The sequence below is a fragment of the Gossypium arboreum genome, chromosome 6 (genome assembly GCF_025698485.1).
Source record: "Gossypium arboreum isolate Shixiya-1 chromosome 6, ASM2569848v2, whole genome shotgun sequence".
NCBI lineage: Eukaryota > Viridiplantae > Streptophyta > Magnoliopsida > Malvales > Malvaceae > Gossypium > Gossypium arboreum.
The window spans coordinates 139,250,592-139,315,979 of NC_069075.1; the positions used below are offsets into that span (position 1 = coordinate 139,250,592).

At 29.1% G+C, this 65,388-nt stretch overlaps 3 protein-coding genes and 1 long non-coding RNA gene across 6 annotated transcripts; all 4 read right to left on the reverse strand.

The window, feature by feature from the left end:
- Positions 1-250: 250 nt before the first annotated feature.
- LOC108484653 (serine/threonine-protein kinase-like protein At1g28390) lies at positions 251-2,144 on the reverse strand. The gene has a single exon (XM_017788527.2). It carries the CDS (start codon positions 1,846-1,848, stop codon positions 337-339), a length of 1,512 nt encoding a protein of 503 aa, XP_017644016.1. The 5' UTR covers positions 1,849-2,144; the 3' UTR covers positions 251-336.
- Positions 2,145-5,473: 3,329 nt separating this feature from the next.
- On the reverse strand, positions 5,474-8,151 carry LOC108485732 (uncharacterized). The gene is made up of 4 exons (XR_001871355.2): positions 7,903-8,151; positions 7,745-7,827; positions 5,601-5,801; positions 5,474-5,520 (listed from the first exon to the last, which is right to left on the reverse strand). It is a non-coding gene; the product is annotated as an uncharacterized LOC108485732 (long non-coding RNA).
- Positions 8,152-17,603: 9,452 nt separating this feature from the next.
- LOC108486393 (protein ALTERED SEED GERMINATION 2-like) lies at positions 17,604-30,201 on the reverse strand. Of its 3 annotated transcripts, none has more exons than XM_017790436.2 (20): positions 29,736-30,196; positions 29,024-29,092; positions 28,583-28,660; positions 27,908-28,042; positions 27,696-27,803; positions 27,406-27,534; positions 26,518-26,633; positions 26,314-26,431; positions 25,745-25,850; positions 25,011-25,156; positions 24,728-24,898; positions 24,533-24,643; positions 23,502-23,613; positions 22,431-22,780; positions 21,931-22,021; positions 20,696-20,791; positions 20,524-20,594; positions 20,319-20,446; positions 18,455-18,559; positions 17,604-17,937 (listed from the first exon to the last, which is right to left on the reverse strand). In XM_017790436.2, exons 1-19 carry the CDS (start codon positions 29,814-29,816, stop codon positions 18,478-18,480), a joined length of 2,298 nt encoding a protein of 765 aa, XP_017645925.1. In that variant the 5' UTR covers positions 29,817-30,196; the 3' UTR covers positions 17,604-17,937; positions 18,455-18,477. The 3 variants fall into 3 exon arrangements, 2 of the variants coding, with proteins under 2 accessions (XP_017645925.1, XP_017645924.1); XM_017790435.2 differs by having other exon boundaries at positions 18,447-18,559; positions 29,736-30,191; XR_008284256.1 differs by lacking the exons at positions 17,604-17,937; positions 18,455-18,559; positions 20,319-20,446 and adding an exon at positions 21,610-21,807 and having other exon boundaries at positions 20,565-20,594; positions 29,736-30,201.
- A 7,067-nt stretch (positions 30,202-37,268) lies between these two features.
- Positions 37,269-40,512, reverse strand: LOC108486336 (transcription factor bHLH145). The gene is made up of 4 exons (XM_017790339.2): positions 40,153-40,512; positions 39,450-39,909; positions 39,120-39,276; positions 37,269-39,031 (listed from the first exon to the last, which is right to left on the reverse strand). Exon 4 carries the CDS (start codon positions 39,012-39,014, stop codon positions 37,983-37,985), a length of 1,032 nt encoding a protein of 343 aa, XP_017645828.1. The 5' UTR covers positions 39,015-39,031; positions 39,120-39,276; positions 39,450-39,909; positions 40,153-40,512; the 3' UTR covers positions 37,269-37,982.
- Between the last annotated feature and the right edge of the window lie 24,876 nt (positions 40,513-65,388).

A 65,388-nucleotide genomic window follows, 5' to 3' on the forward strand; every position in this document is an offset into this window, starting at 1 on the left:
TAAAAATAATTAATTTATTCATGTCAAATTTAGGTTAAAAAATTCTTACTCGAGGTTCGGCCCAAAGGTCTTATTTTTTTCTAAATCCATTATTTTAGTTTATATATTTATCCAAACCCTCCCGATTTTTAGATAGACCAGCCCGACCCATAATCAGGCCTAATTGGAATAGAAAAGTTTTTAATTAATTATATGTGATTTTCTTAAATTTTGAGGATTTAATGGAAGTAACAAAATGTAAAAATAATAATAATAAAAGTTTTAAACTTTAAATTCACAAATAATTTGAGATACAAATAAACACATTAAAAACATTTTTAAAAAAATCAAATCTTTTTAAAAAAAAACCAAGGGCTTTTCCAATATTTTTCTTTGGGATTTGTCATCATCGAAATTGATAACCAGCTTCGATATATCGAATTCACTTGAATTCCTTCTTTTCCCGATTTCGAATACGTATTGTTTGCCGTTTAGATTCATTAGTCTTGGACTTTGCAGCACTCCCATTGACCTCGACTTGCTCAGCTTCACCGTCGGCGTTTTTGCTGGTTTTTTTCTTACCAACGCCACGTGCTCGCCGTCCATATCAATCTCTGTGGGGCCTACCTTCATCATCGATGCAGCCACCGCCTCCGTTAACGAACCGATCGATTTCGATCTCACCACACCTTCTCCGATCACATTCGCTTCGCAGCCGCTATCAGCCACGCTCGTCACTTTTCGGCTGTTTCTCCTGCTTCCACATCTCGAGCTCCTTGCCGCCTCCTCGCTCCCTTCAAAAACCGGGTGGTTTATAGCCATCGGTTTATGCACGCATCTCACGCACCGCCTTAGATTGCTCCAAACGGGTCCAGCGTGAACTCTTTTGCTCACCACTGTCAGACATTCCACCACTTCTTCCATCCCGGGACGTTTCTCCGCCGCGGACCTAACGCACCTAGCCGCCAACACCGCCAAACTCCGGATCACTTCCTCACCCACTGGTGGCCCAACACGACCGTCGCAAATGGCGGCGAAATCTCCTCCTTTTATCAACGGAACCGCCCAGTCAACAACTGACGGCGGACTATACTTCAAATCAATAGCATGCCTCCCGCTAATAATCTCCAATAACAAAATGCCGTAACTGAACACGTCACTTTTCGTGCTGACGTCACTCGGGGCTAAATAACTCGGGTCGAGATATCCTAACGTCCCCGCCGGTGGGGTGCACTTAATCCGTACATCCTCCACGTGTCCTATCAATGCAAGCCCGAAATCACCCAATCGAGCGTTCCACCTTTGATCAATCAAAACATTGGACGATTTTATATCCCTGTGGATCACCGGCGGGTTACCCGAATGTAAAGTTTGAACCGCTTTTGCTACCTGTAAAGCGAATCGAACCCGGCTGGACCAACCCGGCGGTTTACAAGAAGAAGAATGTAAAAGATCGTACAATGAACCGTTGGGCATATATTCCACGACGATTAATTTATTCTTACAAAGTGAATCGGAGCAGTAACCGATGAGATTAACGAGCCGAGGATGATAAACTCGGGAAAGAATCTCGATCTCGTTGTCGGCGGGACTGTTACAGTTCTTTGACGTTTTCTTAACGGCGGTGATTAACTTGCCGTCTTCAAGTACGGCTTTGTAGACAGAACCGTGACTACCTTTACCGAGGAAGCTATCGGAAGAGAAGCCATTGGTGGCGGTAAGAAGATCGGTGTAAAGAAACTGCCGGATCCCGGTGTCGTTTCTGGTTCTTCTGGGCTTGTTTTTCTTGGGTTTTTTTCTATAATAATCCCAGTTGCAAGGATCACAAACTTTAATGGTGGACTCCGCATTGCAAGAGAGGTAACCCATGAAATGAGTAAAGCTAGAGATTAATCAAAAAAAAAATGGATGGTTTTGAGCTGATCATAGCAACCACCATTAAACACCACCATTAAACTTGAAAATAAAGGTTTTAAACTAACCCTTTTAAATATGAAAAAAGAAATGGGTATTGGGGAAGACGAAAGGGGTCGGCTTTGGCTGGCTATCCAAAGTGTTTTAAAGTGAGTACTGATTTTACAGCTTTGGAGATGTGAAAACAATCAAAGCTTCAAGTTTTTGAAAATTTTTATAATATATATTTTTTATTGAGTATTGATTTTCGCCATGCAAAAGTTGGAGACTTTGAAGGGGAATTTCTCGGGGAAGGTTTAAAGAAGTGGGGCAAAGTGGGCTCCATCAATAATTTTACCATACTTTTTTTTTCTTTACACTTTTTTCATTTTGAATTTTATTCTTATTTTTATAATTTTTATATTTTAATATCTTATAAGGAAATGTTGAGGTTTTGGATCTTGAACGTCCCTCATCATTTATAATTGCAATATTATTTTATACTGTATATGTTTTATATGAATTTTGTCTATTTTTTATATTAATTCTGCTTTTATTCGTTTTTCGTCTATTATGCATTATATTGATTTAATTTTACGTATATATATTTTATTTATTTATTAAAATCTAAAATTTTATTAACCATGAATCATATAATTTTTCTTTTATAAAAGTATTCTATTAATTGCAAAAAGGATATGGATTTAAGCGTACTCAAACACATTTTATCCTTCGATTTAGAAATTGAGAAGAGAATATAAATAATTTTAAATATTATATTAAAAATTTATCAAAAATTTAATTAACTTCTAATTTAAAAATTAAATTCATAACACATTTAAATGTTATAAAATTGAGATTTTTAATTTATAAATTAAAAGGATAAAAATTAAAACTTTAAAATTAAAAAATAGGAATATAAATTTTAAAAAGTAATGATAATGATAAAGGCAACATAAACATTTGCCAATTAGCTCTTTTGAGGCTTTTCTTTCTATTTTTGTTCTGTAATGGTTTAATGGGGCCTTTGACAGCTAACATTCTAAAAACGAAATATATTCTCATATTTAATTAGTTTTTAAATATTATATTTTAAATTAAAGTAATTAATATAAATTTTATTAATTTATTAATTCACATATTATAATTATTTTTAAAATAATTATTAAAACATTTTAACATACAATATAGTTTTACTTAATTTAATTAATGTAAAATAACATTATTTAAAATAATAAATTATTAACATAATTAACTCTAATATTAATTAAGTGGTAATTAATATGCTTAAATTTTTATTCAAGTCGTAATTCTATTTTACAAGAATAAATTTAGCACAACTTCTTTACATAAAATTTTTAAAATCTTTTAGTTAATACTTTTATTTAAAATTAGCACAATTTTTTAACTAATGATTGTAATTTAAATTCTTATTATTTTTAAATGTGTTGTTATCAATACTTTTATTAAATTATATTTTTTTAAAATTATAATTATTTTTAAATGTATAATTATCCCAACTTCTATTTTATTTTAATTTTAACTAATAATTTAAATTAAATATTATAATTATTTTTAAATGTTTATGTTCCTTATAATAATCGGTGTCGTATTGATGAACGTTTTGTATTATTTTGATACTAATACCTACTAGAATCAATGTGTTTTTCGATATTTTGATTTTTTTCCTCATATATTTATAGTTTTTTTATAAAACATATATAAATATATTTGTATGTAAATATATATTTTAAAATTATTAATTGAATTTGAGAATTCAATTTGGTGAATATATTTTACTTTTTAAATGCAATTATAAATTTTTGTGATAATTTGGGGTTGTCATTGGGACTATGCTCGTTAAAGTAGAATCTTTAGAAATTATTTAGAGTTCAAATCTCAACAAATGTAACTCTTGTAATCCTAAGGTGAAGGATCTATTAAAAGGAGGAGCAACAAGCCTTGCCAATGAATCGACTGACTACTTTAAAACTTGCATTTTGTCTAGAGGCCCAATTTTTATACTCACACCTAGACCCCCTTAACGGGTCATTCAACATCTACAAAAACTTGGCGAAGCTCAACTTTATGCAAGGCAAAACAATATGCCTCGCTTAAACATCAAGTCATATATAGTGGGCCTACACAATTCTCAAAAGAGATACGAGGAAGAGTCTTTGATGATATTCACCAATTCATCACATCTTGAACAAGGCTATCCCTTTACCGTCCTATCACCGACTATAGAATGGAGAACTCAATGGTCGAGACTCATAAGTAACCACCCTTCCTCTATAAATATCCGCTCAAAATCACAACAAGAGGAGGTGGCAAACCTCATTGTCTACATCCCGCCAAAACTCACTCCGAACTCTCTTCTTTAGTGACTCTCACTACAGGAAAACAGACTTTTAGCGGCGTTTTTTTTCCTTTAACGGAGCTTGGGGAAAAAAACATCTCTATATGTAACGCCGGTAAAATTCGCGACGTTTTTTTAAAAAAAGCGCCGCTAAAAGTCCTGGTCTTTAGCGGCGCTTTTTAGAAAAACACAGTAAAGACCAGGATTTTTAGCGGCGCTTTTAAAAACAACGCCGCTAAAGACCAGGACTTTTAGCGGCGCTTTTTAAAAACGCCGCTAATTTGCCCAGTTTTGCAATATGTATTTTTGCACCTATATCCAACCCTCCTGCAAGAAATCCAATCAAAAACAGCAAATATACCATGAAATCCAACCAAAACCCGAAAATTTAAATAATACAAAATTATACGAAAAATATATTATATAAATTGTAAATGTATATTCAAAATATTCTTACAATAATGTTAAAAGTTACAAGAAAATAAATGTCTAAGATGGCGGATTTTGAAATTGCTGGAACATAGTCATCATAGATGAAGTCAGAATCGAGTTCATTGTATTTTCTGCTCGCCTGCCTCCTCCCGCCGCCTCCGCTCTAAGTTGAGAAATTTGCTCATCTGTGCTAGCTTGTATCGAACTATCTCGATCTTTTAGCCTCGAACTTCAAACTTGACTTTGACTCTCGGAAGGCATGTATTGGTGCGAGGTGGATCCAAAATATTGGGTCGAGTTAACACGGATCCTTGAAATCTAACCCGACCATACCTTTCGGGACCCAAAACTTCATTAATAATTACATTATCAATATCCTCAAAATTAACAAAACTATCAATCAAGCGGTCACTTCATACTCGCCTTCTTACCTTTTAGTTTCTCCTAATAAATCGCTTAAAGAGTTAGAAACGAAATATACAATAAAAGGAATACAACATAACATTATTTAAATTAAACTAATAAAAGCATTTAATTAAAACATTATAATTAAATATTATAAATATTTATAATGAATCAAATTTTATTAAGTAAATATACCATAATTTCGCACCTCGGATGTCATCGGAGTTCCATCTTTTTTTCATGCGTAATGTCAAAAAGTCAAGGCGTCCAACTTTTGACCGACGAGGCTTCCTACAATATAGTAGTAAATATTATTTAATAGTAAAAAGTCATTAATACTTGATAGAATTAATAAATCCATAGTACCGCTGCCCGAGCTACACAAGCAAAACTTCTCGATCTCGGTGCGTAAATTTTTGTTTTACTGCGCTTGTTCCAACTCGCTCACGGTCCTACATAATGAAATTATTATTACGTATATAGTAAATACTATAAACCGAAAAATTTATAAGAGTTTGCAAGTACATAATACCTCTCCTTTCTTCGAATTCCAAAGTCGAACCGCATCTTCCCATTGGTACCTCAGCATTCCCGGTGGGACATTTTGCAATTTTTCTTCGAAGCTTATGGGTTTTTTAAAATATTCTTTTTTCAAAATGCTTTTGTGGTTTCTCCATTTTTTACCCAATGCTTTCTTGATATAGGCATCAAAGACATCTAAAGCAAACCTCTCCTAAAAAACACAAAGTTTATGAAGTAAATATAAATGAAACTTAAACCAAAGTATTATAAATTACATTAACGTTTTGTTACCTTAATATTAGAGAGAGCTTGATTTTTATTGCTATCAGGCATGTTATGCCATGATTCGTAGTTGATGGGCAACATGCTATCAGGCATGTTTGTCTCATAAATTTAAATTTGATTATTTTGTATCACTCAACATTATCAATATTTTACTCTTATAATTTCCTATTGGGAAATTTTTTTCGTACCAAAAATTATTGTATAAAATGTACAGAACCCGATTTTCTCGTATTTTTGTGATAAAAATACTCTTCATTAGAATTTATATTTTAAATTAAAAAATATTTCTCTCATCAAGATATGTAATCATTAGTCATATTTTAACATAAAAAGTGGATTACTTTAGTGTGATACCTCTGTTTTTGTTAGAATGTATGGTTATTTCTAAAGTGGAGTTAGTATGCTAAATAGTAAATCACAGACTTGATATGTGATAGATTGTTCCTGGAATTGAATAGGCCTTTGTTTGATTGTGGATTGAGTAAATGAGTTACCTTTTAAAGAGACATGAGTTACCTTTTAAAGAGACTTCCTTAGGTAGTTGATTGTTCCTAAGATTCAAAGGGTTTTATTAGAAGGTACCCTGTTCAAATGTATCAGATGATACATTCGCAACATCATTCACTTCCGATGAAGGAAACAAAGCAGTTGGCCACTGTAGTCTCTAAGAGTTAGTTTATGGAAAATTGTTTTTGAAGAGTTTGGTAATATTCATTATAGCTGTCAAAAAAATGTTTTTGAAAAAAAATTCAATTGACGTTGAAAAGAAATTTAGAAACCATTCTATCAAATACAATAATGGTTAAAATACAAACCATTCACAAGTTTAAGCACTCTTAGAAATAAATTATCATCACAAGACAATCTACAAACTTAATATAGAGCATTTGTGCTTTGGTTTTAACCTAAGTTCATAATTGACACTATACATAATCAAAGTAAAAAAAAAATTTGGAACAACGAAATTTTCCAGGAAAAATAATATTTGTTTTAGAAGAGAGAAGAAACCCAAGTTCTAAATGAGTAATGTTGCATCAGAACTTTAAAAATAAATTGAAAGAAAGTGAGACTTTTTTTTTCTCCTCAAAATTACCATACTATAATTTGGAAATCAAACTGGAAAGGACCATGAATCTTTGCTTTAAAAATCTAGACACAAAATGGATAAAACGAAAGGGGTCTAGTACAACGAAAATCGCAGCACAGACAACTTAAATTGTCTAGCTTACTTATTGACATAGATCTTCAAGGTTTGTTCCTGTTCTTGACACCAGACTTAGCAACTTTCAGACTCCTATGCACAACACCAGCTTACTTCTATTTTTTTTATTTGTCAAGTTTATAAACCTCTTCGTTTTTACTCATTTTTTCGATTTAAAGGTTCCACACTCGACTCCACTAATTCAACATACTACACTTTGGGCTTACTAAACAAAAAAAAAGGGGGGTCTGAAAGAACAACTTAAGAAATAGAGGAAAAGTTAAAGAGTCTGGAGGAGGAACTGGAACGAGAAAATTGCAAATTAGGAAAACTTAAGACTGATCATTTCTTGTTCAAGTTTCAGATCAGTTAAAAACATGAAGGAAAATATACTTGTGATGGGTCTTAGAGTTTGCAATGAGAAATGTATGAAGTCTGTATGGGTTAAATGCAGTGGAGCATGTGAGAGATATATTAGTATGTATGTATGTCCTAGATCAAGCAATAATCACGAAGCTAACACGCAATAATCATAAAGCTAACAAAACATTAATTAATCCAATAAGAAGCCTATTTTTATCAGTGAATCTGGAAATATGTGCTTCCAAAGCAAAATAATACAAAAATGACCCACAGCTGTTTTTAAAAGCAAAATAAGAAAAGCTTACCCTATGAACATGAAGATTCCATTACATGCTTGTTCATGGCAGGCGTTGCTCAAATGGCTTCCAAAGCTTATCAACTTATATATCTGCAATTTTCAAAAGTTATAAAGAGGATAAGAAACTTTAATGGAGTTTGCAAAAAAGGAGATTTATATGCATACCCTTGCTTAAAAACGCATGAATTGGAATTGTAGAGACAGTTTCCGTTTGCATGAAAGGGGTCTGGTCTTAGGTTTCTTGGGTGCTGATTCTTTTGGGGAAAATTTAGGGATCAGAAGAAATTAGAGAATTGGGAAATCTATTTTGGGTTGCAGGGAGGCGTCGGGCATGAGAAAGAAGCAAACATAGCAGGAAAACGACACTGTTCAAGGTAAACAATTATTTTTTTTTGCGGCGTTTTTTTAAAAAACGCCGCTAATCCCCTAAATATTGTCGTTTATTATTTTAATTTTTTGCGCTAATCCCCTAAATATCCATTAAAAACGATGCCGTTTATTATTTTAATTTTTTGCGGTGTTTTTTTTAAAAACGCCGCTAATCCCTTAAATCTTTAATTTAATTTTACTTAAATCTCTTAAATCTTTATAAATACTTAAAGTAAATTTATTTAAACTTAATGATATTGTTTTAATTTTTTTAATACATATATACATGTTATTTTCGTTTGATATTTATTAATTTTTAAATATAAACAAGTTGAATATTTTAATTATATTTTTTCTATTAGTTGTTTAATTATATGTAAGTTGTGGATTTAGTCCTTTTACTTTCATTTTGTTATTTTTAGTCATTTTAATTTTCAAAATTTAAAATTGTAGTATTAATTAAATGGTAGCTATTAAATTCATTAAGTTTTGCTATTTCTAAAATTTAATGTAACAAACATATTACTCACAAAAAGCCAGTTACGACTTTAACGGTTGTCATTTGTGTCAAAATTAATATTTTAAAATTCGAAAAGTATATATAGGGACCAATAATAATCTAATTGGATAACATTAACTCAACCTACAACTTTACGCATAATACCAAGACTAATAGCATAATTTAACCAAACATATATAATTGCTATCATTTGAGTCACCATGACTAAAATTTTAAATTTTGAAAAGTACAAACGATAAAATTGATCGATTTGAAAAATACAGGGACTAAAACTAATCAAATTAAAATATAAGGACTAAAGACACATTTTACATATAGTACATGGGATAATAGCATAATTTGCCTCTTTTTTTTTTAAATTAATACAACAATGATTCAAACTCATATTACTCTAGAGTACATATGAAAACGACGACGTTTACTTTAAAGTACTATGTTTTTTGCGGCGTTTTTTTTTTAAAACACCGCTAATCCCCTAAATCTTCATATAAAACTACGCCGTTTACGTTATACTTTTTTTTTGCTTTTTGTGGCATTTTTGAAAAACACGCCGGTACTCCCTTAAAAATGACGCCATTTTCGTTAAACTGCTTTTTCTTTGCGGCGCTTTTTGAAGTTTTTTCAAAAAGCGCCGCTACTCTCCTAAATATCCAATTAAAACGACGCCGTTTTCGTTAAACTGCTATATTTTTTGCGGCACTTTTTAAATAAACGCCACTAATCTCTTAGTTTTTATATTTCATTTTTATTTGTTATATTCTATGACAATTTTAAGTTTAAATTTCACTTAAATAAATTAAGTGTAGAGGAATTAATTTGAATTGAATTATTTTAATATATCAAAATATATTTAGATTAAATCTTAAACCATTTTATTTATATAAAGTTTATCTATTATCTCTTAAATAATTTAAACTGTAATTATAATTTTAATATAATATTCAAATTAATATTATCTCTTTTACAATTATATAAGAAATCGTTTAATATATAAATTAATTCATACTTCTTAATCATAACATTAAACCTTTAACCCCTATCCCATAAACACTAAACTTTAAGGCACTCCAAATTATAAAGCCTAAATCCTTAACCCTAAATATAAAATGATGTTATATCAATAATTGTGTTAATAAATTACAATAACTGGATCAAATTAAAGTTCATGTATACAATTGCACACTAAACCGTTGTTCATGTATGCTTTTGGGATTTAACCTATCTTGATATATTTATTTTTTAAAATAATAATTTATATTTATCTTATTTAGATTTATATTATGACAAAATCCAAGATACACAAGTTATGTAGTTCACCATATTTATCCCCAAACCCTAAAAATTAAATCATAAACCCCACACCCCAAACCATAAACCCCAAATCATAAACCCTAGATCTTAGACCAACATCACCTTAAATCCTAAATATATATATATATATATATATATATTACAAGGGACAAAGATAATTAAAAAGGAATTTTATTGCTTATCTAAACTCTAAACCTGTTAACCCCTATCCCATAAACACTAAACCCTTAACCCCAAACCCTTACACCTTAAACTCCAACCCTAACCCCTAAACCTATAATTCATCATAAACCTTCAAATATTAGTTAACTCTTAAACCTTAAACCCTAAACCATATATCTTAAACCATAGTTAACTCATAAACTTTAAACTATAATGATAATTAATTTAATATTTTAAATTCAATACTATCTCTTTTACGATTATATAAGAAAATATTTAATATATTGTATAACCATAAATTTTAATAATTATTGTTTTAGGGGTTATAAATTAGTTTATGATTTTTTTGGGGTTTAGGGGTTATATAACTTTTAGCAGCGTTTTACCAAGAGCGCCGCTAATGCTTTGGTCTTTAGCGGCGTTTTACCGAAAGCACCGATAATGCTATGGTCTTTAGCGGCGTTTTACCGAAAGCGCCGCTAATGCTCGGTCTTTAGCGGCGTTTTACCAAAAGCGCCACTAATGCTCTGTCTTTAGCGGCATTTTACCAAAAGCGCCGTTAATGTTCTATTTTTAGCGGCGTTTTAGTAAAAAACACCGCTATTGCTCTGTGTTTTTATAAAAACGCCGCTATAGCCTTATTTTTATGTAGTGTCTCCATACCAAATATCGAATATGATGAGAACTAAACCATTGTACTATTTAAATCTTGTATAACTTTAGTGTTATAACAACTTTCTATATTAAAAAAGGGTTTTTAAATATATACACCATTTAATAATAATTAAAAGATTCAATTTCTATTGTTTGTCATTAGTTGTTGACGCATATCACATATTATGTGATTTTTTTTTTAATAATTTCATTATAAATTCTGATCATATCTGTTCTTTTTGACACAATGCTTAAAACTATAAATAGCCCCTCCCCAACGGATAAATAGGAAGATAATGCGCTTCAACGCACTTGAAACTATGTCCTCCTGCATTGGCAACAATACACATACCAATCAAGCTAAAATTTAATCAGCTATGCTATGTGTAACATCCCGAAATAGGGCCCAAACGGAACAGTGGTTGCGAAACCACAAATTCGAGGTAGAATGTAACGGCCTAATTTTCAGTGGTGTCAAAAATGGTGATTTGAGATCACTAAATCGGACAAATAAGATTGAACAAGATAGTAACTTAATATTTATGAGTCAAGTAAGAATTTAGAAGAATTTGTGAAATGGTGAAATTAGTGAATTAAAATAATTTATTAGGTCAGACGGGTCAAAAACGAGGTATCGAGACCTCGAATTTAAAAATCGAGCTATAAATATTTTTATAAATATTTATGAAGTGTCATTGAGTTAGTATTAAAGTTTCGTTAGAAAATTTTGATGTTTGGATAGCTAATTAATTAAAAAGGACTAAATCGAAAATAGCTCAAAATTTGTTAAATTGTGAGTAAATAGCTTAAGTATTTAAAAGATGGATTTAAAGAGCAATTAGACCCAAAGGTTAATGGCTGGACGGTTTGGGTATGAAATAAGCAAGAAAACAATGTGAACAAGGGATGAATTGGAATTAGCATAAAAGTTAATAGTTAAAAAATGATGTAATTGAAAATCTAGACATTTCTTCATCTTTCTCAGCCGAAACGCCGTAGCAGGTCTCCTATGCTGGTTTTTCATATTTTTGCACCATGTAAGTTCAATTTTACTATTTCTTAGTAATTTTTATGTTTTTGTGACTTTTACAATTAGGTCCAATCATCTAATTCATTAGTTTTTGATTTGATGGGTGAAATTGGAAGTTACCCTGGCTGAGTAAGGGTAGTTTATGATGAATTATTATGAAATTGAAGTTCTAATTTCATATTAAGGTTGTTTTATTAAGTCATTTTGATAGAAAATGGTATTTAGGACCTAATTGTGAGCAAAATTGTGAATTAGATGTTGGTGTTGAAATTCAGAATATCAAAGGCTGTGAAATAGTTTATAATGATAAAATAAAAGTGTTAATTTAGAAAAAATTAGTTCAATTGATGGGTGAATTGAGCAGGGACTAAATTGTAAAACTGTAAATTTTGGGGTAAAAGTGCAATTTCGAATTTTGAACAGCATAAATTGTGAAGTGAAATAGAAATCAAATAAATGCTAATGAGTAGAAATATTTTATATTATAGATCAAGAATCCAAAGAAGAACGAGGAAAAGAAAAAGTAAAGGACTAAATTGTAAGGTTTAGTCACATTTTGTATCAAGGTAAGTTTACAGTAAATAAATGCAATATTCTTTTATTTTACATTATTATTGTCAATTTCAGCATTTATATATTATGTTATGAAAATATTTAAAGTCGAATTTAAGGTGAAGTGACAGAGGAAAAGTGTTAGAAAGCCCCGGTTGAACCCTAAGAATGTTAGGATATTAGGGTTGACAGGACAGAACAGAAATGAGCCATGTAAGTCCATATTAGAAATATGGCTTTGGAGACAGGATTGAGCCATGTAAGTCCATATTATATATGGCATTGGAGACAGGAATAATTCATGTAAGTCCATGTCAAAGATATGGCATTGGCGGGATATTGATAGACAGGAACGACCCTAGTATCCTTAGTATTCCGAGTGGTTCAACGGGTCAGGATACGAGTTAAATTACAGTGAATTAACAGCAAAGGAAAAGTAGATTATACTTATGAAAAAGGAAAGGTCAGGTAAGAAAGAAGGTAAGGGAATAAAGAAGAAGATAGAAATTGAGAAGTAAAGAAATTTATGATGTTAGATGATATTATGCATAATTATCCATTATGTTGAATGTTGTGATTTATTTGCTTGTAAGCTTACTAAGCCTAGTGCTTAATCTCTTTATTTTGTTCTTCTTATAGTACTTATCTAGTCACTCGGGATCGAAGGAAATGTCGGAGGCCGATCACACTATCAAAGAAATAACTCGGTATAACTAGGCGTTTTGTTTTGGGTATGGCATGTATAGAAACTTAGCTACTTTTGGTATAATATGAATAATGAATGATGTGTAAATACTTGCTAGTGATTAGCTAAGAAAATAGCTGATGATATACATGTTTATTAATATGTATGATTGAATGATGATTATCACATGAAAATTATGAAAAATGTGAAAGTAACCTAAAAACAGATTCAAGTAACAGAAATGATGTAACTTTGAAAAATCATTAAAAATTGTAGAAACATAGTTTGAAGATGAATAATATATGAAATTAAAGCTTATTATGTATATTTTCTTATGGAATAAGCAAAACAGGTAAAAGTATTATATTTTATGATATATCTGAGTTTTAGTGAAACAGGGTCAGAGCAATTTCTGGATCCCCTGTTTCAACTTTGGAAATTCACCATAAATTTTACAAAACTAATTAGAAGGTATAATTTATATGGTTAGAATTCTTGTTGAATCTAGTTTTGAGAGAAACAAACGACTTAGTCATATGAATTTTGTACAGGAAGAAAAATGGTTTGTAGTAAGAAGAGGCCAGTGCAGTCGAGTTTTGAAACAGGGGAAACTTTAACTAATAAACTGTACTAATTGGCTAAGTCAAAAATTCTAGAAAAAAATTAGTAGATATATATATGAGTATAGTTTCATGAAAAATTTACGGATCTTAATTTTGAGTTTTGAAACTCGAGAAATAAATTTTTAAGTAACCATGACGCAGAAAAACAGTTTATTTCGAAAATTAAAATAAGTGATTTAGAGTTGTTTAAAAAGTAAGATAAGTTTAGTAACACCTCAAGCTTGACTCCGGTGATGGTTTCGGGCGTGGGGGCGTTACACTATGTCCTTAAATAAATGATGGAACATGATCTAGTAATTCTGGACAGCAGACTAATAATTAAATATATAAATACAAACTTAAACTATGTAATTTTTTTTAAAATAATAACTAAATTTTCAAAAAAAAAAAAACAAAGAATGTTAATTATAATAGTATATTAAAACGAAAGTTTATTTTAAATGTATTTTGCTTTGATGTAGAATCAACATCAATCTATCCCAAATTTCTTCCAAATATTCTTAATTCAAGCTTGATTGTGTGGAAATTTTGATTGAATATATTTTGCTTTTAGTAATCGTAATTAATATTAAATAATTTTAATTCTAGTTGATTATACATTTATTATTTTTAATTTATACATGCACATATAATTGTACTAGTAAACTCCTTTAAATATATATATATATATATATATATATATATATAGTATATATAAATTTTAAACTAACAAAGTAATAGTAAAACTTGAAGATAAATTTTTTATTGTTTAAAAATAAAATTAAGAATCACCCATGAACTCTAATTTTATGCATTTCTTATACAATTATACAAAAGAATGATTTTAAATCAATTTTATATATTTTAAAAATATAAATTTTATTATTTCACATCGAGTAAATATTAACTATTTCCATGTGTAAAACCAAAATCAAAATGATTTAGAAAATTAAAATAAAATATATCATGTGTTATTTTACATGATAAATCATTTTTTTTTCTCGATATATCTACTGAAACGAGCTTAATAATTAATTTTTCACATTCTGCAGGTCCATTAAGGGGTAGAAGTAAATGTTAGCCACAAATTTTAAAACTGTTTCATACCTAATACGAGAATCGAACCCTCAATCACTAATTAAAGTAAAAAACACGATTATAATCTCGTATAACTCTAGTGGTAAATCAATTTTTTTTATAGGTAATACTATAACCTTATTTAAAAGAGTTAGGTCAATTGAAAAGAAAATATTATAATAGCAGTAGTTATAAGAGTGGGGTCGCTTCTTCCAACCAACACCTACTTATTTTTACGGAAAATTCAAACGGAAGTGGAAAATGGGGTTACCCAATTTATTCACCCTCCTTTCGCTGTTTTTGTCAAAAAATCAACTTGGATTATTAGGTTTTCTATGTTTCTTTTTTTGACTTTAGCTTTGCCTCTCTTCAAATATATTGTTCAAATGTTCCTTTTGAAAGAAAGTAAAAACAGAACTCACATTTGTTTAATCCAAATTTCTATCAAAATATTTTACACCCCAACCCAACAAATCTTACTAAAATATGGATCATCCATCATTTTGAATAAATTAAATATATACTTATTTATAAAAATAAAAATATTTTTATTGGTATCAAATCATCTTAACTTGTATGAAATAATAACTAAAATACTTATCAAACAATTATTTGTCAATTTCAAACCTTGTTATCCATCCCCACCCCAATTTGAAAGAAAAACTATATTATTAAATTTGATAATTAATTTTAATTAACTTGTCATTCTTATAAAAAAATCAGTTAATGGTCTAGGAGAGTATTTTCTTTCTTGTTTTCATAATAACAAAATTTTACTTTTATTTTGTAATTTGAAAATTGGAAATTTTTATTAAAATGAAAATTGAAATCCATTGACTTAAACTAAAAAAATAACTGAACTTTTTTTTGTCATAATTGATACCTAAGCTAAACTTCATTACTCAAATTACCCAATCTATTAAAAAATTACTTCTCTAATCATTTTGTGATACATTACTTCTCTAATAATTTTGTGATACATGATGATATTTAACTAAAAAATAAATTTTATTTTCTTAAACTTCTTTCCAAAAAAAACTTATAAATATATCTCTTTTTTCTCCACCCAACAACTTAGTTATAGAAAATTCAAGTTCATCCAAACCTACTTTTTGATAACAAAACCTCAACTTCGGCAAGCTTCTTTTTTGTTTGTAAATCTCAATTTCTGACTCATTTCTCATCCAAATTCAAAATTCATTTATTAATTTTTTAAATAATTTTTATTCTTTTCTATATACTTTGTATAAAATAATTAATAATAAATAAACATCTATAATAAAAAAATTAGATAACACAAATTAAATTAAAATACTTGAAAAAATTGAGTAAAAACAAGTAAAAGAATTACAAATAAAAATTATCTAACAGTTAAAAATATGCATCAAAAGAAGGGATCATCATACGAAGAGAGGAAATGTCAAATAATGATAACTTAATTTTATTAAATTTAATTTTATTAGTTAAATTAAATTAAATTAAATTAATTTAAAATTGCCACGTTTCATAAATTATTAGCTAATTTTAAAAATATCGAAATATAATTTAAGCAAGTACACTTTTCATATCACTTCTAACCCGAAAATATTTAAGTATAAACTTGAATAAAAATGCATAATTTAACTACCATTTCGTGATTCAAGCCAAATTCATTTTCAAAAAAGAAATAAGGATCTTTGAGAAATAATTAAGAACACTAATTAGATTACACAAAACTTAAACTACAGCTTAAGTTTAGAATTACTTTCCATAAAAAGTATGATCAATAACAATTTCACCAATATAATCAAACAAATTTAATTTATATAAAATAAACGAACGGAAACTCTTACTACTTGTAATTAAATTAAATGAGTAGTAATTCTAGAAATATAAGCAACATAAATAAATAAAAATATTGCATTTTATTATTTAAAAATTAAAAGAATTTTATCTTAATTTTTCATCACTTTGATAACCTTTAAAATTTAACAAAACTGTACCCAAAATATCAAATTAAATTTTCTCCCAAAAATTAATTTATCTGTTAATATTTTAACAACATTTAACATTAGGTTGCAATTCCCATATGCTAAAGTAATAATAAAACATATTTTTAAAAAATCAACAAATTTCAAAATAATTCATAAAAATTAAAACAGATTATCAAAATCAACAATAATTTTAAAGTTGAGGTCCAAAGTGGTTAAGAAAAATTAAGACCAAAAGTTAAAACTGAAGGCTAAAATAGTCATGCCGAAAAAGTAAAATAATGCCCATTTATTGTTAAAAAGAAAATATTTCATTTTCTAGGAAAAGAAAATAAAAACGACAATAATTTTCTAAAATCATAAACACCCTAATTTTACTATATCTCATGAAAAACCAATTATTTCCCTAACTTTAAGATTCTATATATTTAGATGAAATGTAAATACCAAATCCATTTGAAACTACAAAACATGCTTTACCTAGTATGACATGACAATGATTAGCCAAAGCTTCCCGTAATTATTACTCATGAAAATGATTACCGATCAATGATGGAAAATATAATCTAAAAACAGTCACTGTAACATAATGGTGAGCATTATAAAGTCAAATTTTGAATAGACCCTTTTCCCAAAATAATATAAGGGTTAAGAGGTGAGACTTGTGTCCCTTGGTTTAACCTAAATGTACATATGACTGCTATTATTTGTTTTAATTTGTTTTTTTATGGACTACTTTCTACAGTATTTAATGTAGTGCCGATTCCCAAGTACTTCTGGGTATCATAAGCAGGTTATTTAATTAGGAGAACCGATAATCCGTTGACTAAGCAAGTGCCGGAGTGTACATAAATTTAATTATCAAGATGGCCATGGGGCACAGTTTCCTTCGAAACTGTTTTAAGGTCGAGACAGGAAACAACGACAAAATCAATTATTATATAGAGATATAAAATTAACATATATACCAAAACGACAAGCATCCTCATTCCTCAACTATATGCAAAAACATGTCAAACAACGTACATAGAGAGGCCAAAGATATTTGGAAAACTAAAGGATATCTACATGAAAACTGATTGACATGCTTTAACAATTAATCGGATACCTTATTTGATATTTAAGCTTTATTCTGACAATACTAAAACGCTTTACAAAGGTCAACTAACCTCCTCCTCCTCCTCCTCCTCCTCATCCTGGATATTTTCTGTGCCCAAGGCCACTCCTTTCCTTTCCGTTTTGCTTAGTGACACCATCATACCAAAAATCTGAAAACAAACAAATAATAATAAGTGCTACAGATAAAACTCTAAGACCAAAAACCATCAACAGAGGGTCTTACGCAAAATATAGAATAAGGCCCGAAATTCCCAGTAATAATCTGGCAGCAATAAATGACTAACATCATACGAACATACGCAGGCCCTGGATGAGATTTCATTTTTATGCTAGGTAGTTTCAAGATGTCATTCACTTTAAGAAATCAAATATGAAAAATAGTTATATGATTTACAAAGTCAAAGTTAGCTACACAGAGATGAGCTGTAAACCTCCATAATGAATGAATACTACTAATGCCAGACGTTAAACTAGCAACTACTGTTTAAAGAAAAGACCCAATATATGGTTTCTGATTATCAACCATCATGAAATTACAAAGCTGTGCACCGGTATTTCCAGTAAATGCAACTGTAATTTACTAATTTTTGCAAAATATCCAGAGGTAAAATACTTGAAAATAAAACCTATTCCACAAAAGAGAGCTTAGCTTAGCTACCTGCATGCCTTTTATAAAGATGTGAAGCAAACTAGCTCTGGGCACACTCAAATGGATGCAAGGATCCTTCAGAAAATTCATGCATCCGTAACCGCTCCAAAAGTTCAAAGGGCCTGCAAATAACATTTACCAACCTTGCATGTAATTCCAATAATGAAATCTGAACCAAGCACTAAAAAGCACAATGTTCTCAGACAGCAATCAGTGTAAGGAATAACTAACTTAGAAGTCCCAAACTATTATCTTATTTGAAGTCAAATAACTTAGTTTCATCTTGCTTGACCATCTCTTTTGGAAACAACTTCTGATGGTAAGCAGGTACATTATTGGAATGACATTCTCATGAAATAATATTTTGATAGGATGGGAAATTTGTAAAGACAAGATAAAGATTACAAAATTTACATTTTGGCAGAAATGCCCTGAAATAAGAGGTTTAAAACCTAACATGCCAAATAAAACGATCATATTATTGTACATAATCAGATGGTAATTTTTTTGCCATACAAATTTCATCATACAAAAAAAGCTTTAAGGGTGTAACAAGCCCTCAACTTTTTCAGAAAAAGCAATTAAGCCCTTGCTATTTTTGCAATCGGTTGAGTAATTGAACTTTCAAAATGCATCAAAACGGCCCTCAAATCTTTTCAAAAAAAACAATTAAACCACTATTTTCTTTTTTCACTCAATTGAGTACTTGAACTTTCAAAATGCATAAAAATAACCCTCAAAACTTTTTCAAAAATAAATAAACAAATAAGCCCCTACTTTTTTCTTCACTGAATTGGATACTTAAACTGTCAAATGCATCAAAAAGACCCTTTGGCCGTTAACTTTAATAGTTGGCAGTTAACTTTAATAGTTGACAAAGTTAACTGTCACTAAATTTTTCCAGTACCACAACTGCAAAGTGACATGGGAAAAAAATAAAAATCAACAAAAATTATAAAAAATGTAAAATTTAATAAAAATCATAAAAATTATAAAATGCATCAAAAAAGCCCTTTAACAATTTAATTTTTACCACTAACCGTTAAAGTTAATGACCCTAATTTTTTACATTTAAAGTCATCATGTCTCACAACACGACATGTGGCGAAAAATAATAAAATAAATAAAAGTTATAGAAAAATTATAAAATTCTTTTTTAGTATGATAATTTTATATTTCTTTACATTTTTATAATTTTCTTACTGAATTTATAAAGTTTTATAATTTTTTCTATATTTCTATATATTTTATAATTTTTTATGATTTTTATAAAATTTTACATTTTTTTACTATTTTTATAATTTTTTCCAGTTTTTAATAAATATTAAATATTTTTATAGTTTTTATTTTTTCATTTTTTGCAACATGTCACGCTGTAGTTGTGACACGTGGTGACTTTAACTGGAAAAAATTAGGGAGGTTCAAGTACCCAATTGAGTGCAAAAAAAAAAGTAAGGGCTTAATTGCTTTTTTTGAAAAAGTTTGAGGACTATTTTGGTGCATTTTGAAAATTTAAGTACCCAATTAAGTGTAAAAAGAAAAGCAAGGACTTAATTGCTTTTTTTAAAAAAGTTTGAAAGCTTTTTTTATGCATTTTGAAAGTTCAAATGCCCAAGTGAGCGCAAAAAAAGAAAAAAAAAGCAAGAGCTTAATTGCTGTTTTTGAAAAAGTTCAAGGGCTTTTTATACCCTTAAGCTTATAAAAAACGATTAGAGAAGTTCATCTACTAGAATAATAAGCATCAACTACCGGAATGATCAACCAGAACAAAACACGAAAGAGAAAGAGGGAAAGGAAGGGCAGGCATCCACGATTATTTTTTTTCTCATCTGATGCATGTTCCATTTGAAAAACACAAGAGATACTATTCATAGTGCTTACAGGATAGCTTCATGATTACGACATAATTTGCGTTGATTACTTTCCATGGCCTCTAACACGTTAGAAGTTTCTGGCCCTGTTGATCCACCAGCAACCATTGATGGAACAGCAGCAGTTGGACACCAAAGCTACACCACGTTCCAGCTTAAATTAGAAAAGTGATCTTGAACATTGCATATAATACTCTTTCCATGGTAATGCTCACCTTTATTGTGCTATCAATCCCACTGGTCGCAACAAAGCAATCAAATGGATGGCACTGTACACAATTTACAACTGTGGAGGAAAATGAGATTTTACAGTGAATAAGAAACACTAGGATGATAGTACAGTCGAAAATCTGAAAAGAAGATCAGACTGGAGAGGAGAAATATTACCAGCGCCATCTCCAAGAAGCATTTTGATCAATCTCCCAGTCCGCTTTTCCCAAATAAACCATCTCCCATCATCACTCCCACTAGCAACATATTCACCTACAAATCAATCAGAGGATGTCATCCTAATTGTTTTGCTGCTAAAATTGCATGCAGACCGAATTCCACTAGCAATGAGAAACAGTTTTTCTGCTACGAAAATTGGCACATGTTTGAAAAACAAGATATTAACAACGCCACAATGAAATTGGATCAAGCGGATAAAAGCAAATCAGGTGTCCTGGAACTATAAGACACTTCACCCAGAAGCCCCTATCGGTAGGCAGCAGAAGCAATTGAAATGGACTTGATAACAATTTATTAGTTACAAATCAAATGTCCAAGAAGCAAAAAATGTTGTGGATTCCGATAAATGACTTACAGAGCTCATCCATATTCAACGATTCCTTTGAGATAAGTGGCTTCCATTAAAAACTTTGTTGCAGAAAAAAATACTTGTTTCATTTCAGTATTCATAAATCAACCAAAGAACGCCATAACTCTTTTCAATTGAATCATCAATAGATAGAATGTCATTACAACTTTAATTTCGTTCTCGAAATGGTGTTAAGCTCAACCATAAAACTAAAATGATGATCCACAGATAATATAAGCAAACTTGACCAAGGGTTTAATGGTGTGTGACAAACAAACAAAATATAAAAGGGGGGCTGTGAAACAATATGAGAACTAATCAGCTAGGAATTAGTTATTAGTGTCAGTTGGCAGTTCAGAAATCTGTTGGTGACAGTAACTGGCGGTAAAAGCCATTACTAGTTCAAGGCGTTGGCAAAGTTGTTAATAGCAGTTAGGAATGGGCTGCAAGATCAGTTAACAGCACTTGTATTCAGTGTATAAATAATAAGTGTAAGTCATACCAGTGGCCATCAAATGAATTTTTCAAGAAAGTACAACACTCCCATTCTCTCTTCATCTCTTTAATTCCTATTTCCCTTTCCTTGTTTTGGTTGGCTTTCTTTGAGGGTAATTCTCCATTATCAACTCTCCTACTTCAGCCCAATTACCCTATATTCTTGAATATACTCTAGCACCAGAATTTTCTTGTATCATGAATGCTAATGAAAAAGCACAAATTCAACACCATAAAGAAAACTCTAAAGAGGTTTTAAGAGAGGAAAAAAAGCAAAATAATTTCAATGGCAGATAAAATTACATATGAGATAACGCAAGAAATGTACCTCTCTGACCAAGGAAACTCGCCTGTTTGATGTCAGTTCCAACGTTGCAATGGCCAATGTATCTCTGCTTCATATCAATAACTGCCTCGTGCTAGAAAAGATATGAATGCAAGACATGAAAATCTCGAGCAAGATCAATAAAGAATGCATCACAAGAAATATGATTAAACTGTGGCCAGCTGGAAGTAAACATGCAGTGGTAAACAAAATTCTCTTGCAAGCTATTGTTATTATAGGCCAGTCCTCTCAGGCCATTTATCAGAAATTAATGCATTAATGCACATGACAAGTTGAAGCAATAGGCAAGTCAATAACTTGCCAAGAAGACAAGAAAATCTAGCAACATACCAGTGACACACATACCCATGCCCAGATAATTAATACTCAACTGCAATCACTTTTCAAGATGATATTTTGATAATGACATAACTAAATAGGAGACATCTGCTTATCAAAAGTTGATTCATCTGAAAAATTATACAGAAGATGCAGATGTGAACCTGATAAGCTGATTTCTTATTTTGTGATGATAAGGATGGAGACCCACATGAACCGTTTGGACCAGTTTCCCTTATTGCATCACCTCTTCGATGAATTCTAAGATTTAAACTTCCATGTAGCATATTGGATTCAACATCATGGCCTTCATCGCCAGATATTGAAGTTTCAAAATCTAATTCCAGCTCTTCATCATAATCAGAATCTTCCCTATCGGATCTTGGCCCATCTTGTGAAGCATCACTGTTACCTTCTGTGCGATATAGTATGTCACTTAAAGACAATACCCTTCCAGCTCGAGGTTCAGACTTAGGTGACCCATCACTAGCCTTATTATTTTTTTCAGCTTCAGCTTAATTATTTAAAAAAGAAAAAGTAAGACAAAAGAAAAGATAAAAATTAGAAAAAAAAGTAAGACAAAAGAAAAGATAAAAATTAGAAAAAAGTAAGACAAAAGAAAAGATAAAAATTAGCAAAAAGTCGACAAATCCTAGAGAAAATCATCTTTGACATTATTCAAGGAGATCAGTGCCACCCAGAGAAAAGTAAGGGATGGAAATGAATAGCAAGGGAGAGAGATGCTTTCACCACTACTAATTCATTCCAAATGCATAACAGCAGAAGAAATGAGCATAACCACTTACCACAGTGATTCAGTGTTATCAACTTAAAAAACATGAACAATAAGCATGATATACATACACTTGAATCTTGAGGAGTCCCAAGCCTAACAGCAAACTAAAGTTAATCAAAGAACAGAGCAAAAGGATTAGGAAAAAGGTCAAAGAGTTAATGGAAAAGAGAAAATTCAGGTCAGGACTTCCAGTTTTAAGAACATGGCATCTACCATCAAATGAACTGAACATATAAGAAAAGGTACATCACACTAATTTAACATTGACTAGCCAAGATATTTCAGTCAATACTTCTAACACTGCCTTTCAATAAGAGTAACATGAAAAAACCATGAGAGAATTGCACACACACATAAATACAGGCAGGACAATTAAATTTGGGGGTAAGAAATGAGATACTTCACTAAGGTTTAAGATGCACGTGTACAAGACACAAACCTACTGCAAGTTGTTTTTTTAGGTTCTCCACTTTCTCAGCCGCCATAGTATCAAATGGAGAGAAACATTGTGCTGCAACAGCAAAGTTTAAAGCTTCTTTGTGTTTTCCCAACTGCAGACAATAAGAAACCAAATGACAACAATAGACTTGGTTTCAGCAACTTTACAAGAAGAGACGACAATCACACTGTCTTAAACAGTTACCTATTGAGCTTCCAATAGCCCAATTTTTTTCCTTTTGAAAAAAGCAAGGCATTAAAGGACCTCTGATTCTTTATTTACAACAGCACAATTCATCTTCAATTGGTAATCAAAAAACAGTTGGCTATCATGTGAGAGAAAACCAAGCCATAACCACTGGCTTTACTTTATTCACCTCTCAGAATATAAAACTCGCAACTCGGTGACAAATGTAAAATCAAATATTTCTTGATTATATTTTTAATCTTCCCATGAAAGAGTTTAACAAACTTAAATTTTGTTTCAACCATGATGCAAGAGCTTTTATTTTTGTTATAATATTTTATTATGTCAGTTTTATCTTATAGTATTTGCTTTAAGTATTAGATATATTATAGACAGCCAGGGTTATTAAGTATTTTTAGGGTTTAAATCTAGGTCTAGAATAAAATTTATTTGAAAGAAAACCTAATAACTTCACTTGCAAGAGAGAAGGCCTATATAAATAAGTTGTAGGCTTTATAGCCAGAATTATTATTCTGATTATTTTCTTTGAATTAATAGAAAAACTAGAGGTTTTCTATAACCCTTAGTTTTCTAGAGTTCCATCTTTCCAATTCGTTTGTTCAGCCTAATTAGTTTATTTAGGGCTGTTTTCTCCCCTGAACCACACCAAACCAGTAGATTTAACAATATTGGAAAGATTAAAAAAGTCACTGTGAGGCAGAAACCCAACTTAGCTTTAAGCTTCATGATCTAAAATGTTCTTGGCAACCCAATAAGTCAATCAAATTGTTCAGGTAAACCACCAAGTTTATATAAACTCCACGGCAACTGATACTGCAGATTACCTGCTCTAAAGCCTCAGCCATACAATAATGAGCTCTAAAGGAAGAATTGTCTATTCTTCGAGCATCATGGCAATCCCGAACAGCCATATGGGCATCATTTTTCCACTTCCGCTGCGAAAGGCAACAACTCAATATTAATTGCACATCAAATAGAAAGGATCCATCAAGTTAATCCCAAAGAAGTAATCAATGAACCTGCAGCAACAAGGCAGCACGAGTACAAAGACATTCATGCCTTAGCGAGGGGTCAATATCACCATTATTTCCATCCAAGACTTCATTGCATGCCTCAATTGCATGGAAAATATTTGTCCTCTCCTCTAAGGATCTTTTAGCAATTTCAACCAACATCCTGCATTTTTCAACCTGTAACTGACATGTTAGGTTGTAGCTGAAATACATACGAAGAACAAATACGTTACATGATACATCACCAAAATTCCCAGACAACTAAAACAAGAACATAAAAGATGCATACTCTTGCAGCAGTGTTACTTCTTTTCCGGAGACCATTTTGAAAGAAACTAGAAACAGATGGTTGATGCTCTTGTCTATTTGGTACAGGAGTGAAGGTCATCAATTCTGAAACGTCCCCCGAGGTATATTGCATTACACTCCCACTAGCTGCCAATCATGGAAATAACTAACAAATGTTCAGCTAAAGGAATGAGTTATATATTGCATCCCACTAATTGCAAATAAAGGAAATATCTAAAAGATAACCAATTCAAAGAACATTCCACTGAATCTAAGCTATCATATATATGCTGACACAATTCATGCTTAACCTTTATACTGCAAGCTGAAAAGCACTTCTTCATGAAAATGCAACCTGGAAGAACCGGGGAGGAAAGGAAACAAGAGGAGCACTAAGCCAAGTTGCATTTTTTAAGGTGAATATAAACTGTACAGGTTAGTTCTCTCAACATATAGGTTTGCAGTTTAGACACAGCAGCTGTATGCAGCACAACACCTAAAAAGAACAAAATAAAAGCTCATCCTTCTGCTTCAAATTCTAATCCCATTTCTATGGAGCCCCCACTAGTTTCACTTTCTGCAAAACTGGAACTTAAAACACAAAAGGGAATTTAAACTATATAATATCAAGTCAGGCAACGGGATGCTCCTTAGAGAAGATAAAACATCAAAAGGACCATAAATAAACAAAACCATCTAACTAAACTAGAATTAGAGAATTTTGACTATGCTTACCATGGTTTATGTCCATTAGATAGACATGCTCCCCACTATAGCTGAGTAAAACCTCTTCTCCATTAGGGCTAAATGTAACATGAGTTAAGTGCAAACTAGAACGTCCCTAAAAAAACAAAACAAAAAATAATTTTGAATTAATATAACAATATTTCAGTTAGAACCAGCAGTTGTTTAGTTTAGCAACACCTCAAGTATTCACAAAAAATATAATGTTAGTGATGCTAACGCCAATTGATAACAATTAGCGGGTTATAGCTAAATGACTCCGATTAACACTGTTAACTTAAAATATTCACAAAAAACTATTTTCTATGAGCAAACTATTGAATAGTGACCTAATGAAGCGGAAAAAACTATATAAGTTCACTCATTTACCAAAGAGAAAAGAAGAAGAGATTAATTATCATTTGCAAAATGGCCTGTTACATCATTTCAGACAATCTCTTCATAAACCCAAACAAATTAATAAAATTTGGTCCTTATAAGTAGAAATCCTAAAACTTGCCAAGTCATTTCCAAATTTAAATAAACAAGAGTAAGGACTAACAAATAAATTCAAGACTAACACGGTCAGACAGATGCATTGGGCAGAAATAATTAACACAAGTAGGTGGTGACATCCTTTTGCGGCAGGAGGTCAGCGGTGGCAGCATCCTTCTATCATATAGCCGAGCAAAGGCATCACTGCAAATATTCAAAGACAAGATTAATGGTAAAAATAAAGTATGTGTGTATATATATATAAAAGAAAATAAAGATTAGCCACATACTTCCCACCAACAAGGAGCAAGTGAGGTCTAGTAGAACTGATATCACAAGATTTTAAGGCCAGAGTATGTTTAGGAGGATCAGCTAGTGACCTCTTTGCCCCACAACGCAAGTCAAGCTGCAAAAATAATTAAAGGAAAAAAAGATTTCAAATGATATACAGTTTGAGGGGATATGCTCGAATATAGGACAACTAGGATAAATGAAGGTAAAATATCAGTTAAATTTGTCAATTCTACAATGCAAAGCTAGAGAATTTCAAATGAAGATAGAGATTGGTGGGAAAATTTTTCAAGCTACACCAATAACCAAATGACTTTGAGGTGATAATCCATTAACTTCAGAATCAAGGGATGTCATTTTGTTCACTGCTTAAAATCCTATCACGCAGTCTACAGTGATGGTAAAATAACATGATGAGCAATGCCATCAGGACCAGATCTACATGGTAAGAACATCTTTTAATTTAGGTCCAAAAGCATCCTGTATTCTTTAGGGCTATAGCTATTCAAAAGGTCAGCTGAATGGTTGGGGATTCTCAATCCCACAAAAAACAAAGATTTCCTTCAGCCACATATCCTGATTGGAAAGAGCAGGGAGAGGAAGAGCTATTTAGTCCACATCAAAGAAACTTTAATGCCACAGAGAACTTACAAAGAACGAAACCGAAGTCATATGACAAACAAGGCAACAATTTTACTCAAATGAAGACAACAAGTAAAAACTCGCCAACCTTCAGAACATGCATTTCAGGGATATCGTGTTAGTTGCAACCAAAACTCACACTTAATAAGTAGTACAATAACGTCAACAAACAAAGATCCCATAGATGAATATAAAAGATTGAAATGAATGAAAAGGTATGTATTATCATGTAATGCAAGTCTCACAAGAACATTGCGACACTCTTGCTGAGAAGATCCTGCTGGAGGACAAGAAGTGCCCTCCCGAAAATCATGCTGTCTGAGAGTTCCATCTTCACTTGCACTCCAGACCACATTGGGGTTTCCAACTTCAACCTAAAATGGGAGAAGTAAAACCTATAAGAAGGTGAAGCAATCAAAAGAACATTATTCACCATGTAAAGCAACATTAATTTCAAAAAGTTCACCACTCCCCATGTTCTTGGTCCAGTTAAATTATTACTATATTTGTCAGTCATTTATGCAATAAACCTCACCGCTAGTTTTTTAACTCTTCTTGTGTGACACTGATAGAGTGCAGATGGAGTAGTAGCACCATCATGGAGACCTCTCCCATTCAAGCGAGATAAATTGAATAATCGAACCTGCAAAAAATTAGTTGTCCAAGTGATTAATGATATCAATACCTAATAGAAATACAATAAGACTCCAACATAGAAACCTTGTTTAACAAAGTCCAAAATTTTACCTCAGCATCACCAGCACCAGAGACCACAAGTTCATCAGAAGTTTCAGGAATGAATTTTGTACAGAATATGTTAGCAGAATGTCCTGTCTCTATAGAATGCAAAAGCTTCCGACCAGAGTAGCCCCAAATATTAATCTGCAAAATATAATTGATTAAAAAATTTGACATATCTTCATAAAAACAATACCACTCCAAAACCATTCTTCACGCACCTACCACCTTTATCAACAGATGACATGGGCCAACAATTATAGCCTACTAGAGGCCCCTAAACCAATACTTAATTTCCTCTTTCTTGTAATTAAATCCATATTTCATATGAAAAAGCATAAAAATCACTCCCCTCATTACTGTGTAACCAAAATAAGTTGAATGACAAGGCTGACCATTCCTTAGGCAAAAAGCTGAAGTTTTTATATTCTAAAAAATTGAACTTGAAAGCCTATCAGATAATATATATAATATTTATAGAAAACAGCATCACATCCTAGACTTCACAAACGTTTTGAGTCCACTCTATATAAATAGTAAAATCCAATAACAGGATCATCTTAATGCTATAATGATCAAGAATAGGCTAGGTCAAATTTTTATTATTACATTTTATCCATTTTCATGTTACCTATTATATTGAACTGAAGTTCACAATTGTAGAAAAATAAAGATGACTTATACCCGTGCATCATCAGAACCAGAAATCAAAAGTGTACCACTTGAGTTCCAAGCTATAGCATTTACACAACTTTGATGTCCCTGGTATACAATGTACAAAGGAGGATTTTAGAAGGAAAAGAAAAGAGAAAAAAATAAGAAAAGCAAAAGATTACCATGTCAAAGCCTTCAAGGCATATACGGCTACTAGAAGTGACTAAAACAAAAGACAAATGGAACTTTAAATGTAGCAAAGTAACCAATACATAACTTGCAATGTAATCTAGGAAGCCACTAAATGCAGAAGCTCAAATAACCACCTATACTAAAATGTCATTACTATTGTGGCCTGTGATGCATCATGAGATCAAAGTGTTCCTTTTCTTTTTAACTTTGTATGCATCAAAGAGTACAAAGAGAAAAAAACAAAAAGGGACATTATCGCTATAAGAAAATTGAAATCACCTCCAATTCTTCTTCCAGTGCAAACCTCCGAATCACAGAAGAATGCATCTGCAAACTATGATCAACATCCTACGTAAACACATAAAAATCTCTTAGATAAAGCACAGTCACCATTGTAAGTCAACAAGGAAGGTAATTTAGTATTGTTTCAACTCAAATTTCCTTTTCCACAAAATAAATATATAGAATTAATAACAAGAAATTAAGAGAGCCACTGAGCCAGCAATACTCATGTGAAAAGGACAACAACAACTAGGCTCAGCACTTCAATTCTTAATCGAAATTTCAATAATAAGTGCGCGCGCTTGCGCACATTAAATTCAGCAACTCCAAAGCATTTACTCAAATTCTCAATTATATATTATCTAAATTCCACACACAAAAATAAGTACGTAGAATTAATAAAAATAAATTAAGAGAGCCACTGAGCCAGCAATACTCAGGTAAAAAGAACAACAACAACTAGGCTCAGCACTTCAATTCTTGATCAAATTTTCAAAAATAAGCATATCTATATCTTAAATTTGGCAACTCTGAAGCATTTACTCAAATTCTCAATCATATATATAAATTCCAAATAAAAAAATATTAAATCAGCAATCCTCAGAACTGTAAACCGCAACAACAAAAGGTAACGCAATATCAAAGAAAAATGAGAATTTAAACAAAATAAAACAAAATGCTTTATAAAAATGAAAGAGCGATCAAATACGCGGCAGTTCTGGCGAATGTCGAATTGCCTCCCGTCGAGTAGATTGTGTATGTTACCGTCGTGGAAAGGCCACTCCTCCATCGAGTGTTACTTAAAAAAAGCTAACGAAATCTAGCTCCGATCGGCAGTGACGCCGGCAACCGGCGATGATAAAAAGCGGTTTTTAAGAAAAGCTAGCCTACGGTTTAAGCACGGGGTTTCTTTTGGTTCGCCACACCAAAGCAAAAATAAACAAATGAAATTAAGCCAATCAATCAAAATTTATACGCAATATGGCTTTTCATTGAGACACGAAGGCAAGTGATGAAATGAATTTGCCTCGTGTGCGTTTCTTACAATTTCTACACTCCTCTACGATAATAAAAAATGAATAATTAGTACTATTAGAAAAGAGCTGAGGAGAGGGGGTTTTATTCAGTGGAAAATGGTGCCCATTACCAATGTTGCGTGAGATTTAAGCACTGCTGAATCAGGATTTAACGGGTGATTTGAGATTGGTGCTTATGTTGGGATTATTGCGTGCGATGTAGAGTAGCATGCCCATATATTGAGGGCGAGGTACTTGGGCTTTAACTCTCAAACTGAACTAAGGCCCACACCACTAACCCAATTGTTCCGCTTATTATTTTATTAAACTTTTAGGCTTAAAGACAAATTTGACCACTAATGTTTACATATTTTATCAAAATAGTCCTAATTGTATTCTTTTAGCCTTTTTTAGCCATAAGCCTCTGTTAATTTTTCAAATTACTTTTTTTAACAGATTTGAGGAAAGTACAGTTAAAAAGTTAACAGGATGATATAGAATTTCATAAGTTGAATTTTTTAATAAGATGTAATTTATTACTTAGATAACCTAATAAAATAATTAGATATGGAAAATAATGAAATAAATAAACAATTCATGAAGTTAAAAAAGAGCTCTTAATTTGAAGAAAATAAATGTAATTATCTTATTGGGTTGCCTCGTTAAAAATATTCCACGTAATCCCCATTAATTTTTTTAACTGTACTTCCATCAAATTTATTAGGAAAAAATTTTTGATGGCCAAAAATGCTCAAAAATACAATTAGGGCCATTTTGACAAAACATGTAAATATTAGTGACCAAATTTTTATTAAGCCAAGATTTTATAAATTATAAAATGGTTTTATTCTCAATATTGATATTGAGTAAAATGGTTTTTTAAATTGTAGCAATTTAATTTCTATCTAATTTGAAAGTAAATAATTAATGACAATTAATCATTATATTAATTTCTAATAGTATTTTTTAGGCTTAGGTTCATTCTCTTCATGGTAGGATTGATCCCCGAGTCAATATCTAATAGCAATTTTTAAAAGAGTAAGGGACCGATTGTCTCTCTTAGTGACTGCTCTTTTGTCTTAAAGGGATTGATCTGACACTTTAATGCACAGATTTAATGCTCCAAATAGCTATTTTCTCCCATTAACTACCCCAATCTGATAGACATCATTGAGAAAGTATAAGTAGAATCTTATAACACTCAAGAAAATACTAGAAACAAGTTCGAGAGGTCAAAGAGCAAATATTCAAAGATTTCATCTTTCATTATTCTCGTATTCATATTTCATTTATAAACGCTTGTTAGATCATGTTTGCATTCTTTGTCCAAGTGTATTAATTGATAATGCTTAAACTTGCAAACTCGCACCTTTGAAAGGTCTTTAATTATTTGCTTTACTCTTTCTATTAGTTACGAGATAATTTAAGATTTTTTTTAAGTAGGAAGTCTGATTTTAGAAGTTATATATTTGCTTTCAAAAATTTTAAATAAAAATTATACCTTATCCTATCAATTAAAATAAAATGAATCCAAAAATCCTTATTTAAGTAGTAGAGGTTGACAATTAAGACCAAAATCATTATAAATATTTATGTCTATTTTATTTCAATTTTCTTAAATTCTTATTTAAAAATTTTAAACACCAATTCAACTATTTTGGTATTTATAATTCTAAAGATGGGCTTACAATTAATAGAAAAGATCCATAAGAAACTCAACATGGAAATAAAAAATTAATAAGTTGCTTTTATAAGAAGAAATTTGTCTCGTGACGTTTTAGTCAAATCCAACTATAGTAGGAGAAGCTCATTCAACAATGAAATCATAATTGGGTTGCATCATATAGATTTTTTTTTTTGAAAAATATTGTCTTAGTTATATACTTGTTGGGTTTAAACTTTAGCTAAAAGCGAATTAACCGATCGAATCGATTATCGAATCGATTTAGTTTAATTGGAGGTTGGTTAAAACTTTTAAAATTTCAGTTAATGGTTAATTCAGTTCAAAATTGATTAATTAACTGAATTAATCGAACTTAATAAATAATATTATATATTATATATTATATATTATATATTATATATTATATGCATTAGGCTATTACTAATTTGGTTAATTCAGTCAAATAAAATATTATTAAAATTTTTTTGATATGTTTTATATTTGCTTTCACAAAAATATATATATAATTCGGTTAACCGACTGAATTAACGAAATATTTTGGTTTGGTTAACGGTTAAATAATTAAAAAGTTCAGTTAATTCAATTAATACTAGTGCGGTTCGGTTAAACATTTAAACACCCTTACCTATTCATGGGCTAAGTTATTGTTCAGACGAAAGTCTGCCCAAAATTTGGGAGAGTTTAGGGAAAAATATTAGGCATTGGCAAAAATTTAGGCATGTTTAAAATATGGTGCGAGCTCGAGCTTAAACATTCAAGACTTGATTGAGACCTAGCTCGCCCATTTTTAAGTTTATAATACTCTATATTATGTTATTTTATATATATTATGTAATTTAGAACATATTAAAAATAAACATATACTAAATATATAATACTAATCTAATGTAAATATTAAAATAATATTAATATAACTATATAAAAGATTTCAAAAAAAAAAGGCTTGGATTAATATTTTGCAAATATGAGTAGGTTTTAGCAAAATTTTAAGCTTATATTCGAGTCGAGTTTAAAAAAATATAAAATATCTTAATATCGTATTTAAGCCCAACACAAACTAACCCATAAACATCTCTAATCTTAAATATCTATGGATTAAACCTGAAATTTTAAAACTAAAAATCCAAACACGAGCCTTTTTCCACTTCACCTTGAATCAGTTGACATTTAGGCTCCAAACAACATGGCCGCAGGCTCCATATTTTGGAGCCTGTTTACATTGCACGGAGCGAAAATGAAAGCAGCCCAAAAAAAATGAAAATCTAAAACCTAGGAAGCCCATGGAAATTTATGCTTTTAACCATATCACACCTTATATTCAAAAAAGGGTTAATATACTATTTAGTGCCTGAATTTAACTTTAATATCCCAATTTGATACATGAGTTTACCTTCAATGTTTAATTTGGGACCCAAAACAAAAAAAAAAAATCAATGAATATTTGACATGTATACTCTAAAAAAAACACAGGTACTTAATTAAGATAAAAATAAATAAAACTCAACCGCCAAATTCAACATTGTAGAGACAAAAAAAAAAAAAAAAGAAAGAAAGAAGAAGCAAATATCAAAGTGAATATTAAAATTAAAATTAAATACTAAATTAAATATATGAAGGTCTAAACATAACAAGGGAGAAAGGATTCCAGGCAAGTAGAGCTGATATGTGATAATGTTGGTGGAGACCTTGTTAGTTGGTGGGATTGATTCCAGTAAGTTAGTTGAATTGCAATTTAGCTGCCTACTCAAACTTAATTGGAGAATCATAATTTGCCATATTCAAATGATGCAAAATACGATTGTTGATCTTATGACTAAATTCGCAAGTAACAAAGTGTCAAAGCTTTTGTTGTTCATGGATCTGCCAAATTCCTTACAAGAAACTTTGCATGTTGATAGGATTGCAAGTATAACAAGTTGATTGTTATTGTATTCGCTTAATGATGTTTTTGTCTACCGAAAAAAAAAAAGAACACCGAAGGTGACAAAGATGCAATGTTTTAGCATCACAATTCAAGATAGATTCAAATTCTCTTTGACATTTTATAACCTTTAATTTCGTCTAAACTTCAAAAAAAAGAGTTTAATATAACATTTGGTTTTTGAATTTGATTTTTTTTTTCTATTTTGGTATCTAAACTTGACACTTTTTCTTAAGTGGTACTTAAACTTTTTGGGTATCCAATTTAGTACTTAAACTTGACTATTTTTTCTAAATTGGCACCTAATCTTTTTTTTTGATTTGGTACTTATCAAACATTTTACAAATTACTCCAATATACTAACAATGTTATTTTTTATGAGTTAGCAAAAATAATCAATATATGACCCACATGTGACAAATGATATGATTTTTTGTATCTTATATATTTAATTATTTTTAGTTTTATTTATTTATTTTATCAATTGAAAATAATAAATTTCTTTTAATTTGGGGTTTTTAAAAACTTTTTGTTGTTTAATATTAATTGTTAAACATAGCTCAAAACCTATTTTTGAACATTAATTTTCTCTAATACTGACAATATTTTTATAGCATAACAAATTTTTTAATACCGTTAGTGTTTTATATAATTTGTATAACATTTAATAAATTCAAGTACCAAATTGAACCTAAAAAGCTTAGGTACCAAATTAAAAAAATATGTCCAATTCATATACCAAATTTTACCTAAAAATCTTAAATACCAAAATTAAAAAAATTATCAACTTTAAATATCAAATGTCATGTTAAGAAAAAAATCTCATTTTTATTTATATTAAAATGAAAGTGACATCGAAAATAGTATATGATTTTTGTATAAAAAAAGAAAAAACTTGGAATCTGAGCTGATGAAATTACCTCACCAAGCGCATTAAATACAGGAGAGGATGACATATACATACATAAGGGACCAATGGCTTTTAGGTGAAAATCCAGTTTCATGCACCGCACCATTATTTTTAAAAAATATATTTTAATAATTTTATTATAAATTTCGATTATATTTATTATTTTGACACAAAATTTAGAACTACCCATAATTTTTCTTCAATTCATAAATAGGAGAATAATACTATTCAACATACTCAAACTCATATCTTCTTATATTAATAATAATATCCATAATAATCTAATTAAGACTTAATTCGTAAATTTTTTTATTGTTCCTGCACCAATGAAGAAAATTACAATAGCAAGAAATATAAGGTCAATGAAAAAAAAGTATATATATAAAGCATCCCAACGACCCTACAAAGCGTGATATGGGAAATGGAATATATTCGTTCAATGTGACATGTATGATGGTATGATGTTGAACTTAAGTTTTATACTTATCTCAAACCCAAAAAATTTGGTACATAGTCACACCATTCATTTCTCTCGTTTGGAACGTTGGACATGACATTAGTTAATCAAAGTTATCATGACATCAAGATTATATTACTTATTAGATTATACCATACTTACGATTTAAGTGAAAAATAAAAATAAAAATAAAAATAAATATTATATAATAAATAATATTTTAATTGAACGGTGATATATAAATAGACTTGTTTATGGATTGGACTATTCAGTTTAGCTTGAAAACTTGTTTAAAAAGTGAGAATTTGAATAAAAATATAGGTTCAAAAAATAGGTTTAGGTAAAAAAAGAGGCATGTTTTCTAAACAGGCTAGGCCTCGAGTAAGTTTTTTTTGGCTCGAGGCTTGGCTCGAATTTGTTAAAAAAAAAAAAAGAAGAAGAAAAATTGATGCTTTTTGCTACTATTTTTGCTTTTTTTTTTTGAACATTACTATTTTTGCTATTGTTTTGTCACTATTTTGGGGTCATTTCATTTTTATATTGTTAATATTTTATTGTTTATTGTATAACTTTTATTTTATTATTAATCTTACTACTATCTAGAAGTATTTGCTTACTAAATTGCACTTATTTTAGTGCTTTTCAGTGTAAATATTTTTTTAATTTATTTTCAATTTGGTGAGAAATATTTTTTAACATTTTAGTGTATTTGATGTATTATATTTTTATAAATTTATTTTTATAAAATAATAAAAATTAAAAAAATTAATACGGTTAGGTCGAGTCAAGCTCAAGTTTTAGCATTGTTATTCGGGCTGAGCTTGGATAAAAATTTAGACTCATTTTTCGATCCAGGACCACGCCTTAAAAATGGGCCTAAAATTCTATTCAGATCTGACCCGACCCATGATCATCTCTATAGACAAATATTAAAAGTTACAGAGACTTGAGTTCAGATTTTATTTTGTTTGTATGTTTTCCTATATAAAAGGAACAAAATGGAAAATTTACCTCGAAATAATACAATTTAAGCTAAATTTTGCTATTAATCCTTATACTTTCAGAAAGTTATGAATTTAGCCTCTGTATTTTAATTCAGTCAAATTTAATCATGTACTTTTTGAATTGGTCAATTTTAATCTTTGTGCTTTTCATAGTTTGAAATTCTAATCATGACCAATTTGTTTAGTTAAATTTACTAATCTTGTACTATACGTACAATTGTAGATATGATCTATATACTCCAATTGGATCATTCTAAATCCTACACTTTTCAAATTTTAAAATTTTAGTCTTGATGCAAATGACAGTCATTAATTCATTAACTGAATTTTTATAAGTAATATGTGAAAATAACAAAATAATATGACATTATGCGTATGATAATATATTTGACACATCAAATTTTGAAAATAACAGAACTTAATGAATTTAACAGTTGTCATTCGGTGAGAACTGAAATTATAAAATTTAAAAAGTATATAAACTAAAAATAATCAAATTAGAGTACAAAAATTAAATCGATAACTTTCACGAAGTACCAGCAAAATTCATCCAACAATTTACTATTTATAGTAAGGTAGTTTTGACATTGCCCAACCGAGTTACTGCTCACTTAATTTGTGATACCAACTCAATTAAGTGTTTATATGTAGTATAGAAGTAAAACTTAATAAATTTAATCGTGTTATCATTTGTTGAAGATTAAAATTTTAAAATTTAAACAATACAAAATTAAAACCATCAAATTAAAATATAAAAATTAAATCTGCAACTTTCACAAAATATAGAGACTAATAACAAAATTTAACCTACAATTTACTATATAAATTAAAATTATTTTTGACATTACCAAAGTGAGTGCCGAAAATATCAAACTTAATCATGTGTACATATAGATTTTAGAATGATCATAATTAATATCATGATGCACATAACTCATCATTTTTCGAATTCGTATTATGATGCTGATGTTTGAAATTTTATATTCCATATGATTAGCACATGCATGCTCATGTCTCTCAAGTTAACTTTAGCAATATGACTGACTCAAGGGTTGGTGGAAGATTAATGTCATTTCTTCACTCATCAAAAATAATACCAACTTTTAGCAGTCCCATCACACGAGCCATCATCTACGTACAAAGTGGAAAAAGAAAATTTGCACCATTTGATAAGGTAAGCTAGGGAGCTATATAGGATAAAATTACGATCACCTTAGAGTAGATCATCATCATCATCATCATCATCATCATCATCATAAACAACACTCAAACCATATATTATATAAAATTACATCCATCCATGAATGATATAACATCATTACCAACACATCAAAGCACTAAAAAAAACTATGGTTAAACCCCATGATGACAGCATACATGAAAAAAAGGACCATACGTACATACATGCATAACAACACTACCCCATATAAAAGGCCTTTGAAAGGGGCTTTCAAAGCAAATTTGTTTGCATGCTCTTTTGCTTATGCAATATATTCAACATCAAAGAAAAGACGATACACACAAACAAAAGGGGAGAAGAAGAAAGTGAAGATTGGGACCCAATAACCACCTAAGCGGCGTGCACTTAGCCATCTTTTATGAGGGTCCCTTATAATAACCAGTCTTCTCATTCACACTGCTAAAAACCCCATCATTCCCAAGCGTGAGTGTTACTTTCTAAACCCCCAAGGTGAAGACTAATGATTCACTCCCCTTTATTGGGACATAAATATACTGCTTTCTATAGATTTTCCAACCCAGATCTTCCTGGTTTTTCCTACTCAAATCATTGAAGAAAGACTCACTTGGCTCTTCATTTTTGGCTACTTTGTTGGAAAACGCCAAATTATATGGCTACACATGCAAATCCATGCCTTGACTAATAGGTACCAATAAACAATAACTAATGATGATAGATGCTACCACTAACACAAATAAGAAGAGTGGCAATGGCGTTGGCAACATCATAGAGCATTAAGTCCCAAGGTTTTGGCTTTGAGTTTAAGGGATTTCAAGTAATCAATAGCTTCATCAAGAACCATGATTGCATCTTTGCCTTCCCCACTTGGAATTAAGCTTCGTAGAACACTCACGGTCTCATGAATTTTTTCGATTCTCAGTCTCTTATTACTTGAAGAGGATTCCATATTGGCACAGCTAGAATCTGCATCATCCACATACTCAGAACATCTGCTAGGATTTACTGAACTAGCAGCGTCTGTAAGCAACGGCAGGTAATCATTACCGTCATCGAGCAGTTTTCGCTTTTTAGTTGGTCCAATAGAGCTAGCAACACTTTCAGTTCCTCCTCCCTCCAATTGCTCGGGGTGAGCTGTCATTGTACAAGGAGAATGAACTGCGCTTGTAACTTCATCATCAGTATAATAACTATCATCATCCGAGTAAAGCAACGCATTTAGTTCTTCAGTATCCTCGTGCATTTCACTTTGCGTATTGGTCCCATTCTCATCAAACACATTTGAGGATATCAGTCCAGAGTGAAGATCAGGGTTTACTTTGGTTATCGGATCCTCGCCATTAAAGTTACAAGCAGCAGGAGATTTTGGACCCCAAGTGGCGCATTTGATAGGAGTCCCCAAAGAAGAGCTAAATATCATAGTAGTTTGATCACCAGATTGATCAAAAACAAGGAATCTCTTCTGAGCACACCCCAAACCAGCCTTCGAAACAATCTTTTCATTGTAATACTCATAAGGGTTGGTTGAAGCAGGCACCAAGCCCTGCCAATAGTGGGGTGAACAGTAAAACCAGCCACAAGGTTCGTTAACTTGGCCAACCTGCAATTGAGGTATTATTCCAGGATTTGCATAATCCGGCAGAGTCCTCGGGACCGAGACCATATCGATGCCAGAGTTAACAAGTTGAGGATTAGTATTTTGCTGAACCAAAGGATGAGGAGCAGCCAAATAACTCAAGTCATGCGATAGCCAATCGAATCGCTGCTGTGGAAACGAAAATCCACAGCCTTCTCCCATCTAACCAGAACAATCACCTACAAAATCAACAGAGTTAACTCTAAAAATCGACATCCTAAAGAACAGAAACTACATATTCATAAAAACAAAGTAAGCAAAACATACCAGAAGTTGAATGTTGTAGCAGCAGAACTAGTAGTTTACTTCCAAATTCTCTCAAAAAAACAAGGGGCAAAAAACAAAACTAAAATTAACTTGATGGCTGTAAAATAAAGAACCCAATCTACGTAACAGGCTTAAGCAAATGACGAAAATATTCAGCCTGCAAAAACAAAACACCCCAAAGGCAAAAACTTTCAAACAAATTATCAATGACAAAAATAGAAGAAAAAGAACAAGGAATCTCATATATTAAGAAAAGAAACAAACACTCAACAAAAAAGGGTATCTAATTCTTTCATAAAGGCTTTGTTTTGTACAAAGAAAAAAACAAACCTGGCAATCTTGAAGAGGTTGAAAGCATGCTATAACTCTAACTACAATGGTGGCACTCCCCGCAATACCATTTTCATACTTCAATGCCCGGAATCTTGTTTGGCTAGCTGCTTGGCACACCATAACTACGTTTACCCCCAACCCTTCAATATACAAAGAGGATCTTCCACAAACTAAAATGAAAACTTTTGGAACACAAATTTGAGAGATGGGCTTTGAAGATAATTCACTAATCAGCTAATCTGACGAACATAACATGGAACAACAATGAAGAAAGTGGATCCCATGGAAGATATATATAGAATAGTGTAAGACTAAAGAGTGAATGGCTAAAAAAAGGGTTTTGTTTGCTGATTATGGGGGAATTACAGAATCACTCTACAATACAAGTTCAAAGAGATAACTTTTCGAAACACATCAACCGATTGACTGAACCACCACCGCATGCTGCTGCTGAACCCTGCAATGGTTCAAAAAAACATTCATTATTTCAACTTTCAGATAACATAAATCTCTTTCTTTTTTTTCTTTTTTTTTTATAGTACGTCCTAATAATCTAGAGCCAAGATAAAAAAGGGATCAATAGATCTATTTTTTTTTCTTATGGTACATGAAATCTAAATATAAATTACATCAAAAAAACAAAGTGGCCATAGCTATGAAAAAAATATATAGAAATCATCAAAGAAGCTGAAAAACTTACAAAGGGGAAGATAGGAGAAGAAACCCAAATCTCAAATCAAGAAAAAAAAAAGCCTTATTTGGTCCAAAACTTAAGCTTCAAAGAGAGAAATGGAGACTAAAAGGAGTTTTTTTTTTTTTTTTTGAGAGTCAAAAATGGAAGTTTACAGACGAAGGTTTAAGGATTGCACGGAAGCCGAGATTAATACTAATAGATAGATTATTATATAGAAATTTTTTAACTGACGAAAATGTCCTTGAAATATCGAAATAATTAAAATTTAAAGGAAAAAAAAAAGTGATTAAAGGTTTGATACGTGCGTGCGTGAGGAGTGCACGCAAGGTATTAAGTGAACAATGATGAACCACAATTTACAGTCCGTGTGGTTGGTTTAGAGTTGGGTCCCCTACTCGGTGGTTTTATCATTGCCCTTTTCGGACTCGGGTATGGGTTTTATCCTAATTCCTAACCATGTTTGAACCCGAAAAACAGTCCTTTTCTTTCTTTTAATTAATGCAAAATGCAGATGTAATGCAACACTAATATTATCATCATGCCATGGTAATTAATATTTTGCATTTAGTTTTTCTTTTTCTCTTTTTTTTTTCAGATTGTATTTTAGCTTAAATTAATTTTAAAAAATTGATATTGTTGGTACAGGAAAATATAGATTCGAGTGTACTAAAGCGCATTATCCTCCTATATAAGGGTTGAGGAAAGGTTATGGATGGTTCTAAACGTTGTATCAAAAAGCAGATATGATAAAAACTTATAAGATTAATATTGAGAAAAATAATAATAATAATAACAAATATTTTAGGGTACTTTTATCATTTAAAGTTTTTATATAGTATATTTAAGACAATTTTTAACTCTCCAACTTTACAAAAAATTCATTTTAGCTCTTCATTTAATTTTTTATTTTTTAGCCTTTAGAGTTACATTATTTTTCAAATCACTCCAAAATAGATAGAAAGTTAATGTCTATTAACTTTGCATACATGTGGCATTTATGCTATCCAAATGCTATGTAAACAATTAATTAATTTTTTGAAATTTTAAAAATTTTATATTTTTATACTTTTTAATAATGTTAATAATTTTTATAACTTTTTATGTTTTAAATTAATTAATTGTTGACTTGACTTCCACGTTTATGTCACGTAAATAAAGTTAACTTTTCTATTTATTTTAAGGTGATTTGACAAATAATATAAGTTGAAGGGCAAAAATTTAAATGACACTTTTGTAAAGTAAGATGACCAAAATTTACCTATATTTAAATAAAATAATTTAAATAGCCCTTAAAAGGCTAATAGATATGTAAACCCTCAAAATATTACATCGTGTTTAAATGAATGCTTATATTTATTTTATAGTTAAATAAACTTGATTTTTTAGTATTTACTTCTTTTTATTAACTATATGTTTAATTATTTGTTTTAGTTCAATTTAATTTTTTAATTTAGTTTTCCACGTAATGTTATGTTATTCACATGGACTTGATGATTTGAAAAAGAAAATCAACATTTCGATTTTTTATTGGTTGGTTTAGCAATTCATTACCTGTGTTAACACCATGTACCTAGAGCTGCCCATGGGTCAAGCTGGGCTAAGGCTCGGTTCCAAAAAAAATTCATGCCTAGGTTCATTTTCGGTCCGGTTCCAAAAACCCATTTTGTTGTTAAAAATAATAAAATATTAAAAATATACAAAATGATGTTTTATAATTAAATTGAATTACAAAAATTCTTTTCAAGCCCAACCGACTTATCAGACTAGACAAGTTACCCAACCCCTGAACAAGTTTACATGCACCTTAATAAAACACACATTGGACATTTTATAAAGGTACAAGTGCCATCATAAAATATAGGTACTACATTAAACATTTTCAAAGTACAAGTACCGTATTGAATATTTTCTAAAAGTATATGTACTATAATAAAACACATTAATAATTTTGATACCATATTAGACATTTTTAAAGTACATGTATCACATTAGATATTCTATAATTACTTTCTTCTAATAATAATGAACAAAAATGCAGCGGAATGGAGCCAAACCCTTAAAATCTACAATTACTTTCTTATAAAAATTATGAGTTATTAATCATTAGATGGAGAATATTTTCAATTATTTTATTTTTAAATTATATTTTCCTTTAAAAACTTTATATTTTAAATTTGACTTTGTTTAAAATTGTTGGAAATATTTAAACAATATATAAAATAAAAATTTTCATGATTTAAAATATATATTTATTAAATATTTTAATTATATTCAACACTTGCCGATTGAATCTTAGCTCGATTGGTATGAACATTGTTGCTAATATAGAAGGATGTGGGTTCGAGTGTGCTGAAGCGCATTATCCTCCCATTTATGGGTTGAGGAGGGACTATGGATTTCACAAAAGGAGTTTGGACTAAAATGAGAACAGGGTAAAGCCCGAACAACAAACGCGACTAGCGCGATTAGGACCCAGGCCACACCTGAGACAGTGAACGCCCTTAACCATCAAGCCATCACATAAAATTTAATATTGTTAATTAAAAACAATTTTATAAAATAATAAATTGTTTAATCTCAATGTGTATCAACAATACTATACGAATTACTAGCGAGGAAATTTTAAAAATGTCATTAATTAAAAAGTGGGTAAATTACACCAAATATCACTTAACTATGCATAAGTTTTTGTTTTGGTCACTAATGTTTTCGACTACAGTAGCATTTTTCTAGTGTAATAACAAATTTAGTCCTTAATTTTTATACTTTATATCAATTTAACCTTAGTTCTATGTAAAAATTTAAAATAAAAATTCTTTAAAAATTTAGAAGAATCTAAAATAAATAGAAATTTTAAAATCTATAAAATCTCTAAATACCATAAAAATAAAAATAAAATAAAATTTTTAAAAGCTAAAAATATAATAAAATTAAGTTAAAAATATATATAAATATTGAAAAAATTAAAAAACTAAATAATTAATTAAAAAAAGCAAAATCTGAAAGCAAATCGAAACTAGTTCATATCCTCATTTCTAAATCCCTAGCGTTTATAAAATTCAGGGTTTGGCTTCAAATTTTCTCGTAAGTCATCGAAACTCAAACCCTATTTTACCCAATCATCTCTCAAATACCAGAACTATCTCCTTTTAAATCTTCATACTTCTTCTTAGCATTCTCATTTCCTTTCTTTCTCGTTAACTAAACTGTAAAATGTGTTTACTTTTGGGGGTTTTCCATAATAAAATGCAAGTCTCATAAGCAAAGAAGGCTTCCTCTGACTTCAACACCGATGGCGACGACAAGATCCCTCCATCAAAGTTAAGAATCATAACGAGGTTTAGAATTTTTTGAATTTTTAGCAGAAATTTCTAATTTGTAGAATTTTTTGAAATGTTGTTTATAAATTTGAACTTTGTGGGAACACTGGAATTAATAAATCTTTTTTCTTTTAAAAATATTTATGTAATTTTGCATTTCAAAACTTATTTTTTTAATTTTTAGTTTTATAAAAAATTATTCAATTTTATGTATATATTTTAATACATTTATATTATATATATATTTAAATTTCTATATAAATTTTAAAAAGAATTTTGATTTTTATAATTTTATATAAAATTACGCCAAATTGATAAAAAAGTATAAAAGTTAAAAACTAAATTTATTATCATACCAATTAGAGAAGTGTCGCGTTAATTACTTAACAATCGAATGACCAAAAAAGCAATCTCAAAAACATTAATGATCAAAATGAAAATTTATGCATAATTAAATTACTATTAATGTAATTTACCCTTTAAGAATATAAGATGAAATGGCACATATAGTAATAAAATATAACACATCAATCATTTAAAAAAAAAAAGAAGCAAAAACTTATAAATCACTGAAAATAGAGTGCACTTCCCACAAACTATATACCTTTTTAAGCATGTTCAAAACTTTGGGAAGAGATGATGCAAAAGAAAACAAAAATATAGCAACCTTTTGCAAAAAGAACATAAAAAAAAAGAATATAAAGATTTAGGGACTATAATGTAATTAAAATATAAATAGATGATGGGCATCCAATGTATGAGATTAAAAACAAATAATTTGATGCTTGACCATTCAAAGTATGAATCATAGATATATAATGGGACCCCCACCAACCCCTTTGATCAAGCACTGGCTACATCATTTTCTTTAGTCACACTTAATTCCATCTTATTATTATTACTATTATGATTTTTTAATATTTAGTATTTGATAGTTTATATTTCTACATTAACATTTTAATATCAATGGTACATATATTTTAAGTGATTAAAAGTAGAAATTAATATTATAATGAATAGCTAAATTGATTATAAGAATGTATTGAGATTTAAATAAAAATAAATTTTAATAAGATGTGAAATGTATCGTAGAGGTTTTTGTATTAGGAGTCAGTGTATATTTTGTTCTCTCTATTAAAAAATTTGGGTAATTTAGTTCTTTTACATAAGATCAAGAAGCAAATTAGACCTTTCTGTTAAAAAATCTATCCATTTGTATTGTTAAAAATTGATGTGGTTAACGGAATAATAAAACAGCTAAAACGTGGTATGTTACATGTATCTTATGTTGACGTAAAGGGACTGGTTCTTAATAGTATAAATAAATGAAATTTTTAATAAAATGATTGATTTGTTTTTTAATCTATCATGCAATGGCTCATTTGCTGACAAAATGTAATCTAACTCTCAGTATAGAGATCTCTATATTACTTTTACCTAATAAAACTTACATAAGTGAAATTTAAATCAAGACTATTATAGATTAAAAACTCACATTTAATAAACCTCATGTGTTGGCCAGGTTATTCGCTGCTTCAAATGTGGTCTAAATTCGAATTACGTTAATCGCGTTGCTATTAAAACTTTTAATTTTTTTCTTATAATTCAAAAAAAAGTACTCACATATAATTTGTATAAATTAAAAACTCAAACTTAAAATCACAAAATTATCCCAACTTGGACCTTACCTTATCACCTTTAAGAATATATATATTTACACTAATATTATTGGAATAGATTATTATCCATTGGATAGCTTTAGGTGAGAGATAAAAGGTTTCCCTTTAGGGGCACAAGCAAAGGCACATTGGCCCCAAATAGAGTACAATAATGCTATTCAATTTTCATTGATGTGATACATGGATGTGGCTAAACCATTAAATGGGATGGCACACAACCCTCTTTTGGATTATTCTTCATTTATATATATTTCATTTGTTTGATGAATTTTATAATTATTTAATTTTACAAATAATATTTTTATTTTTACTATTTTATTAAGAAAATTTTATGTAAGAATTATTGAGATAAATATTTAGGATCATATTGAATTTATTCTAATTTAAATTTAAATATATTTTATTTTAAATTTCAATATTATATTTGTAATTGTTATTATACTTATAATTTAACCTCTAAAAATAGCACAAATGTTTTAATTATTTTTAAATAATTTTATTATAGGTTTCAATCATTTCTTTTTTTTATACAAAGTCTTAAACTACCCATAACCCCTCCTCAATATGTAAATAGGAGGATAACGCTTCAACACACTTGAACCCACATACTCTTACTTTGACAAAATATCCATACCAAATGAGCTAATAATTAATGGAAAAATATTTTCATATTTGTAAGTGATAAAAGTAATTTTAGAAAATATTCTCTTAATTTTGATGGAAAAAGGAAAAAAAGAAAACAAAAGAAAGAGAATCCCAATCATTTCACACCTTGAAAGTTAAATCATTGTCATTCATAAAACAAAATTGTGATTCAATTTTATGTAATTTTATCATCATATTTTTAACAATTTGAACAAAAAAATAAAGTATTAGAATGCAAGTGGTAAATTTAATTTAAAAAGATCAACAACTTATAAAACATAATGGCTACTATTCAATGAAATTGAGGAACAATGACAAATTTTAATGATGATTATAATTGTAAATTTGGTCTGTAAATTTTAGTTATTTTTTATAAAATAAAAATAATTTAAAAACCGAATTTACCTAATTACATTTAAAGGGTTTTTAAATAAAGAAAAAAAATGTGAATATGAGTTTTTCAAAATTTTAATCAATAGATAAATTAATTCATGTATGTTAGATCAATTAGTAAACTAATCATTTCTAGTTAAAAATTTTGACCATTTTATAAAAATAATATTAAAATTAATTAATTATAAAACTAGGGTGGGACACAAATTAATTATGAAAATGGAGTATTTGCTACAATAACTTTGAGTGTTGCTTATCACGTTGGCAGCACTGATTATTTTTTTTTAAATCTGACAGAAAAAATTGAAAAGTGAAAAGAATATTGTGGTGCCGCCTGACACATTGACGACATTGGTGAATTAAAAAAAAAGAGCTAAAAAAGTGAAAAAAAAAAGTTTGTTTGTGGTCCCAACACAAGACAATAGTCTTTTTCCTACATTTAATGCCTCAATATCTTTTTCTTGCATTTAATCCCTAAAATCACAACTTTTTTTATTTAATCAAACGGTACCGGTTGACACATTGGCAGTACCAACAATTTTTTTTTCACTATTTTGGCTTTTTTTTTTCTTATTAGACTTTTGTCTGACGATACTAAAAGTTATTGTACCAAACATCCCATTTTCGTAATTAATTTTTTCCTACCCCATTTTTGTAATTATGTGATTTTAAAATATTATTTTTATAAAATGGTCAAAAAATTCATCAATTTCTACTTTTAAAAACTGGTGTGGCTGATAGAATAACCAAACAATTATACATGGTGTGATACGTGTATTGTAACCTCCTAACCTGACTTAGACATTAGACCCGAATTCGGAAGATTATATTAGCCATCGAAATGGCCCAGTAAGTTATCGGAGTTTTTAAAATAGTCATATTCAAACATTTGTTTGTTTTAGAAGAAAACTTAGTTTATTTTGAAAAAAACTTACAAGTTATCAAAATTGGTTTAGATTATCTAACCTAGTAATGATGACTCTTTCTTTTTTGAAAACTTTATTAACTACCAATATATGTGTTACTCAAAATTTTAACTGTATCGTAGCAACGAAAAAGTGATATTTGGTCACGTTTAAATAAAAACTAAGGTTCATGCATAACTAATTAATATTCATAATTCGATGTACTAAAATCAAATTAAATGTCATGCAAGCTATAAAATTAAAACCAAATTCTATGTCCCATGCTACAATTCAAAATAAAATAATACAATTTCTGAATAATTAAAATACCAAATAATAAATCTAAAATATATGATTAACTAAAATTGAGTTGAAATCCTCTGGATGTCGTGTCTGCATCCTAACTTGGTGGGTTATCTGTAATGATGAAAATTAAAAGGAGGGTAAGCTATGAAGCTCAGTATAAGTTCCATCACAAGAGAATTAGTGCAAAGTAATAAACCGAGCATATACTAATTGTGTTTAGTACAATAATAATCATATAGCATAGCAAAAATTGATAGTTCACTCAAGCATGCTTACGATTGCCGATGTAATGCAATTTTAGTTTAATAGTAAAGAAAATATCCTACCCCGTCGCTACAGTCTAAAACTCTTATATCCCGAACACACCAGTTTGTGGATGAACCACAAGTGTTGTAGGTAAATACGTTGCCAATAGTTGTGAACACAACGGGTTTGCATATAAAAGCTGCCAATAAAAGTTGTGGATAAACCACTAGTGTTTGCATATTAATACACTGCCAGCAGGTTAATACGCAACGAATTTGCAGATAAAAGCTGCCAGTAAGTTTGTGGATAAACCACCAGTGTTTGCAGACAAACTGCAGTACTTCCTTATTTCAAAGCGTCCCACCCCATGCAATGTGGAATGACATGTTATTAACGATACAATATAAAAATAGTAGACATGCTTGGCATATAATCAAATTAATAGTAGCAGTAGACATGTATGTCATGTTTTCAGTTTATCAGTAACAATAGGCATGTTGTTCATGCAATTACAATGATTTGAGTATCAATAACAATTTAGCAGTAATCTAGTCATAAAAAGAGATTCCAACATTATTCATAATGTCAACTGAAAAATTGTTATTGATAAATTGTTACAAATCATGCATATATACGTTTTCAGTTTATAAGTAACAGTAGACATTATTTACAATTTATCAGTATCAATAACAGCTTATTACAAATCATGCATATATACTAATAATTTAGTCAGTCAAATTATGGATTCCGACATTATTCATAATGTCAGGGACTCAATTGAAAGAGATATAATTCTAAAAACAGTTCGAGGATCATGCAAGGACTAATTGAACAGTTTATAAAATTCTAGGCAAAACTGTAAAATAAAGGACACACGACCGTGTGAGATGTCTTAGGCTGTGTAGAGGGATCATAGGTCATGTAGCCAGGCTGTGTAATAGATTGTGACTGTGTGGAACATGCAAAATTAAGCTACAGGGGAAACATGACCGTGTGACAAACTGTATGGGTGGATCTTGGCATTGTGAGATTTGAACTAGCCTAAGTTTCAGATGCACATGGTTGTGTAAGGGGTCGTGTGGTCTATACGCCCGTGTGGCTAGCCGTGTAGCCCTAATCTGAGACACGGTTTGCCCCGATTCACTTGTAAAATAACATACACCTTTCACCAAAAGCTCTAACGACGTCCCTCGCATTTAAATCCAATTCGATGCACCTAAAACAGGTCCTTCAAATGACATTTACACAAGAATTAATGGTTACTTTCAAGATTAATCAAGATTTTTGAGAGATGTGACAAGAAATGATAAATATTAATTAATCGAATGTAGGGTTAGTGTCGGATAGAAAAATTATAAAAGTTTGGGGGATCTAAACTCTAAAACGAGGTGTACTTACTGTTTCTTGGCAAGGATTGGATTGAGGTTGTCGTCAATTACGAAATCAGTGGAAGAATAATTAAATGGGAAGGATTTAATTCATGGAAGCAATTATATTTAGCAGCAAATAGAATGTAAAATTTGACGTAAAAGAGAGGAAAGAAAAGAAAAGAGAGAAGAAATAGGGAGAAGAATGAAAATCCTATTTGGAATTGGAAAGAAATCAAAATCCTAATTCTATTGGGGAAAATTGGGTTAAATATCTAGGGTTTGGGAGCCCTTGGGCGGCAGGAGCAAATTTTCCGAAGTTTTGGGTCGGAATTTTAAGAGAAAATTGGGTTAAATGGGAGAGTTGTGACTTGAACTTAGGATCTCTAAATAGTAAACTAACAACTTAACCATCAAGCCTATGTTATTTCTTAATTATTTATTTCAATTAACTCTTATATTTTTGGGCGTGACATGTATTTTGTGCTGATATGCAAAAATCAATTTTTAACTGTGAAAAATCAATGAAATTAAAAAAAAAGATCTTTTAACTCGTTAATCTTACGAGTAGAGAGTAATTTACTCCTTTTTTAAGTAAATAGAGCAAAATTCAATCCTACTCCTAATACAAAGGTTTTTACAATACTTTTACCACAAAACTGACTTTTATTTTATAAAATTTTAAATTAAGACATTGTAGTTAGCAAAATGAATGTTGTGTGTAGTTTAATTGTGCAGTGTCCTAAAGTAAGCAGACCAAAGAGAATATACTAAAAAGAATAATAAATAAAATGAAAAGTGATAGCCAAAAAGAAAATAAAGCCTGTTATGTCAAGTCAGGGGTATAATTATAATAATTATAATAATAATAATAATTTTTTAAAAAGTGCAAAAGGAATACCCATGATTTTAGTGACCTGAATATAGATCTTATGAACAGATAAGAGACTCCATGGTCCAGTATTTATAAAATAAATTGAGATAAGATAAAATAATAGTATATTTACACTTTAATCCCTCTTACTTTATATATTTTTATTTTTATAATAAATATTATACTTGGCTAAGTTTTAGTATATTAATTTATAAAACAAATTTTATAATATTTTAATAATCCATATTATATAATTTTGAAAAATACATAAAATATTCAATTTATATTATCTTTAAATAATATTTTATTTATTTTATTATTTAATTATATAAATTTCAAAGTTTAAAGCTAATTTCCCTTTTGCCATTGGGTCTTGCCTTTTAGTAGCACTGCCAAAATCATAGTGCGGATAAAAATATAAAAATTTTATATAACAAATATATTTCTAGAAAATCTAGTAATTAATTAATTGGATAAAATGTACAAATGGTTATCCAACTATGTCCACGTTCCTATTTTGATCACCAAACTTTAAAAATTTTCAATTTAGGTATTAAGGTTTGAATTTGTTCCTATTTTGGTCACGTATTGTTAAATTGATAATAGAAAATCTTTTTCTAACTAGTATAATAACACGTTTAGTCCTCAATATTTATATATTCTATCAAGTTGATCTCAAATCTAAATAATTCAATAAATTTAACCCTTCACATTTAGAAATTATATCAATTTGATCCTCAAACTTTCAGATCAAAGCTTTCAACTTTTAAAACAGAGGCATTCCGCGTCTATACATTTGTAACCCCCCCCAAAAAAAAGCCTTCTCTTGTGAGGTGTGCATCGCATTTATTGGATACATTGCGGGCGCTTAAAGAAGAGAATGAACGAGAAACCAAAGGGGAGCAGAAAGCCACACAACATCGGGACGAGGAGGTCCCAGATGTTGGGACAATGCGACGCCTTTGGCAACCAAGCATGGTTGTGGTGAACAAGTAGGCGACGTCACGAAGAGATGATTTCTGCTTAAATACAACTATGGTTTTTGACTCCCAACATTACTTCTTCTCCCAATCAAACCCTATTTCCTATAGGGTTATTTCAATCATATTGGACCTACATCCCAAGCCTATTTAAAGGGCCTTTGGAATCCTATTTAGATTAATTAGATTTAGAGAATCAGATTTGCATTATATATCTCTTGTGTAAGATTTGCTAAAGAGTTTTTAGAGAGAGTTTTTGTATTTGGAATATTTGGGTTTCTTTTGGGATTTGCTCTTTCTGTTCGGGTTGAATACTCTCTATCATTGTACTATTTGTTTGTTGTTTAATGAAAAGTCAAAGCCTCACTTGCTTGTGGTTTTTCCTCGATGATGGCTTTTCACATAAAACATTTGTATTCGTTCTTCTCCAATTTGATTATCTCGTTATTTATACGAGTCGATCCAAGCCTCAACATCTCTCAATTACGAGCTGTTTTTCGAACCAATTCCTTATTCTAATGAGTGTTTCTTGAAACTTTATTTCTTTTTATGTTTTTCATTAGTTTTATTCTAAATAAAATATTTTATAACTCTTTGATTGATAAAATATTGGCTAAAGAAAATGCTTTAGATTTACTCTTGTTGTTAATAGTATGATATTTCCTCCAAAGTACATAGAATAATCTTCAAAGTTGGTCATTGAAATTGAAAAATAAATCCAGAGTTAAAAATATGGTTTTGAAAAACTAATTGCTCAATAAATAATTATATAAAAATATTAATATTTAAAAATTTAAAAATTATGTGTTTTAGTTTTTTAATTATTTTTAAAATTTTAAATCCATAATAAGCAATATGTATCACTAATAATTTGATTTAGTGTCAAAACATTTACCAATTTAATTTAAAACTGAAAGTCTGCTAAATTATTTATATAATTTTATTATGCATTATATTTTTAAATTTGTATTTTCTATTATTTTTAATGGTGTTTAGTTAATTTTAATATCAACTTCTTAAGAATATAAACAAAAGTTTTATGTACCAAATTGGATAATTTCAACCATAAATAAAATAATTAATAGATGTCGAATGCCTCTGTTTTAAAAGTTGAAAACTTTGGTTAGGAGGTTTGAGGATCAAAATGATAAAAATTGTAAAATGTGAAATGTTAAATTTATTGAATTATTTCTAACACCAACTTATTAAAAATATAAACAAAAAGAGTTATGTACGAATTGGATAATTTCAACCATAAATAAAATAATTAATAGATACTGAAAAGTCTCTATTTTAAAAGCTAAAAACTTTGGTTAGAAAGTTTGAGGATCAAATCAATATAATTTGTAAATATAAAGGGTTAAATTTATTAAATTATTTAGAATTATGATCAAATTGATAAAATAATTAAGTATTGAGGACTAAATATGCTATTATACTTGTCGAAAAAAAAGCTTTCCATTATCAACTTAACAACAAGTGACCAAAACATTAATACTTAAATTGAAATTTTTAAAAGTTAGAAGACCAAAAGAGAATCCTAAGCATAATTAGGTGACCATTATATAATTTACCCTAATTAATTTTGAGTTTAATCCTTATATACTTAGTTCTAAGCATTGTATCAAAACGAGCAGATACAATAAGAACCTATAATGAGATTATTGTTTAAAAAAAATTATTCGATTTTTTAACAACTTCTATCCTTTCAACTCTTAACTTGTTCTATGTTAAATTAAACAAAGAAATGGGTTTCCCCCCGTATATGAGATATAGAAATATATTTGCAAAGTGAACCGGTTGTTCTATTATTTAGCAAAGTAGTCCACATTGAAGAGGAAAATTGCAAATTGGGCACCCTCAAGATCCAACTTCAATGAAAAGAGCTGGAGTAAGCATCAACGACTTGAAAGCCATATAACATATCAAAATGGATTAATATCATAGATAGTCCTTGAAAGTTTATCAAATTTTTAATATAATCTATCCACTTTACAATTTATCAAAATTTTGATATGCTACCTCCACTTAAACATTATATTTTAAAATAGTATGTTATTTTCTAGATTAAATAATAATAAATCAAATTACAAATTATTATAAGAATTGAAACTTATATATTACTTTAAAACTTACAAAGTACTACTAATTTTGGTATTTTTACTAATAATAAAATTATAAATTTAAACTGGATGGACTATATTGAAAATTTGATATACATTCAAAGGTCATTTACGAGATTATTCCATCTAGAATTGTAACTATAATTTCTTTAACTAGTAAATTTTAAATTTCCATATTTCAAAAGTATTTGTATTTTATTTTTAAAATTCTTATAATAATTTTTAATTTAAGTTTTTATTTTTTATATTTAGAAAAATAACATACTATTTTAAAATATACATTTTAAATGGAGGGACCATCAAAATTTTGATAATTTTGAAGTAAATAGACTATATTGAAAAATTGATAAACTTTCTGGAACTATCTATGATATTACTTCATTTTAGATTTGAGCATTTCAATCTAAGTCGTTGTTGCTCTATCTTTGTAATCGTTATAATTTAGTCCTAATTTGATTTCGAGTTAATATTAGAGCTTTCGTAAGCTCATATAAGACCCGAATATGAATTTACAACACTTATATACTTAATTTGCTTATAAATGAATGTTTAATGATGTGAATTAGTTTATAAATTGTTCGAAGTTGCTCCGACTACGAATGTGACGCCTTATAATTCAAATCTGATGATCGGATCGAGTATGAGGTGTTACAATAACCCCTCTCCAACCTTTAAATAGGAGGATAAATGCACTTCAACAGACTCAAATCCACATCCTCCTACACTGACTGTAATACCGATGCTAACAGAGCTAAAACTCAATCAACATAACTAATAATATATTAATGAATTATTTTTTAATGTCAATTTAGTAATACAATTAACAATAAATGGTACAATCATCGATTTAAAAGTTTTTCCAAACTCGTGCTTACATATATTGTAAATTGTTAAATTATGTCATACCCAAAAGTAAATTAATTATTACTAGAAATCTTTTCACATGCGTATGCGTGTGGAAACTGTAAATTTAGAACACAAATGTATGTTAAAAATGACATACACTAAATAATGAAATTTATGCTTTCAAAATAATTAACAATAACACATTATATATGTACATTATTGAAATGAAAAAAATAGATTAAATTATTTATCATGGTGTTGTCATCAATCTCAAATCGGTGTCGAGTTGGTGCCCAGTTGACTTCGATCAAGAGTTTAAATAATAGTGTAGAAGTATATATATACAACTGACGAAGATAGCAGAGTGTGCAAATAAAATTAAAAAGTATAAAAATATTAAAATGAAACTTTAGTTAAGTGGTAAAACAAATGTATTATTGATGCAATTGGTGTGAGTTTAAATATTATTATATGCATATTTTTATTAATTTTTTTAAAGTGGAAAGGGTAAAATAACCTCGAAGAGTATTACTTATTTTAATTACGAAAGAGAAATCCCGTAATTTTCTAATAGAGTTCGAGCCTGGTTAACTTGTGACACTAACTCGATCAAGAGTTTAAATAATAGTATAGATAAACAATCGATGGAAGTAATAAAAAGTGTATACTTAAAATTGAAAATATATAAAAATATTAAAATAAAGCTTTAGCTAAGTGATTAATTAAAAATTTTATTAGGAAAAAAATATAATTAAATTATATAAATTATTATTATTATTATTATTATTTCAACTGTGATTAACTCCGGTGCTTTTGGAATTTTGGGTTCGTATACGTTGGACCGAATTTAGATTTTAGGTTAAATTACATTATTAATAGGTTAGACCAATCATATTGCTTCAATAATCAACATTCATCTAAGTAAAATATGAATAACATTTTACCTTCTTTATTAAAAATTTGAGTAAATTAATTTCTATATACCAGTTAAAAGAGTAAATTAGTCATTCTGTTATTATTTTCTACTATTAGTTTTATACATTAATATGATGTACATATGACACGTCGTGTGTAACTATTAGATTATTCCTTCAAATCAATTTTAATAGTAAAATAAATAAAATTTTAACAAAAAGATCGATTTATTTTTATCTTATATACATAGATTAATTTATTCTTTTTTATTAAAATATCTACCGAAGTGAACCCAATAATTAATTCTCCACGCACTATACACACATTTAAAAAATAAATATTCACCACAAATTTTAAAATTACTCCATAACTTTACAATGAACTCTCTGGTCAACCTTAAGTTGGTTGAATTAATGAGAGTGCTTGTCTTTTTTCCATAGTCCTTTTTTTTTTCAAGTTCCGTAGGAAGCAAATCAAATGCGTTATTTTCCCATCTTTTATTGGTCGGTTTATTTTATTGCACCAAGTTAAATTTTGTTCATGTCTTATCCAAACGCATGCGTTTTAGATATAAAAATGTTTCCATATTGGAATTTTAAATTTTATAATTTAAAATATAATTAAAAAATTATACAAGTATTATATAGTTAATAAATATGATAACGGTAAACATGTTTAAAAAATTCTGGCAATGGTTTAGGAGGCTATGAAAACAGAGAGACCGAACATCCATTATCTCATCTGAGTATCATGAAACAGATGTCTTGATGAGCTAAAAGGTTTTATTCATTTGATTGTCTTAGATTTGTTCTGATTCATCTTTTTAATCTGTGATATAAGATTTCGTACTAACATGAAGAGGTCCCTAAGGCAGAGAAAAGGAAAAATGTAATTTTCTTTAATTTTTATTTTTCTTAATTAACCCGAGAATATTTATTGTCTTTACTTTATGACTATTACTTTTCTCTTTCTTTACTAACAAGGGCGTGCCAATTTGCATTAAAAAATAAAATTGGAAGTCCGCAAAATAAATTTACACAATTATGTTTGTTTCTTTAATTGGTTATCATAATTAAATTATTCTAAATTATTAATTAAAAATCTCCTTAGTCATACTATTTTTGTATTCCACGAAATTTTAATTATAAAATTGATAAATATTTTATTTGATACATATTACAAATTAAGAGAAGAGATGAAAATAGTATGATTCAAATCTTGATTATTGGGATCTCGATAAAAGACTTAACCATTACTCTCTTCAACGATTCACATAAAATTAATGTTTATAATAAGGGAAGTGTAATATGTTCCGTTTGAAAATGCTTAAATTATCTATTGAATTATAGGTAGAATAGTAAAGGATTTATTTTTACTTTTTTAATATTAATTTCATCATAGGTTCTTATAATATCTATTCTGCTTGATACAGTGTTTAGAACTATCCATAGATCCTCTCAAACCCTTAAATAGGAGGATAATGCAATTTAGCATGCTCGAACCCACAACTTTCTGTACTGACAATAATGTCAATACCAATCGAGCTAAGACTTGTTATACACAAATGATCACAAGCCCAAAACCCAGATAAGATCTTGGTCGCCTACCCGCGACTTGGTCATGCTCCACCAAATGGATGTGTGCGAGACGTACAGCGAGAGGATAGTCAGGGGAACTTGCGATCTCAGTTTGCATATACCCAAAGAGTTCGAATGTAGGGGGCCGCGAGATCTAGCAGGCGACTCAGAAAGGTACACGTGTCTAGCATGCCTGAGGCCTGCTCATAACGTCAGTTCTATGAATAGTGGAGTCGAATCATGAATAGTAATATATATAAATACCCGAATGTTCCCTTTAACAAGACACTGAAAATTACTCAACAAGACTCAATTGACTTATATTTAGATTTTCTATTAACAACCATATTGAGTTCAATCATTGGATAACCCTAACTTTCATAAAAAAAAAAATCTTATCCATACTTATTTGAGGTGTTTTGTTGAGTTGATGTCATGTGTCAAGTAGGCAGCAACTCAATTATATGTAATTACTAAAATGCCCTTTCTATTACAAATTAAGTTATATTTTATGATGATAAAAATATTATCATAATAAGATTTGATTCTAAAACACTATGCATGATAAACAATTTACTTTAAAATCAAAAGACTAATTTATTTTATGCGAATTTTTAATAAATACATTTATTACACCCATTATGATATTTACTATTATTGACCCACAACCTAAATGGATCCAAGTCGAACTTTACACGATTCTCATATCAAGTTTGCATATTGAGCTCACATGATATTAAGTGCTCGCAAGAGGGGCAATTACATCCTCTGCAATATCACATGTGAGATCACACATGGGACCAAATAAATACGTGATAAATCTAGAGTAGAATACGTATTGATATGTATAAAATCTACCTAAATATCACATCAATAAAGAGTAATTATATCATATAAATGCACAACTCCACCCCCTAAAAGATACACACAAATACTCAACAACACTATAAATTTAATAATTATAAATACGTTACACATGTAGACTTAAATGTATTACATAGAAAAATTAAAGAAAAAGGAGGGTCAAAATGGTCAATTCCTACCTCTTAATAAAATATTAAAACTTTAGTAAGAACAGAAAAAGTCAGTTTTTAACCTCGGAGAAATTAAAATAAATAAAAAAGGGTTAGACTTTAGAGGGGGAAAATGAATTAAATTAAAAAATAAGGGGCAGAAAATCTAACAACCTGACACCAAAATCTTTAGTACAGTAAGAAACAGCAGAATTTTAAGATTTTTTTTTTGAAAAAAAAAGGGGGGTCTCCTACTCCCACGCCAACAAGGCGAACGCCAAGTCGCCAACGCAACCCGCAAAGGGCTTTAAAAAACAACACGCCGCCCTATCTTTTTCCCGACATCTTCACGCTCTTCCTCCGTTTTGGACATCTTATATAGAGGAAACAGTTGCGCATGCTTCTTGCACGCTTTGGCTCTCCCTTCCATAACTAAAAGGTTTAATATAACATTTGATTCTTGAATTTGATAAAATTTTTTAATTTAGTATCTAAACTTATCACTTTTTCTTAAGTTGGTATTTCAACTTTTGGAGGTCCAATTTGGTATTTAAACATGACTTCTTCTTTTTTACTAATTTGGTAATTGTAAAACATTTTACAAATTACGTCAATATATTAACAATATTATTTTTATGAAGAAAAAATAATCAACGTATAACCGACATGTGATAAATGATATAATATTTTGTATTTTATATGTTCAATTACTTTTTGTTTTATTTATTTTATTAATTGAAAATAATAAATTTATTTTAATTTGAGGTTTTAATTTTTTTCTTTTTTAATATTAATTAGTTAAGCATAACTCAATACTTATTTTTTAACATGAATTTCCTCTAATATTGACAATATTTTTGTAGCATAACAAAAAAAAAATTAACATCATTAGTGTTTTGCATAATCTGTATAACATTTAATAAATTTAGGTATCAAATTGAACCTAAAAAAAGCTTAGGTGCCAAATTGGGAAAAAATGCCAAGTTCATGTACCAAATTTTGCCAAAAAAGTTTAGGTGCCAAATTAGGAAAAAGTGTCAAGTTCAAATACCAAATTAGGAAAAAAATATCAAGCTTAAGCACCAAATGTTATATTAAACCTAACTAAAACAAGATAAATACGGACTTCCATTCTTTTTATTGGATTTTCTCATCTAGTTTCTTTTATGAGAATTGTATTATCGGAAGAATTGTCAAGTTCAACTTTAATATGAGAACAGTTATTAAGTTTAGGATTAATTTGAATAAAAAGATCATGCCCTAATGTGAGAATAATTACTTAATTCAGCCCTCAATGTGAAAATAATTGCCAAGTTCAAGGTCTAACTTGACTAAAAAATAGTTCAAACCTCGATATGGGAACAATTGCCTAGTCCAAACCTAACTTAGATAAAAAAAAATTCAAGCCTCAATGTGGGAATAATTGTTAAGTTTAAGCCCCAATTAGTGATTTAACCTCCATTTTTTATTATCTAGTTTTTATGAGATTTGTAGGGTTGTCCGTAATAGGATTGGAAATTTGTCTAGGTATCGATTTGGTGTGAGGTACAAAACCAGTTAAACTGTGAACTGATACAAATTAATTGAATCAATTGAACCATTCTTTTATTTTAAAATTTTTGATAATTTAATGGTTAGTAACAAAAAAAAAAAGAAAAGAAAGAAGAATAAGAAAAAGAGTCAAACATTTAAGTGACTATTTTGTGACTATTTTGTGACTTTTCATAATTGGGTAACTAAAAAATAAATTTACTAATAGTTAAATGACTAGCAATGTAGTTACCATGTATTCTTTGACTTAAGGGTAAATTGCACCCACTATCACTATACTATTAGTAAGTTCACGTTTTGGTCACTCAAATTGAAAATGTTACGGAATGTTTGCTGAACTATTTGAAAATTTCTATTTAAATTATTGGGCTGTTAAAATTATTGTTGTATGGAATTCTTTATTCAACTGTCTACACGGATCGAAAGCTCTCATTCCCTTCTTTTTTTTTTTTTTTTTTTATAGTTCAAATTTTTCATGAAATAGCTTTAAACGTTATGAATCTGCAAATTAAAATTCAAACATCTTTCTTCTTTGATTTTCGACATCCACTGTCAAATCGACTTAGATCTAGATATATTATTCCATTCGTCAGCGTGTATTGATCTACAGTACCGATTGTGGAATCGTCTTCTGGAGCTCTCTAGTTAGACTTAAAAAAACCTTAACAACTCAATGACTTAAATGAAAACTTTGAAATAGTTGAATGACAATTTTGTAACTTTTTGAAATTGAGCGATCAAAACGTAAACCTACTAATAGTTTTATGACCATAGGTATAGTTTACTCTCAACTAAACACATGCAAGTAAATAATAGAATAAGAAATGCTATCTCAAGGGAAAACACAAATTCGAATCTGTAATCAAATATCCCAAAAGATTTAATTTCCATAAACCGTAAAATAGATATGAAAGATATAGTTGAACAACTATATAATATTGAAACATATTGTCAAACTATAATCAATTGGTTGGTAGATATATTAAAAAAAAAATGGCATTGCATTCATATTTTGATTCATTCCCCAATTATGCTTTTTAAATATATATAAAATTTCATGGAATGATTAGGTTTGAATTACTTTGGAGCTAATTATAATTTGCTCATCATTGTATAATACTCCATTAGTTTTTTTTCCCTAAACTGATAAAGTGATTTAAGTGGTTTTTTTTTTTTTTTTTAAGTATGCAAATAAGGTTTGGCGGTCAGATCATATTAGTAGGTATTAGGTACATATCAAAATATTTAAAAAAAAAAGGTGACAAAATATTTTTAAAAAATGGATAAACTATTAAAATAGTTTATTTTTGTTTGTCTCACGTTACATTTTAGTCACTTACATTATTGTGTTGTAACATTTTAGTCACTAAGCTGTTAATGGTGTAACAATAAACTGACGTCGCACATTAAATCATCATTTCAAACGGAAATTTTAAATTAAATTCTACAATTGGTCCCTATATTTTTTCATTTTTAGCATTTTTATTTTATTTTATGTTTTTTTAACTTTCCTCCTCCTTTTTTTTTTCTCATTCTCTTCTGTTTCTCCCTCTGATTTCCTCCTTTCTTCATTTCTTTTAACCTAGTTTCTTTATTTTTTCTATTTGTTAAAACTAGAACCTATACTTTTATTTTTTTGAACAATTTAAGAATGTTACCACGCGAAAACGTAAGTGACTAAAACGTATTTTTAAGGATGTTATTTTTTGGGGTGGGTATTCGATTGAGTCGAGTCGAATCGAGTCAAAAAAATTTGAGTTAGTTGAGTTGACGAATCATATTTTAACAACCAAACTCAATTTGAATTATTTTTTTGAATCGAATCGAATCGAGTGAAAAAAATTCGAGTTAAGTCAAGTCGAGTTAACGAATCATATTATTTATACTTAATGTTGTGTTTACATGGACCGATTATTTAACTAATAGATGAAGTACAAGATTATTTAACTACATAAACAATATAGTTGTTTAACCTTTTAACTTAATAAGTAAATATTTATCAAAACAACGTAATTTTACCTTTTAACTTTAGAAAAAACGACGTAGTTTTGCCTTTTCTTATTCAGATTTTCGGATAACTCCAATTGTGTAATTCATATTCGAGTTAAAGAAAAAAACTTAATTTTTTTATTCAAGTTGATCCGAATAATTTGATTAACTCAAATAACTCGAACTATTTAATTCAAAAATTGAATTTTTTATCGAGTTTTTCGAATCGAATCGGATTTTGCTCACCCCTAGTTATTTTTTTTCTAAAGAAGTTGTAGATGAAAAAGGAAACTTACATCGGGTGATACATAGTTTGCTTTCATCTTTTAAAAATTAATTTTAAGTAAATTACATAGGGAAAATATTTGGTACATTGATAATATTTTTATTCCAATGTAACATTAAAAATTGACATATGTCTATTTTTTAAAATATTTAATTTTAATATTTTATTAAATTCTTATAGGACAAATTCCACCTCAATAGGTGGTTTTTTCAAAATCCATCCTAATTTTATTTCATTTAGAACACATGGTCTCACTATAAAATAAAAATTTAAACTTCAAAATTTATTTTTATTTAATTCTAATATATATTTTAAAATTTTATTTTATTAAAACTATTAATATTTTTACAAATACAATCATATCCATATTATATATTATTATAGACATTTATATTTTTATTCTAGTATATTTTTTTGTATTTTATATTATTATAAATATTTATATATTTTAGAAATTTAATGATTTCAATATTTCATAAATTTATATTATTTATTTTAGTATCATTATTCTTCTTTTGTAATTTTTTTAACTAATGAAACTTTAATATTTCTAAAAAATATTTATCGAAATAAAATAATCACAAATGCTACTAAAAACCTTGCGGTTTAATAGTATTTTTCATTGTTGGGAAAAAGTATTTTGAAAATTTAAAATGTTTATTTTAGTTATGATTTTATAAAATAAAATGTATGTAGGATTTTTTAAATAAGGATAAGAAAGTAATTTCCACTAAAATTATATTTTGCAAAAATTCTAATTTTTGATTCGAGTTAAAATCTTAATTTAAAAATATAATTTAATTTGAAAAGCTTTTTATTTACCATTACTTTTAGTTTAAAATCAAGATATCAATTGGAAAATAATTTTCAACTTCAATAATAAATGAAGCGAACGGATTTTTTCTTTCTCGTAATTAAGACATTCACCGTCAATAATAATGATCGATTCTCTCATTACGAGTGCTTTCCGAAGAATTAAACATTTTACAATAAAATTTATTTTATTCCCGTAAATAAAAATCAAACTCTTATCACATGATTAAATAATACGTTAAGTGAGCGAGAAATTAGGAAGGTGAAAGTGAAAGAGGTTAGTTTGGTTTTCAATAGTTGGGCGCATGGGCCAGTGAGCGAGAGAAAAAGTCAACCTGTCAATATTATTTATATCAAGTGCCAAAAAGGCACCACTATCACCGGTCGACATATATGGGCAGCTATTGAAATAATTAAGAAATACGTTTACGCATATTTTTTTTATTATGATAATAATAAATATTTTAATTGAGTTAAATTTAATCGATAAATAAGTATTGCATTTAATTTAATAATCTTATCATTAAACCAGTAGTTTAGTTGATTCATTACTTGGATTTGAAGATATGTGCATATATAAATTTTGATTTAATTATGCTTTCAGTCTTTTATTCTTTAAACTTTTGATATTTTATCTCTACTTTTAATTTTAGAAATTTAGTCTTTCTATTTATCTTATATAAAAGAAAAAATCAAATTGATAATATTGTTAGGGTTTGTTTGACGTGCTAACAATATATAAATTCATCATCAATAAATAATTCTAAAATTTACTACAAATAAATATAATTAGCATATTTTAACATGTGACATAAAAATAAATAAATCAAATTATCCATGTTAGTAATTTATATTATCAATTGGTTATTAAATTTTAAATTAAATAAGTAGATGAATTAAATTCCTAAAATCAAAAGTAAAGAGATTAATATAAAAATTTAAATTTTAAAACTCTAAAAAATACAGGGACTGGGGACATAATTAATCCATAAAATATTGGAACTTAATCATATGATGAGATAATAGTAGGTGCTAATAGAAACAACTTAAATTTAATATATATATACATCTGATTAAAATTATTACAAATACAAGGTATACAACAAAATAGCAAAGGAATTATAAATAAACACAAATAAATTTGGTGAAACATAATTGAATAATGATAAATTATTTAATTACATCTAAATAAAATTATTTATATTTATTTATAAGTTTTCGATTTTTGGGTTTAAATATGTTAGGTTCTCTTTAACTTTTTAAAAATACAGCTAAAAAAAATCCACGTCAGCAATTTAATGAAAAAATTAACAGAGTTAATGATTGGACTAACATTTTCAAATCCTAAAAAGTATAAGGACTCAATGTTTCTAAATTAAAATATAAGGACTAAAATTTAAATTTATAAAGAGTATAGAGACTTCTGGCATATTTAAACTTTGTTTTTAACACTAATCTCATTATAGGTTATTATCATATATGTTCTTTTTTATATAATGTCTAGAACTACCCATAGCCATTCCCCAACATTTAAATAGGAAGATAATGCGTTTCAGCACACTCAAATCCATGACCTCCTGCACTGACAACAATACCGATGCCAATCAAGTTTAGACTCAATTAGCTTTTATTTTATTTTATTAATATTCTCCCTTTATTTAATCCCATTAAACTCTAAATCAGAAATGTTTATGGGCTATTTCAAAGCGGATCATAACTGCAGTTAGATGCAATTTGTGGGCCCATCTGTTAATTGTTAACGGATTCGACTTTAACATAATATTTATGGGTCGTTGCCAACTTTACAAACATCACAACCCATTTACTTATTAATTGTTAAAATATTTAATTTTCGGTTCAACTGTCCGATTCAATCAATTTTTTGTTAGGTTCAATCGACCCATACTGATTCTCAAGTTAACCGGTTCAATATCCTTCGTCGGACTAGTATCCCAATTGATTCTCGATCTGTTTCAAACAACCCTGGATAATATAATGAATTGTATTAAAGAATATCATTAATAAATAAACTTATAAACCATTAAAAATAAATATATTTGTTATTTGTTTTAACAAAGGGTAAACTACATCCAAGTTAACGAAACTATTAGTAAGTTTATGATTTGGTTACTCAAATTAAAAAAAAAGATACAAAATAGTAATTAAACTATTCGAAAGTTTTTATTTACGTCACTGGGCTGTTAAAATTGTCGTTTTATGGCCTTTTTTGTTTGCGTTGCCTGCATCAATCGAAAAGTCTCATTCCTCACCTCTTTTATGGTCATTTTTTTTATATCAAATATTACATAATAAAATGAAAACTAGATAGTAGTAATTTAAACAGCTTAGTGACTTAAATGAAAATTTTCGAATAGTTCAATTACCATTTTGTAAAATTTTTAAGTTAAATGACTAAAACATTAATTTATTAATAGTTTAGTGACCTTGAGAGCAATTTACCCATAAGTTTTATAGCAAATATTACATAATAAAATGAGATTCAAATATTACATGACCTCATTGACCTAATGATTTTTTTTTCATGAATCGACACGAAAATGTTCATAAATGATCACATTTTGAAATAATTATCACATTGATAATCGGGTTAATTAAGACAAAAAAATGGTAAACTACACTAAAAGTTATTAAATTATTAGTAAGTTTATATTTTGGTCATTTAACTTTAAAAATTATAAATTGGTCACTAAACAATTCAAAAAATTTCATTCAAATCACTAAACTATTGAAAAGTTATTTATTAAGTAACTAAGTTATTAAATGTTTTTTTTTAAAGTCTGGTTAGACAGCTCTAAGTAAATGTTTTTTTTTTAAAAGTCTGGTGAGACAGCTTTAAGTGATGATCACTATTTTTTAAAAATAGTTTTTGATACCAATACACCATATTCCGGTCAATATAGGCTAAATCAACCAATATAATCGATACCAATCAAAATTTGTATTGGAACGAAGCTTGAAAATTCATTGTTATAATTTACTACTAGAACAGAGTATTCATTTATCTTACTCTCCAACTTTATAGAAAAAGTTATTTTAGGTCTTTATTTAATTTTTCGCTTCTTCTAGATTATGAACTTGCATTATTTATCAAATTACTCCCAAAATGGATGAAAAAGTTAACGTTTGTTAACTTTGATAATGTGGCATCCACGTGGCAGTTCACGTGTCTGCCACGTTAGTAATTAAAATATTAAAAAAATATTTTTAAAATTTTTAATTCATTTTAATAAATTTTAATTTTTAAAAAACTTTAATTTTTTATTTTTTAAATGAAAAAAATTAATGGCGTGACATCTACATGGCAATCTACGTGTATGTATTAGTAAAGTTAACAAACAATAACTTTTCTATCTATTTTTGGGTGATTTAACAAACAGTACAAGTTAAAGGTAA

Excerpts from the sequence above, each read along its gene's own strand:
- LOC108486393 (XM_017790436.2), bottom strand. The coding sequence starts at position 29,816 with ATGGAGGAGTGGCCTTTCCACGACGGTAACATACACAATCTACTCGAC. Across the intron at positions 27,535-27,695 it reads GAAGAGTTAAAAAACTAGCG|GTTGAAGTTGGAAACCCCAA; the intron begins GTGAGGTTTATT and ends CTCCCATTTTAG. Across the intron at positions 26,432-26,517 it reads TTGCTCCTTGTTGGTGGGAA|TGATGCCTTTGCTCGGCTAT; the intron begins GTATGTGGCTAA and ends GAATATTTGCAG.
- LOC108484653 (XM_017788527.2), bottom strand. The coding sequence starts at position 1,848 with ATGGGTTACCTCTCTTGCAATGCGGAGTCCACCATTAAAGTTTGTGAT.
- LOC108486336 (XM_017790339.2), bottom strand. The coding sequence starts at position 39,014 with ATGGGAGAAGGCTGTGGATTTTCGTTTCCACAGCAGCGATTCGATTGG.